The sequence below is a fragment of the Camellia sinensis genome, chromosome 9 (assembly GCF_055761805.1).
Source record: "Camellia sinensis isolate YWXY chromosome 9, ASM5576180v1, whole genome shotgun sequence".
NCBI classification, from domain to species: Eukaryota; Viridiplantae; Streptophyta; class Magnoliopsida; order Ericales; family Theaceae; genus Camellia; species Camellia sinensis.
The window spans coordinates 2728297-2800385 of NC_138969.1; positions in this window are offsets into that span (position 1 = coordinate 2728297).

Consider the following 72089-nt stretch of genomic DNA (forward strand, 5'->3'; position numbering starts at 1 on the left):
GGAGTTCTAACATTCCTCCTCCGGGCAATGCTGAGCAAAGGGTGTTTGTTGAAATTGAGAAAGATAAATAGTTGTTTGGTCAAAGGCATGGGCATGTTCCACCCGAAAGTACTGCTGTTGAAGTTACTTGATTCTATAGGGAAATGATAGTGCACTATAATGACAATCTAAACTTTCGTCAGGTATACCTACTTATATTTACCTCATGTAGTTTGGATATTTTATTTTATTTTGATTTATTCTTTTAATTACAGTCGAGGATTGAGAAGAGTGATATCAGCCAAATTGCAGATGCTGTTTTTCATTGGGCTTGTGCTATTCTACGACGTGCATGTGCTGATGTTTGGTATCCTTCACTTGAAAAAGGTTCGGTTGTAACTTGGTATTTTTTTCCCCTCTCTCCACTGTTGCTCGTGTTGGATTTCAACCCATATCAACCCACCTTGAAGGTGGTTCTTGCACTCCACCTACCCCACTAGCTAGTGGAAGGGGTAAGTGGTGACCAACGAGGGACTGCGTCAATATGAATAAATGTAGATACTCGGTTGAGAGATAATAAGAGCAATCTGAGAGAGCTCTCAGAGAGAGCAAAACCTATGAGTGAGAGAGAATAAGCTATATAGAGAGACAGAGAGTGTGAGGTGAGTTTGTAATCCTCCTCTTGTTGATATATAGTGTCATCGCTCCCGTGGACGTAGGCCGGTTTGCCAAACCACGTTAAAACTCTTGTGTTATTGTCTGTTTGTGTTTCTTAGTGCGCCCCTGATCCCCAACAAGTGGTATCAGAGCCCGTGTGGTGAAAAATTGAGTTTTTTCCGAAAGTGCTTAGATTTTGAAGTGACTGAAATCCACTTTCGAGCATACCAGGACGAAGCTCAGGAGGAGAGGAATCCGGAACTGCAAAGAAGAGTCCCAGAAGCCCAGCCACACGCCCACATGCGCCAACCAAAGGAAGCGCGTGAACACCAATCTCATCACGCGCCCCCACGCGTCGTTTAAGTTGTCGGCGCGCAATCCCACGTGCGGACACGCGCTATACCTGTGTCTGAAGAAGGAAGACGACAAAACAATATATGGTCAGCGCCACGTGTCTGCCGTGTCAGCGCCACCTGTTTGCCACATCAGTGACACGTGTCAGTCACGATCTGAGAAAGAATTTCCAGACCCATCTAGTAAAAGAGCTGAAATTTTATATCTACTGCAAGGTCGTCAAGGTGAATTTCAATATGGGAAAAACGTCATTCTCCAGCGCTCTAATTGAAGATTTTGCAATGTCGTTCAGTAGCTTTAACTTCGAAAATAATCGCAAAGCAATGGATTACCTGGCAGCATTGAGGATTTGCAAAGGGAGTTCCATTGTAGAGGGTTGTTTTGTTGATGACAAAAGAGTTTTACTTGAAAGAATCAAACAAGATATTTTTTCCTATATCGATTCTGAATACAGAAGTTGGTCTGAAAAGTCTTGCCCCATCGAGGATTGGTGGAGTTACATTCACCGAAAGTAATGCCTCTATTTAGTGATATTAACATGGCATTATGCAAATTATATTCTTTGGGCTACTTCTCTACTAGATTGTTAGATGGAATCTCAGTCATGAACCGAAAGGCCAAACTTATTTGGGTCAAAAAGGCGATACATAGTAATGGTATGTTGTAACTCATTCTTTATTTTCATTTTATTTGGTTATGTTTTTTGAAGTGCATCTCTGAAATTTCAATTTTTTTTGCAGAGCTTTATAATGCAAAATTTAAAGACATTGGGGATTTTCACTCTTTGATGGTTGAAGTCATTGTTAAGCCTTATATAAAGGGTAATGATTTCCAATGGGGACGCTACAAAGTTATTTTAGAGACCAGGGGCGCTCGAACGGGTTTTCCCTTTTTATAAAGGACTTGCGGGACAAAAAATATCAATAAGTTAAATATGTTATCTCTTTTTAATATTTTTTTCCTTGTGTAGTTTTGACTAATTAATCTTTTGTTCATTTGTGTTTTGGTGAAAAAGTGGATATCTGTTGGCTGTTGGACGATTTTTCATTTTGGAATGGTACTCAGAAAAAAAAAATTATAATGAAGTTGTGGGATATTGTGCATGGTCGTAAACTGTTTGATGGAATCATTTTGGATGCTTGTGTTATGAAATATAGTCCTAATTGGAGTTCTAACATTCCTCCTCTGGGCAATGCTGAGCAAAGGGTGTTTGCTGAAATTGAGAAAGATAAATATTTGTTTGGCCAAAGGCATGGGCATGTACCACGCGAAAGTACTGCTGTTGAAGTTACTCAATTTTATAGGGAAATGATACTGCACTATAATGACAATCTAAACTTTCGTCAGGTACACTTACTTATATTTACCTCATGTAGTTTGGATATTTTATTTTATTTTGATTTATTCTTTTAATTACAGTCGAGGATTGAGAAGAGTGATATCAGCCAAATTGCTGATGCTGTTTTCATGGTGCTTGTGCTATTCTACGACGTGCATGTGCTGATGTTTGGTATCCTTCACTTGAAAAAGGTTCGATTGTAGCTTGGTATTTTTTTTCCGATCTCTCCACTGTTGCTCGTGTCGGATTTCAACCCAAATCAACACACCTTAAAGGTGGTTCTTTCACTCCACCTACCCCACTAGCTAGTAGAAGGGGTAGGTGGAGACCAATGAGGGAGTGCCTCAATATTTATAAATTGAGATACTCGGTTGAGAGATAATAAGAGCAATCTGAGAGTGCAATCTAAGAGAGCTATCAGAGAGAGAGCAATACCTGTGAGTGAGAGAGAATAAGCTATATAGAGAAACAAAGAGTGTGAGGTGTATGTGTAATCCTCCTCTTATTGATATATAGTGTTATCGCTCCCGTAGACATAGGCCGGTTTGCCGAACCATGTTAAAACTCTTGTGGTATTACTTGTTTGTGTTTCCGAGTGTGCTCCCGATCCCCAACAAATGGTATCAGAGCCTGGGTGGTGAAAAATCGAGTTTTTTTCGAAGGTGCCCAGATTTCGAAATGACCGAAATCCACTTTCGAGCATACCAAGAGGATGTTCTAAAGGAGAGGAGTCCGAAACTGCAATGAAGAGTCCTAGAAGCCTAGCCACGTGCCCACACGCGCCACCCAAAGAAAGCGCGTAAACACTAGTCTCATCACGTGCCTCCACGCACCGTTCAAATAGCCGGCGCGCAATTCCACGCGCTACATGCGCGTCTCAATGAGGAAGACGACAACGCCAGCGCACAGTCAGTGCCACGTGTCTACCACGTCAGCGCCACCTATTTCCTACGTCACTGAAACGTGTCAATCACAGTCTGAGGAAGAATTTCCAAACCCATCTAGTAAAGGAGCTGGAATTTTATATCTACTGCAAGGTCGTCAAGGTGAATTTCAATATGGGAAAAACTTCTTTTTCCAGCCCTCTAATTGAAGATTTTGCAATGTCGTTCAGTAGCTTTGACTTCGAAAATAATCGCAAAGCAATGAATTACCTGGCAGCATTGAGGCATTGCAAAGGGAGTTCTATTATATAGGGTTGTTTTGTTGATGACAAAAGAGTTTGACTTGAAAGAATCAAACAAGATATTTTCTCCTATGTTGATTTTGAATACAAAAGTTGGTTTGAAAAGTCCTACCCCATCAAGGATTGGTGGAGTTACATTCAACCCAAAGTAATGCCTCTATTTACTGATATTAACATGGCATTACGCAAAATATATTCTTTGGGCTACTGCTCTACTAGATTGTTAGATGTAATCTCGGTCGTGAACCGAAAGGCCAAACTTATTTGGGTCAAAAAGGCCATACATAGTAATGGTATATTGTAACTCATTCTTTATTTTCATTTTATTTGGTTATGTTTTTTGAAACGCATCTCTAAAATTTCAATTTTTTTTTGCAGAGATTTATAATGCAAAATTCAAAGACATTGGGGATTTTCACTCTTTGATGGCTGAAGTTATAGTTAAGCCCTATAAAGAGGATAATGATTTCCAATGGGGACGGCAGCAAAGTTGTTTCAGAGACCAGGGACTCTCAAACGAGTTTTCCCTTTTTATGAAGGACTTGCAGGACAAAAAATATCAGTAAGTTAAATATGTTATCTCTTTTTAATATTTTTGTCCTTGTGTATTTTTGACTAATTAATCTTTTGTTCATTTGTGTTTTAGTGAAAAAGTGGATATCTGTTGGCTGCTGGACGATTCTTCATTTCGGAACGGTACTCAGAAAAAAAAAATTTATAATGAAGTTGTGGGATATTGTGCATGGTCGTAAAGTGTTTGATGGAACCATTTTGAATGGTTGTGTAATGAAATATATTTCTAATTGGAGTTCTAACATTCCTCCTCCGGGCAATGCTGAGCAAAGGGTGTTTGCTAAAATTGAGAAAGATAAATATTTGTTTGGTCAAAGGCGTGGGCATGTTCCACGCGAAAGTACTGTTGTTGAAGTTACTCGATTCTATAGGGAAATGATAGTGCACTATAATGACAATCTAAACTTCCGTCAGGTATACTTACTTATATTTACCTCATGTAGTTTGGATATTTTATTTTATTTTGATTTATTCTTTTAATTAAAGTCGAGGATTGAGAAGAGTGATATCAGCTAAATTGCTGATGCTATTTTTCATGGTGCTTATGCTATTCTGCGACGTGCATGTGCTGATGTTTGGTATCCTTCACTTGAAAAAGGTTCGATTATAACTTGGTATTTTTTTTCTCCTCTCTCCACTGTTGCTCGTGTTGGATTTCAACCTATATCAACCCACCTTGAAGGTGGTTCTTCCACTCCACCTACCCCACTAGCTAGTGGAAGGGGTAGGTGGTGACCAATGAGGGAGTGCCTCAATATGTATAAATTAAGGTACTCAGTTGAGAGATAATAAAAGCAATTTGAGAGAGCAATCTGAGAGAGAGCAACACCTGTGAGTGAGAGAGAATAAGCTATATAGAGAGACAGAGAGTGTGAGGTGTGTGTGTAATCCTTCTCTTATTGATATATTGTGTTATCGCTCCCATGGACATAGGCCGGTTTGCCGAGCCATGTTAAAACTCTTGTGGTATTGTTTGTTTGTGTTTCCTGGTGTGCCCCCGATCCCCAACAAGTGGTATCAGAGCCCGAGTGGTGAAAAATCGAGTTTTTTCCGAAAGTGCCCAAATTTCAAAATGACTGAAATCCACTTTCGAGCATACCAGGAGGAAGTTCTGGAGGAGAGGAGTCCGGAACTACAAGGAAGAGTCCCAAAAGCCCAACCATGCGCCCACATGTCCCACCCAAAGAAAGCGTGTGAACACCAATCTCATCACGCGCCTCCACGCATCATACAAATAGCCGGCGTGCAATCCCACGCGCTGCACGCGTGTCTCAAGGAGCACTACTAAAAAAAACATTTTTTGCGACCGCTATAAGCCGTCGCAAATAATAGAAATACAGTCGCAAAAAGCCTTTTGCGACGGCACATGCGACGGCAAATAGGGGTCGTGAATGTGGGGGTGGCAAATACTTTTTGCGACCGCAAAACAGCGGTCGCAAATACTATTTGTGACCGCCTAATCTACTTATGGCGACTGATGTTTTGTCATCGCAAAAAAGTAAAAAAAAATGCCTACAATGTATTAGCAACCGTCTTGTTACTATCGCAAATAATTTTCAATGATATTTTATAAATACTATAATAATAGTTTCTAGCAACCAATATTTTGAAATAAATCTACCAAATAAGATCCTGCTGAAAATAATAGCACCAAACCATTTGTTTGAGACAAATTTGGCAAAATCATATTTAATTTTAGGCTCTAAAAAATGCTATTCCAGCTGCAATTCCTTGTAAAATTACATAAAATCCAACAAGCTAGCTACATAAAGTGTCAATAACCAATTGTCATTGCCAAATAATAATACAATTAGCGATACGAGGTGCTCTTCCAACTCCTTTTTGTAGCCTTTTTTTTCTTGTTCTTCTTGTTCACACGAATCTAGACAATAAGGAATGGGAAAAAAGAAAAAAGAAAAAAAAAGGGATAAGAACAATGAAACACACTAAAATTATAACCTTTTAACATGACTCGGGGTATCTAACAATAGACACTTCAACCCCCAACCTTTCTACTGAATTTCAAGTCACTAGTCATTTTCCCATGATTCATCAGCATTTACAAATCAAGTTGAAAATGAACACAAAGAAAGCATCAAGGGGAAGCATCAAGGTAAGATCAACTACAAAATATATTAAAAACTATACCTTGTAATACCGTGTATGGACCTTGAGACCCATTGATTCTGCAACAGCTTCAATAGTTGAAATTATAAGCTTAGCTGATTGGCAGGAAACAAAACGAGTTTGCCGCTTTACATAATCCTGCCAAAGATTAATAAAATTGATTACCCCCCAGTTGCCAAATAGTTAGAAGGCAAATAGTTAATGAACAAGTCTACTTCACACAAAAAGCACGAGAAATAAACATTTCAGTATTAACATGCTACAAACAGGGAGTGACCCTTGTGATAAGCACATATTTTACTTGCACGAAATATCTCTAGCATTGTACCAAAAAATGTAGTACTTGGAATGTTATAATCACTAGGAGGAGCCGTAAGTTTAAGCTATCAATTCCAGCAAGTATGAAGTTTATGATAGTACTACCCAAATGAATAACAAAAACTAGAACAAATAGAGGATTGATGCGATATTAAGTGATGCTTTGGTTCCAAAATAGAAGGTATGTAACTGTTCCTGACGCCTGTCAAACAAGGCTGAAAGATTCAACCCCTGAGAAAGGGTAATCATTTCAAATGCATTCATTATTAAGGGCCCACTCTCACTAGTTGTGGATTGCTTAGTTACATACTGATCCTGCAAAATACCAGAAACTACCAATATAGCCATACAGACTTTGAAAAAAAAATATTATTGAAGAGCATGGATAGGCAATAGACAAATATTGATGAGCATCATGATATGGTTCCTGCGATAGAAGTGCTGAGATTTTATCATAATATTTGTTGATAACAATAGAAAAAAACTTCAAATTCTGGCACTGTGACACCTCTATGTATGCAAAGCAAAAGAGGAGGAGGAGGAGGAGGAGGGGGAGGGGGGGGGCGGGGAGGCACAACCTCGATGTCATCAAAAACTACATGAACATCATCCAAATTCACATCTTCATTTTCTCCTTGGAAACCATAAACAAAATTTGTTTGGTATATTGTTTTCGTTTTCATAAAAGTGGAGTCAATTCCAAAATTTTCAGAATTTTAGGAAGCGGAAAATTGGTGATTTCATTTGTTTTCAAACAAATGAGAACCCCCCAGAAGGGAAGAATTTTGACTTCAATGATATTTATATTTATTTATAGACCACGTGATTTGAATTGTTTATATAATATTCTAGCAGGAAAAATGGCAAAACTAAAGCTAACACACTCTTGATCCCACCTGCAATGCTTCAGATTTTAGTAGTAAATTGATTAAATATATGTTAAGTTGCTGTCACTTCATCACCATAAAATGCATGCCAATTAACGCGGAGGGGGGGGGGAGGAGAAAGAAGAAAAAAACAAAAAAGTAAACAAGATATTTAAGGCATTCATTGAACCCATAAGCACATATAATTGCAAAACTTATTATCTATAGAGTCTTAAGTTTGTCACTATGAAGGTTAAAGAGACTTGATTGGAAGAATATAGAGAATGTTTAAAGCACATGAAAATCTATAAGACAAGACAGAGACGTTAGTGTAGTTATATAAACAAAGATAAGTTAGGTTTTGAAGAGAGATAAAGAAGTTAGATTGAAATTTAAATACCAAATATATATCAACTTAATGTTAAAATTTGTATATCAACTCAATTCGGATAAACAATCAAAAAAATAGGGAACATAAATTCAAATAAACCATCAAAACTACAACATTTCATACAAATAGACAACACATCAAAGAACAAATATCACTTGAACCTCCCAACCCAAAAGATCAAGCATTTCAATTCAAAGCATCAAATAGAGAGAGAGAGAGAGAGAGAGAGAGAGAGAGAGAGAGAGAGAGAGATCACTGAACAGAGCAAAATCTCTGAACTTCAACCCCCCAAAAAATGCCAAAAACTTCAACCCCTAAAAAATGCCAAAATTACTTTAAAAAAAAAAGAAAAGCACGAAAGAATAAATAAATTTATAAGCCAAAAAAAATGTCTATATAGATAAATATAGGTATATACAACCAAACTTTTCCATTTTTTTCACATAAATTTGGTTGGATCTCTCACCTTTTGTTCAAATTCTCAACTTCTTCATCTATAACTTGACCTTCGAACACCACATTGCTAATCCCATCCGATGGCTAACACTTTTCCCAAAAAAAAAATTCAAAAATACTGAAATCAAAGTCAATCACTGAAATCTAAAGACAAATATATATATATATATATAAACAGTTTATTTCACACTGTTTTTCCCTAAGGTTCTAACAATACATTGCTTTTGGAAAATTCATATAAAAACAGTTTTGAAAACCTCTTATTAGCGATCTAGAAATTCCAGCAATAATTTCAAGCAGCCAAACACTTTCAAAACCAAGCCAATTCAAACAATTGCTCTTCCATATAGCCCTAGATTTTACAAGCTTTCCTTAATCATCACTATTCCTAATTCATGAAACTACCTACCATACCTGTGTATACAGGCAATTGAATCAACAATTCTGGATCAACACAACACAGATGGCTATAATAGCTGAAATCACAGTAGAAACAGTAAGAGTTGAGAGAGATTGTTCCAAGAGGTTCAAACACCTCTATTGTTTTTAAGAACGAATGAAATTCAACAGAATATTGAAATTCAACAAAAAAATGAAGAGGAGATAACTAAAACCTCCCTGAAACCTCCACGTCACAAAATATTAAAATCATTAAACACAACTAATAGATAAAATGAAGAGAGAGAGAGAGAGAGAGAGAGAGAGAGAGAGAGAGTTGGATTCATTCATAAAAATTAGGCTTACCGATTATAAATCGATCAAAATCTTCAAATCTTCATCAATAATCGATCGAAATCTTCAAATCATCATCAACTATTGATCAAAATCTTCAAATGAACAATAAAATTTAGATGAAGAGTCCAAAGACAGAGTCGAGAGAGAGAGAGAGAGAGAGAGAGAGAGAGAGAGAGTTCATACCTTTGGAGATCGGTCTTCAGAGGAAGAGAGCAAAATGGGTTTGGGAAATAAGAGTAAAAGGGGATAGGGCAAGTTTTATAAGATTTGGATTTTTTTTTTTTAAAGTTAGGTAAGAATACGATTGAGCATTAAAATAAAATGACATTTTAATGTAAAAAGTTGTTTTTTTGCGACTGCTAAACAATCCGTCGCAAAAAAATAGACGCAAAAAGTCATATTTCTAGTAGTGGAGGAAGACGACCACGCCAGCGCACAGGCAGCGCCACGTGTCTGCCACGTCAGTGCCACCTATTTGCCACGTCAGTGACACGTGTCAGTCACGGTCTAAGGAAGAATTCCAAGACCCATCTAGTAAAGGAGCTGAAATTTTATATCTGCTGCAAGGTCGTCAAGGTGAATTTCAATATGGGAAAAACTTCTTTTTCGAGCCCGCTAATTGAGGATTTTTCAATGTCGTTCAGTAGTTTTGACTTCAAAAATAATCGCAAAGCAATGGATTACCTGGCAGCATTGAGGCTTTGCAAAGGGAGTTCCATTGTAGAGGGTTATTTTGTTGATGACAAAAGAGTTTTACTTGAAAGAATCAAACAAGATATTTTCTCCTATGTCGATTCTGAATACAGAAGTTGGTTTGAAAAGTCCTGCCCCATCGAGGATTGGTGGAGTCACATTCAACCCAAAAGTAATGCCTCTATTTAGTGATATTAACATTGCATTACGCAAAATGTATTCTTTGGGCTACTACTCTACTAGATTGTTAGATGGAATCTCGGTCATGAACCGAAAGGCCAAACTTATTTGGGTTAAAAAGGCCATACATAATAATGGTATATTGTAACTCATTCTTTATTTTCATTTTATTTGCTTATGTTTTTTGAAATGCATCACTGAAATTTCAATTTTTTTTTCAGAGCTTTATAATGCAAAATTCAAAGTCATTGGAGATTTTCACTCTTTGATGGCTAGAGTTATAGTTAAGTCGTATAGAGAGGGCAATGATTTCCAATGGGGACGGCTGCAAAGTTATTTCAGAGACCAGGGGCTCTCGAACGAGTTTTCTTTTATGAAGGACTTGCGGGACAAAAAATATCAGTAAGTTAAATATGTAATCTCTTTTTAATATTTTTGTCCTTGTGTAGTTTCGAATAATTAATCTTTTGTTCATTTGTGTTTTAGTGAAAAAGTGGATATCTGTTGGTTGTTGGACGATTCTTCATTTTGGAACGGTACTCAGAAAAAAAAAAATATAATGAAGTTGTAGGATATTGTGCAAGGTCGTAAACTGTTTGATGGAATCATTTTGGATGCTTACGTAATGAAATATATTCCTAATTGGAGTTCTAACATTCCTCCTCCAGGCAATGCTGAGCAAAGGGTGGTTGCCAAAATTGAGAAAGATAAATATTTGTTTGGCCAAAGGCATGGGCATGTTCCACGCGAAAGTACTATTGTTGAAGTTACTCGATTCTATAGGGAAATGATAGTGCACTATAATGACAATCTAAACTTCCGTCAGGTATACTTACTTATATTTACCTCATGTAGTTTGGATATTTTATTTTATTTTGATTTATTCTTTTAATTAAAGTCGAGGATTGAGAAGAGTGATATCAGCCAAATTGCTAATGTTGTTTTTCATGGTGCTTGTGCTATTCTGTGACGTGCGTGTGCTGATGTTTGGTATCCTTTACTTGAAAAATGTTTGATTGTAACTTGGTATTTTTTTCCCCTCTCTCCACTGTTGGTCGTGTTGGATTTCAACCTATATCAACCCACCTTGAAGGTGGTTCTTCCACTCCACCTACCCCACTAGCTAGTGGAAGGGGTAGGTGGTGACCAACGAGGGACTGCGTCAATATGAATAAATTTAGGTACTCGGTTGAGAGATAATAAGAGCAATCGGAGAGAGCTATCGGAGAGAGAGCAATACCTGTGAGTGAGAACGAGTAAGCTATATAGAGAGACAGAGAGTGTACGGTGAGTGTGTAATCCTTCTCTTGTTGATATATAGTGTTATCGCTCCCGTGGACGTAGGTCGGTTTGCCGAACCACGTTTAAACTCTTGTGTTATTTGCTTGTTTGTGTTTCCTAGTGTGCCCCCGATCCCCAACAAGTGGTATCAGAGCACGGGTGGTGAAAAATCGAGTTTTTTCCGAAACGGCCTAGAATTCGAAGTGATTGAAATCCACTTTCGAGTGGAGGATTCCGAAACTGCAAAGAAGAGTCAGCGCCACGTGTTAGCCACATCACCGCCACCTGTTTGCCACGTTAGTGACACGTATCAGTCACGATCTGAGGAAGAATTTCCATACCCATCTAGTAAAGGAGTTGAAATTTTATATCTTCTGCAAGGCCGTCTAGGTGAATTTCAATATGGGAAGAACTTTTTTTCCAGCCCTCTAATTGAAGATTTTGCAATGTCGTTCAGTAGCTTTGACTTCGAAAATAATCACAAAGCAATGGATTACCTGGCAGCATTGAGGATTTGCAAAGGGAGTTCCATTGTAAAGGGCTGTTTTGTTGATGACAAAAAAGTTTTATTTGAAAGAATCAAACATGATATTTTCTCCGATGTCGATTCTGAATACCGAAGTTGGTCTGAAAAGTCATGCCCCATCGAGGATTGGTGGAGTTACATTCACCCAAAGTAATGCCTCTATTTAGTGATATTAACATGGCATTAAGCAAAATATATTCTTTGGGCTACTTCTCTACTAGATTGTTAGATGGAATCTCAGTCGTGAACCGAAAGGCCAAACTTATTTGGGTCAAAAAGGCGATACATAGTAATGGTATATTGGAACTCATTCTTTATTTTCATTTTATTTGGTTATGTTTTTTGAAATGCGTCTCTGAAATTTCAATTTTTTTTGCAGAGCTTTATAATGCAAAATTTAAAGACATTGGGGATTTTCAGTTTTTGATGGTTGAAGTCATTGTTAAGCCTTATAGAGAGGGTAATGATTTCCAATGGGGACCGCTGCAAAGTTGTTTCAAAGGCCAGGGGCTCTTGAACGAGTTTTCCCTTTTTGTACAGGACATGCGGGACAAAAAATATCAGTAAGTTAAATATGTTATCACTTTTTAATATTTTTGTCCTTGTGTAGTTTTGACTAATTAATCTTTTGTTCATTTGTGTTTTAGTGAAAAAGTGGATATCTGTTATCTGTTGGACGACTCTTCATTTTGGAACGGTACTCAGAAAAAAAAATTTAAAATGAAGTTGTGGGATATTGTGCATGGTCGTAAACTGTTTGATGTAATCATTTTGGATGCTTATGTAATGAAATATATTCCTAATTGGAGTTCTAACATTCCTCCTCCGGGCAATGATGAGCAAAGTGTGTTTGCTGAAATTGAGAAAGATAAATATTTGTTTGGCCAAAGGTGTGGGCATGTTCCACGCGAAAGTACTGTTGTTGAAGTTACTCGATTCTATAGGGAAATGATAGTGCACTATAGTGACAATCTAAACTTCCGTCAGGTATACTTACTTATATTTACCTCATGTAGTTTGGATATTTTATTTTATTTTGATTTATTCTTTTAATTAAAGTCGAGGATTGAGAAGAGTGATATCAGCCAAATTGCTAATGCTGTTTTTCATGGTGCTTGTGCTATTCTGTGACGTGCGTGTGCTGATGTTTGGTATCCTTTACTTGAAAAATGTTCGATTATAACTTGGTATTTTTTTCCCCTCTCTCCACTGTTGGTCGTGTTGGAGTTCAACCTATATCAACCCACCTTGAAGGTGGTTCTTCCACTCCACCTACCCCACTAGCTAGTGGAAGGGGTAGGTGGTGACCAATGAAGGAGTGTCTCAATATATGTAAATTTAGGTATTCGGGTGAGAGATAATAAGAGCAATCTGAGAGAGCTATCAGACAGAGAGAGCAATACCTGTGAGTGAGAGAGAATAAGCTATATAGAGAGACAGAGAGTGTGAGGTTAGTTTGTAATCCTACTCTTGTTGATATATTGTTTTATCGCTTCCGTGGACGTAGACCGGTTTGCCGAACCACGTTAAAACTCTTATGTTATAGCTTGTTTGTGTTTCCTGGTGTGCCCCCGATCCCCAACAAGTGGTATCAGAGCCCGGGTCGTGCAAAATTGAGTGTTTTTCCGAAAGTGCCCAGATTTCGAAGTGACTGAAATCCACTTTCGAGCATACTAGGAGGAAGCTCTGCAGGAGAGGAGTCCGGAACTGCAAAGAAGTGTCCCGAAAGCCCAGCCACGCGCCCACACATGCCACCTATAAGAAGCGGGTGAACACCAGTCACATCACGCACCTCCAAGCGCTGTTCAAGTAGCCGCGTGCAATTCCACGCACTACACACGCGTCTCAAGGAGGAAGACGATCACGCTAGCGCACAGTTAGCGCCACGTGTCTGCCACGTCGGCGCCACCTGTTTGCCACGTCAGTGACACGTGTTAGTCACGGTCGGAGGAAGAATTTCCAGACCCATCTAGTGAAGGAGCTGATATTTTATATCTGCTGCAAGGTCGTCAAGGTGAATTTCAATATGAGAAAAACTTCTTTTTCCAGCCCTCTAATTGAAGATTTTGCAGTGTCATTCAGTAGCTTTGACTTCGAAAATAATCGCAAAGCAATGGATTACCTGGCAGCATTGAGGTTTTGCAAAGGGAGTTCCATTGTAGAGGGTTATTTTGTTGATGACAAAAGAGTTTTACTTCAAAGAATCAAACAAGATATTTTCTCCTATGTCGATTCTGAATACAGAAATTGGTTTGAAAAGTCCTGCCCCATTGAGGATTGGTGGAGTCACATTCAACCCAAAAGTAATGGCTCTATTTAGTGATATTAACATTGCATTACACAAAATATATTCTTTGGGCTACTGCTCTACTAGATTGTTAGATGGAATCTCGGTCACGAACCGAAAGGCCAAACTTATTTGGGTAAAAAAAGGCCATACATAATAATGGTATATTGTAACTCATTCTTTATTTTCATTTTATTTGGTTATGGTTTTTGAATTGCATCTTTGAAATTTCAATTTTTTTTGCAGAGCTTTATAATGCAAAATTCAAAGACATTGGGGATTTTCACTCTTTGATGGCTAAAGTTATAGTTTATCCTTATAGAGAGGGTAATGATTTCCAATGGGGACGGCTGCAAAGTTATTTCAGAGACCAGGGGCTCTCGAACGAGTTTTCCCTTTTTATGAAGGACTTGCGGGACAAAAAATATCAGTAAGTTAAATATGTTATCTCTTTTTAATATTTTTGTCCTTGTGTAGTTTCGACTAATTAATCTTTTGTTCATTTGTGTTTTAGTGAAAAAGTGGATATCTGTTGGTTGTTGGACGATTTTTCATTTTGGAACGGTACTCAGAAAAAAAAAATTTCTAATGAAGTTTTAGGATATTGTGCATGGTTGTAAACTGTGTGATCAAATCATTTTGGATGCTTACGCAATGAAATATATTCCTAATTGGAGTTCTAACATTCCTCCTCCGGGCAATACTGAGCAAAGTGTGGTTGCTAAAATTGAGAGAGAGAAATATATGTTTGGCCAAAGGCGTGGGCATGTTCAACGCGAAAGTACTGTTGTTGAAGTTACTCGATTCTATAGGGAAATGATAGTGCATTGTAATGACAATCTAAACTTCCGTCAGGTATACTTACTTATATTTACCTCATGTAGTTTGGATATTTTATTTTATTTTTATTTATTCTTTTAATTGAAGTCGAGGATTGAGAAGAGTGATATCAGCCAAATTGCTGATGCTGTTTTTCATGGTGCTTGTGCTATTCTGCGACATGCGTATGCTAATGTTTGGTATCCTTTACTTGAAAAATGTTCGATTGTAACTTGGTATTTTTTTCCCCTCTCTCCACTGTTGGTCGTGTTGGATTTCAACCCATATCAACCCACCTTGAAGGTGGTTCTTCCACCCCACCTACCCCACTAGCTAATGGAAAGGATAGGTGGTGACCAACGAGGGACTGCGTCAATTTGAATAAATTTAGGTACTCGGTTGAGAGATAATAAGAGCAATCTGAGAGAGCAATCGGAGAGAGCTATCGGACGGAGAACAATACCTGTGAGTGAGAGAGAATAAACTATATAGAGAGACAGAGAGTGTGCGGTGAGTGTGTAATCCTTCTCTTATTGATATATTGTGTTATCGCTCCTGTGGACGTAGGTCGGTTTACCGAACCACGTTTAAACTCTTGTGTTATTGCTTGTTTGTGTTTCCTAGTGTGCCCCCGATCCCCAACAAGTGGTATCAGAGCCCGGGTGGTGAAAATTTGAGTTTTTTTTCTAAAAGGGCCCAGATTTTGAAGTGACTAAAATCCACTTTCGAGGGAAAGAGGCCAAAACTGCAAAGAAGAGTTAGCGCCACGTGTCTGCCACGTCACCGCCACCTGTTTGCCACGTTAGTGACACGTGTCAGTCACGGTCTGAGGAAGAATTTCCAGACCCATCTAGTAAAGGAGCTGAAATTTTATATCTACTGCAAGGTCGTCAAGGTGAATTTCAATATGGGAAAAACTTCATTTTCCAGCGCTCTAATTGAAGATTTTGCAATGTCATTCAGTAGCTTTGACTTCGAAAATAATCGCAAAGTAATGGATTACCTGGCAGCATTGAGGATTTGCAAAGGGAGTTACATTGTAGAGGGTTATTTTGTTGATGACAAAAGAGTTTTACTTGAAAGAATCAAACAAGATATTTTTTCCTATTTCGATTCTGAATACAGAAGTTGGTCTGAAAAGTCTTGTCCCATCGAGGATTGGTGGGGTTACATTCACCCAAAGTAATGCCTCTATTTAGTGATATTAACATGGCATTACGCAAAATATATTCTTTGGGCTATTTCTTTTTACTAGATTGTTAGATGTAATCACAGTCGTGAACTGAAAGGCCAAACTTATTTGGGTCAAAAAGGCCATACATAGTAATGGTATATTGTAACTCATTCTTTATTTTCATTTTATTTGGTTATGTTTTTTGAAATGCATCTCTGAAATTTCAATTTTTTTTGCAGAGCTTTATCATACAAAATTTAAAGACATTGGGGATTTTCACTCTTTGATGGTTGAAGTCATTGTTAAGCCTTATAGAGAGGATAATGATTTCCAATGGGGACGGCTGCAAAGTTATTTCAGAGACCAGGGGCTCTCGAATGAGTTTTCCCGTTTTGTGAAGGACTTGCGGGACAAAAAATATAAGTAAGTTAAAAATATCTCTTTTTAATATTTTTTTGCTTGTGTAGTTTTGACTGATTAATCTTTTGTTCATTTGTGTTTTAGTGAAAAAGTGGATATCTGTTGTCTGTTAGACGATTCTTCATTTTGGAACAGTACTCAAAAAAAAAATTATAATGAAGTTATGGGATATTGTGCATGGTCGTAAACTGTTTCATGGAATCATTTTGGATGCTTATGTAGTGAAATATATTCCTAATTGGAGTTCTAGCATTCCTCCTCCGGGCAATGCTGAGCAAAGAGTTTTTGCTAAAATTGAGAATGATAAATATTTGTTTGGCCAAAGGCATGGGCATGTTCCACGCGAAAGTACTACTGTTGAAGTTACTCGATTCTATAGGGAAATGATAGTGCACTATAATGACAATCTAAACTTCCGCCAGGTATACTTACTTATATTTACCTCATGTAGTTTGGATATTTTATTTTATTTTATTTTGATTTATTCTTTTAATTACAGTCGAGGATTGAGAGGAGTGATTTCAGCCAAATTGTTGATGTTGTTTTTCATGGTGCTTGTGCTATTCTGCGGCGTGCATGTGCTAATGTTTGGTATCCTTCATTTGAAAAAGATTCAATTGTAACTTGATACTTTTTTTCCCCTCTCTTCACTGTTGCTCATGTTGGATTTCAACTCATATAAACCCACCTTGAAGGTGGTTCTTCCACTCCACCTACCCCACTAGCTAGTGAAAGGGGTAAGTGGTGACCAATGAGGGAGTACCTCAATATGTGTAAATTTAGGTACTCGTTTGAGAGATAATAAGAGCAATCTGAGGGAGCTATCAGAGAGAGAGCAATACCTGTGAGTGTGAGGTGAGTGTGTAATTCTCCTCTTGTTGTTATATAGTTTTATTGCTTTCGTGGACGTAGACCGGTTTGCCGAACCACGTTAAAACTCTTGTGTTATTGCCTATTTGTGTTTTCTGGTGTGCTCCCGATCTCCAACAAGTGGTATTAGAGCCCGGGTGGTGAAAAATTGAGTGTTTTTTCGAAAGTGCCCTGATTTCGAAGTGACTAAAATCCACTTTCAAGCATACTCGGAGGAAGCTCTACAGGAGAGGAGTCCGGAACTGTAAAGAAGAGTCCCAGAAGCCTAGCCCCGCACCCACATGTGCCCCGAAAAGGAAACGAGTGAACACCAGTCACATCGCATGTCTCCACGTACCGTTCAAGTAGTTGGCGCGCAATCCCACGCATTGCACGCGGGTCTTAAGGAGGAAGACGACCACGTCAGCACCCAGTCAGTGCCACGTGTCTGCCACGTCAGCACCACCTGTTTTCCACGTTAGTGACACGTGTCAGTCACGGTTGGAGGAAGAATTTCCAGACCTATCTAGTAAAGGAGCTGAAATTTTATATCTGCTGCAAGGTCATCAAGGTGAATTTCAATATGGGAAAACCTTTTTTTCCAGCCCTCTAATTGAAGATTTTGCAATGTCGTTCAGTAGCTTTGACTTCGAAAATAATTGCAAAGCAATGGATTACCTGGCAGCATTGAGGCTTTGCAAAGGGAGTTCCATTGTAAAGGGTTATTTTGTTGATGACAAAAGAGTTTTACTTGAAAGAATCAAACAAGATATTTTCTCCTATGTCGATTCTGAATACAAAAGTTGGCTTGAAAAGTCCTGTCCCATCGAGGATTGGTGGAGTCACATTCAACCCAAAAGTAATGCCTCTATTTAGTGATATTAACATTGCATTACGCAAAATATATTCTTTGGGCTACTACTCTATTGGATTGTTAGATGGAATCTCGGTCATGAACCGAAAGGCCAAACCTATTTGGGTCAAAAAGGCCATACATAGTAATGGTATATTGTAACTCATTCTTTATTTTCATTTTATTTGGTTATGTTTTTTGAAATGCATCTCTGAAATTTCAATTTTTTTTTTTTGCAGAGCTTTATAATGCAAAATTCAAAGACATTGGGGATTTTCGCTCTTTGATGGCTGAAGTTATAGTCAAGCCTTAGAGAGAGGGTAATGATTTCCAATGGGGATGACTGCAAATTTATTTCAGAGACCAGGGGCTCTCGAACGAGTTTTCCCTTTTTATGAAGGACTTGCGAGACAAAAAATATCAGTAAGTTAAATATGTTATCTCTTTTTAGTATTTTTGTCCTTGTGTAGTTTCGACTAATTAATCTTTTGTTCATTTGTGTTTTAGTGAAAAAGTGGATATCTGTTGGTTGTTGGACGATTCTTCATTTTGGAACGATACTCAGAAAAAAAAAAATTTATAACGAAGTTGTAGGATATTGTGCAGGGTCGTAAACTATTTGATGGAATCATTTTAGATGCTGACGCAATGAAATATATTCCTAATTGGAGTTCTAACATTTCTCATCCGGGCAATGCTGAGCAAAGGGTGGTAACTTAAAAGTGAGAAAGATAAATATTTGTTTGGACAAATGCATGGGCATGTTCCATGCGAAAGTACTGTTATTGAAGTTACTCGATTCTATAGGGAAATGATAGTGCACTATAATGACAATCTAAACTTTCATCAGGTATACTTACTTATATTTACCTCACATAGTTTGGATATTTTATTTTATTTTGATTTATTCATTTAAATAAAGTCGAGGAATGAGAAGAGTGATATCAGCCAAATTGCTGATGCTATTTTTCATGGTGCTTGTGCTATTCTGGGACGTGCGTGTGCTAATGTTTGGTATCCTTTACTTGAAAAATGTTGGATTGTAACTTGGTATTTTTTTCCCCCACTCTCCACTGTTGCTCGTGTTGGCTTTCAACCCATATCAACCCACCTTGAAGGTGGTTCTTCCAATCTACCTACCTCACTAGCTAGTGGAAGGGGTAGGTGGTGACCAACGAGGGACTGCGTCAATATAAATAAATTTAGGTACTCGGTTGAGAGATAATAAGAGCAATCTGAGAGAGCAATCGGAGAGAGAGCAATACCTGTGACTGAGAGAGAATAAGCTATATAGAGAGACAGAGAGTGTGCGGTGAGTGTGTAATCCTTCTCTTGTTGATATATAGTGTTATCGCTCCCATGGACGAAGGTTGGTTTGCCGAACCACGTTTAAACTCTTGTGTTATTTCTTGTTTGTGTTTCCTAGTGTGCCCCCGATCCCCAACAAGTGGTATCAGAGCCTGGGTGGTGAAAAATCGAGTTTTTTCCGAAAGTGCCCAGATTTCGAAGTGACTGAAATCCACTTTCGAAGGGAGAAGTCCGAAACTACAAAGAAGAGTCAGCGCCACGTGTCTGCCACGTCACCGCCACCTGTTTGCCACGTTAGTGACACGTATCAGTCACAGTCTAAGGATGAATTTCCAGACCCATCTAGTAAAGGAGCTGAAATTTTATATCTACTGCAAGGCCGTCTAGGTGAATTTCAATATGGGAAAAACTTTTTTTCCAGCCCTCTAGTGGAAGATTTTGCAATGTCGTTCAATAGTGTTGACTTTGAAAATAATCGCAAAGCAATGGATTACCTGGCAGCATTGAGGATTTGCAAAGGGAGTTCCATTGTAGAGGGTTGTTTTGTTGATGACAAAAGAGTTTTATTTGAAAGAATCAAACAAGATATTTTCTCCTATGTCGATTCTGAATGCAGAAGTTGGTCTGAAAATTCCTGCCCCATCAAGGATTGGTGGAGTTACATTCACACAAAGTAATGCCTCTATTTAGTGATATTAACATGACATTAGGCAAAATATATTTTTTGGGCAACTACTCTATTAGATTGTTAAATGGAATCTCAGTCGTGAACCGAAAGGCCAAACTTATTTGGGTCAAAAAGGCGATACATAGTAATGGTATATTGTAACTCATTCTTTATTTTCATTTTTTTTGGTTATGTTTTTTGAAATGCATCTCTGAAATTTCAATTTTTTTTGCAGAGCTTTATAATGCAAAATTTAAAGACATTAGGGATTTTCACTCTTTGATGGTTGAAGTCATTGTTAAGCCTTATAGAGAGGGTAATGATTTTCAATGGGGACGGTTGCAAAGTTATTTCAGAGACCAGGGGCTCTCGAACGAGTTTTCCCTTTTTATAAAGGACTTGGGGGACAAAAAATATCAATAAGTTAAAACTATGTTATCTCTTTTTAATATTTTTTTCCTTGTGTAGTTTTGACTAATTAATCTTTTGTTCATTTGTGTTTTAGCGAAAAAGTGGATATCTTTTGTCTGTTGGATGATTCTTCATTTTGGAACGGTACTCAGAAAAAAAAAAATTATAATGAAGTTGTGGGATATTGTGCATGGTCGTAAACTGTTTGATGGAATCATTTTGGATGCTTATGTAATGAAATATATTCCTAATTGGAGTTCTAACATTCCTCCTTCGGGCAATGCTGAGCAAAGGGTGTTTGCTGAAATTGAGAAAGATAAATAGTTGTTTGGCCAAAGGCGTGGGCATGTTCTACGCGAAAGTACTGCTATTGAAGTTACTCGATTCTATGGGGAAATGATAGTGCACTATAATGACAATCTAAACTTTCATCAAGTATACTTTGTTAAATTTACCTCATGTAGTTTGGATATTTTATTTTATTTTATTTTGATTTATTCTTTTAATCACAGTCAAGGATTGAGAAGAGTGATATCAGCCAAATTGTTGGTGCTGTTTTTCATGGTGCTTGTGCTATTCTGCGACGTGCATGTGCTAATGTTTGGTATCCTTCACTTGAAAAATGTTCGATTGTAACTTGGTACTTTTTTTCCCCTCTCTTCACTGTTGCTCGTATTGTATTTCAACTCGTATAAACCCACATTGAAGGTGGTTCTTCCACTCCACCTACCCCACTAGCTAGTGGAAGGGGTAGGTGGTGATCAATGAAGGAGTGCCTCAATATGTGTAAATTTAGGAACTCGGTTGAGAGATAATAAGTGTAATCTGAGAGAGCAATATGAGAGAGAGCAATACCTGTGAGTGAGAAAGAATAAGCTATATAGAGGGATAGGGAGTGTGAGGTGAGTGTGTAATCCCCCTCTTGTTGATATATCGTGTTATTGCTCCTGTGGACGTAGACCGATTTTTCGAACCACGTTAAAACACTTGTGTTATTGCTTGTTTGTGTTTCCTGGTGTGCCTTCGATCCCCAACAAGTGGTATCAGCGCCTGGGTGGTGAAAAATCAAGTTTTTTCCGAAAGTGCCAAAATTTCGAAGTGACTGAAATCCACTTTCGAGCATACCAGGAGGAAGCTCTGGAGGAGAGGAATCCGAAACTGCAAAGAAGAGTCCCAAAAGCCCAGCCATGCGCCCACACACGCCACCCAAAGGAAGCGTGTGAACATCAGTCTCATCACGCGCCTCCACGCGCCGTCCAAGTAGCCGGCGCGTAATCCCACGCACAGACAAGCTCTGCACACTCGTCTCATGGAGGAAGACGACCACGCCAGCGCACAGTCAGCGCCATCTATTTGCCACGTCAGTGACACGTGTTAGTCACGGTCTGAAGAAGAATTTCTGGACCCATCTAGTAAGGGAGCTGAAATTTTATATCTACTGCAAGGTCGTCAAAGTGAATTTCAATATGGGAAAAACTTCTTTTTCTAGCCCTCTAATTGAAGATTTTGTAATGTCGTTCAATAGCTTTGACGTCGAAAATAATCGCAAAGCAATGGATTACCTGGCAGCATTGAGGATTTGCAAAGGGAGTTCCATTGTAATGGTTGTTTTGTTGATGGCAAAAGAGTTTTACTTGAAAGAATCAAACAAGATATTTTCTTCTGTGTCGATTCTGAATACAGAAGTTAACCTGAAAAGTCCCGCCCCATCGAGGATTGGTGGAGTTACATTCAATCCAAAGTAATGCCTCTATTTACTGATATTAACATGGCACTACGCAAAATATATTCTTTGGGCCACTCGTCTACCAGATTGTTAGATGGAATCTCGGTCATGAACCGAAAGGCCGAACTTATTTGGGTCAAAAATACCATACATTGTAATGGTATATTGTAACTCATTCTTTATTTTCATTTTATTTGGTTATATTTTTTGAAATGCATCTCTGAAATTTCAATTTCTTTTTTAGAGCTTTATAATGTAAAATTCAAAGACATTGGGGATTTTCACTCTTTGATGGCTGAAGTTATAGTTAAGCCTTATAGAGAGGGTAATGATTTCCAATGGGGACAGCTGCAAAGTTATTTCAGAGACCAGGGGCTTTCGAACGAGTTTTCCCTTTTTATGAAGGACTTGCGGGACAAAAACTATCAGTAAGTTAAATATGTTATCTCTTTTTAATAGTTTTGTCCTTGTGTAGTTTTGGCTAATTAATCTTTTGTTCATTTGTGTTTTAGTGAAAAAGTGGATAGCTGTTGGCCGTTGGACGATTCTTCATTTTGGAACGGTACTCAGAAAAAACAAATTATAATGAAGATGTGGGATATTGTGCATGGTCGTAAACTATTTGACGGAATCATTTTGGACGCTTGTGTAATGGAATATATTCCTAGTTTGAGTTCTAACATTGCTCCACCGGGCAATGCTAAGCAAAGGGTGTTTGCTAAAATTGAGAAAGACAAATATTTGTTTGGCCAAAGGCGTGGGCATGTTCCACGCGAAAGTACTGCTGTTGTAGTTACTCGATTCTATGGGGAAATGATAGTGCACTATAATGATAATCTAAACTTCCGTCAGGTATACTTACTTATATTTACCTGATGTAGTTAGGATACTTTATTTAATTTTGTTATGATTTATTCTTTTAATTACAATCGAGGATTGAGAAGAGTGATATCAACCAAATTGCTGATGCTGTTTTTCATGGTGCTTGTGCTATTCTGCGACGTGCATGTGCTAATGTTTGGTATCCTTCCCTTGAAAAACGTTCGATTTTAACTTGGTATTTTTTCCCCTCTCTCTACTATTGCTCGTGTTGGATTTCAACCCATATCAACCCACCTTGAAGGTGGTTCTTCCACTCCACCTACCCCACTAGCTAGTGGAAGGAGTAGGTGGTGACCAATGAGGGAGTGCCTCAATATGAATAAATTGAGGCACTCGGTTGAGAGATAATAAGAGCAATCTGAGAGAGCTATCAAAGAGATATCAATACCTGTGAGTGAGAGACAATAAGCTATATAGAGAGATAGAGAGTGTGAGGTGAGTGTGTAATCCTCCTCTTGTTGATTTATTGTGTTATCGCTTCCGTGGACGTAGACTGGTTTGCCAAACCACGTTAAAACTCTTGTGTTATTGCTTCTTTGTGTTTCCTGGTGTGCCCCCGATCCCCAACAAATGGTATCAGAGCTCGGGTGGTAAAAAATTGATTTTTTTTCAAAAAGTGCCCAGATTTCGAAGTAACTGAGATCCATTTTCGAGCATACTACAAGGAAGCTCTGGAGAAGAGGAGTCCGGAACTGCAAAGAAGAGTCCTAGAAGCCCAGCCACGCGCCCACACGCGCCACCCAAAGGAAGTGCGTGAACACCAGTCACGTCACGCGCCTCCACGCGCCGTTTAAGTAGCTGGCACACAATCCCACGCGCTGCACGCGTGTCTCAAGGAGGAAGACGACCACGCCAGTGCACAGTCAGTGCCACATGTCTACCACGTCAGCGCCACCTGTTTGCCACGTTAGTGACACGTGTCAGTCACGGTCTGAGGAAGAATTTCCTGACCCATCTAGTAAAGGAGCAGAAATTTTATATCTGCTGCAAGGTCGTCAAGGTGAATTTCAACATGGGAAAAACTTCTTTTTCCAGCCCTCTAATTGAAGATTTTGCAATATCGTTCAGTAGCTTTCACTTCGAAAATAATCGCAAAGCAATGGATTACCTGGCAGCATTGAGGCTTTGCAAAGGGAGTTCCACTATAGAGGGTTGTTTTGTGGATGACAAAAGAGGTTTACTTGAAAGAATCAAACAAAATATTTTCTTCTATGTCGATTCGAAATACAGAAGTTGGTCAGAAAAGTCCTGCCCCATCAAGGATTGGTGGAGTTACATTCAATCCAAAATAATGCCTCTATTTAGTGATAATAACATGGCATTACGCAAAATATATTCTTTGGGCTACTGATCTACTAGATTGTTAGATGGAATCTCGGTCATGAACCGAAAGGCCAAACTTATTTAGGTCAAAAAAGCCATACATGGTAATGGTATATTGTAACTCATTCTTTATTTTCATTTTATTTGGTTATGTTTTTTGAAATGCATCTCTGAAATTTCAAATTTTTTTTTTTGCAGAGATTTATAATGCAAAATTCAAAGATATTGGGGATTTTCGCTCTTTGATGGTTGAAGTTATAGTTAAGCCTTATAGAGAGGGTAATGATTTCCAATGGGGACGGCTGCAAAGTTATTTCAGAGACCAGGGGCTCTCAAACGAGTTTTCCCTTTTTATGAAGGACTTGCGGGACAAAGAATATCAGTAAGTTAAATATGTTATTTCTTTTTAATATTTTTGTCCTTGTGTAGTTTTGACTAATTAATCTTTTGTTCATTTGTGTTTTAGTGAAAAATTGGATATCTGCTGGCTGTTGGACGATTCTTCATTTTGGAACGGTACTCAGAAAAAAAAATTTATAATGAAGTTGGGGGATATTGTGCATGGTCGTAAACTGTTTGATGTAATCATTTTGGATGCTTATGCAATAAAATACAATCCTAATTGGAGTTCCAACATTCCTCTTCCGGGCAATGCTGAGCAAAGGGTGTTTGCTAAAATTGAGAAAGATAAATATTTGTTTGGCCAAAGGCATGGGCATGTTCCATGCGAAAGTACTGCTGTTGTAGTTACTCGATTCTATAGGGAAATGATAGTGCACTATAATAACAATCTAAACTTCCGTCAGGTATACTTACTTATATTTACCTATTGTAGTTCGGATATTTTATTTTATTTAATTTTGATTTATTCTTTTAATTACAGTCGAGGATTGAGAAGAGTGATATCAGCCAAATTGTTGATGCTGTTTTTCATGGTGCTTGTGCAATTCTGCGACGTGCATGTGCTGATGTTTGGTATCCTTCACTTGAAAAAGGATCGATTGTAGTTTGGTATTTTTTTTCCCCTCTCTGCATTGTTACTCGTGTTGGATTTCAAGCCATATCTACCCACCTTGAAGGTGGTTCTTCCACTCCACCTACCCCACTAGCTAGTGGAAGGGGTAGGTGGTGACCAATGAGGGAGTGCCTCAATATGTATAAATTGAGGTACTCTGTTGAGAGATAATAAGAGCAATCTAAGAGAGCTATCAGAGAGAGAGCAATACCTATGAGTGAGAGAGAATAAGCTATATAGAGAGACGGAGAGTGTAAGGTGAGTGTGTAATCCTCCTCTTGTTGATATATAGTGTTATCGCTTCCGTGGACGTAGACCGGTTTGCTGAACCACGTTAAAACTCTTGTGTTATTGCTAGTTTGTGTTTCCCGGAGTGCCCCCGATCCCCAAAAAGTGGTATCAGAGCCCGGGTGGTGAAAAATCGAGTTTTTTTCGACAGTACCTAGATTTCGAAGTGACTGAAATCCACTTTCGAGCATACCAGGAGGAAGCTCTGAAGGAGAGGAGTCCGGAACTGCAAAGAAGAGTCCCAGAAGCCCAGCCACGCGCCCACACGCGCCACCCAAAGGAAGCGCGTGAACACCAGTCTCATCCCGCACCTCCACGCGCCGTTCAACTAGCAGGCGCGTATTCCTACGCGCGGACACGCGTCTCACGGAGGAAGACGACTACGCCAGCGCACAGTCAACGCCACGTGTCCGTCACGTCAGCGCCACCTGTTCTCCACGTCCGTGACACGTGTTAGTCACGGTCTGAGGAAGAATTTCTAGACCCATCTAGTAAAGGAGTAGATATTTTATATCTACTGCAAGGTTGTCAAGGTGAATTTCAATATAGGAAAAAATTATTTTGCCAGCCCTCTAATTGAAGATTTTGCAATGTCGTTCAATAGCTTTGACTTCGAAAATAATCGCAATGCAATGGATTACCTGGCAACATTGAGGACAATCCAAACTACAAAAGTTTAGATTGTCACGGTTTAATGACAATCTAAACCTCCGTCAGGTATACTTACTTATATTTACCTCATGTAGTTTGGATATTTTATTTTATTTTGATTTATTCTTTAAATTATAGTCAAGGATTGAGAAGAGTGATATCAGCCAAATTGCTGATGCTGTTTTTCATGGTGCTTGTGCTATTCTGCGACGTGCATTTACTGATGCTTGTATCCTTCACTTGAAAAAGGTTTGATTGTAGCTTGGTATTTTTTTTCCGTCCCTTCACTGTTGCTTGTGTTGGATTTCAACCCATATCAACCCACCTTGAAAGTGGTTCTTCCACTCCACCTACCCCACTAGCTAGTGGAAGGGGTAGGTGGTGACCAATGAGGGAGTGCCTCAATATGTATAAATTGAGGTACTCGGTTGAGAGATAATAAGAGCAATCTGAGAGAGCTATCAGAGAGAGAGCAATACGTGTGAGTGAGAGAGAATAAACTATATAGAGAGACAGAGAGTTCGAGGTGAGTGTGTAATCCTCCTCTTGTTGATATATGATGTTATCGCTCCCATGGACGTAGGCCGGTTTGCCGAACCACGTTAAAACTCTTGTGTCATTGCCTATTTGTGTTTCCTGGTGTGCCCCCGATCCCCAACAAGTGGTACCAGAGCCCGGGTGGTAAAAAATTGAGTTTTTTCTGAAAGTGCCCAGATTTCGAAGTGACTGAAATCCACTTCCAAGCATACCAGGAGGAAGCTCTGAAGGAGAGGAGTCCGAAACTGCAAAGAAGAGTTCCAAAAGCCCAGCCACGTGCCCACACGCACCACCCAAAGGAAGCGCGTGAACACCAGTCTCATCACGCACCTCCACGCGCCGTTCAACTAGCCGGCACGCATTCCCATGCGCGAACACGCGTCTCACAGAGGAAGACGACTACGCCAGCGCACAGTCAACGCCACGTGTCCGCCACGTCAGTGCCACCTGTTCTCCATGTCAGTGACACGTGTTAGTCACGGTCTGAGGAAGAATTTCCAGACCCATCTAGTAAAGGGCAGATATTTTATATCTACTGCAAGGTCGTCAAGGTGAATTTCAATATGATAAAAATTTCTTTTGCCAGCCCTCTAATTGAAGATTTTGCAATGTCGTTCAATACCTTTGACTTCGAAAATAATCGCAATGCAATGGATTACCAGGCAGCATTGAGGACAATCCAAACTACAGAAGTTTAGATTGTCACGGTTTAATGACAATCTAAACTTCTGTCAGGTATACTTACTTATATTTACCTCATGTAGTTTGGATATTTTATTTTATTTTCATTTATTTTTTAAATTACAGTCGAGGATTGAGAAGAGTGATATCAGCCAAATTGCTGATGCTGTTTTTCATGGTGCTTGTGCTATTCTACGACGTGCATTTACTGATGTCTGGTATCCTTCACTTGAAAAAGGTTCGATTGTAGCTTTGTATTTTTTTTTTCCCTCCCTCCACTGTTGCTCGTGTTGGATTTTAACCCATATCTACCCACCTTGAAGGCGGTTCTTCCACTCCACCTACCCCACTAGCTAGTGGAAGGGGTAGGTGGTGACCAATGAGGGAGTGCCTCAATATGTATAAATTGAGGTACTCGGTTGAGAGATAATAAGAGCAATCTGAGAAAGCAATCTGAGAGAGCTATCAGAGAGAGAGAGCAATACGTGTGAGTGAGAGAGAATAAACTATTTAGAGAGACAGAGAGTTCGAGGTGAGTGTGTAATCCTCCTCTTGTTGACATATGGTGTTATCGCTCCCATGGACGTAGGTCGGTTTGCCGAACCACGTTAAAACTCTTGTGTTATTGCCTATTTGTGTTTCTTGGTGTGCCCCTGATCCCCAACAAGTGATATCAGAGCCCGGGTGGTGAAAAATTGAGTTTTTTCCGAGAGTGCCCAGATTTCGAAGTGACCGAAATCCACTTTTGAGCATACCAGGAGGAAGCTCTGAAGGAGAGGAGTCCGGAACTGCAAAGAAGAGTCCTAGAAGCCCAGCCACGCGCCCACACGCACCACCTAAAGAAACGTGTGAACACCAGTCTCATCACGCGCCTCCACGCGCCGTTCAACTTGCCAGCGCGCATTCCCACGCGCAGACTCGCGTCTCAAGGAGGAAGACTACCACGCCAGCGCACAGCCAATGCCACGTGTCCGCCACGTCAGTGCCACTTGTTCTTCATGTCAGTGACACGTGTTAGTCACGGTCTGAGGAAGAATTTCCAGATCCATCTAGTAAAGGAGCAGATATTTTATATCAACTGCAAGGTCGTCAAAGTGAATTTCAATATGGGAAAAACTTCTTTTGCCAGCCCTCTAATTGAAAATTTTGCAATGTCGTTTAGTAGCCTTGACTTCGAAAATAATCGCAATGCAATGGATTACCTGGCAGCATTGAGGACAATCTAAACTTCCGTCAGGTATACTTACTTATATTTACCTCATGTAGTTTGGATATTTAATTTTATTTTGATTTATTCTTTAAATTACAGTCGAGGATTGAGAAGAGTGATATCAGCCAAATTACTGATGCTGTTTTTCATGGTGCTTGTGTTATTCTGCGATGTGCATTTGCTGATGTTTGGTATCCTTCACTTGAAAAAGGTTTGATTGTAGCTTGGTATTTTTTTTCCCCTCCCTCCACTGTTGCTCGTGTTGGATTTCAACACATATCAACCCACCTTGAAGGTGGTTTTTCCACTCCACCTACCCCACTAGCTAGTGGAAGGGGTAGGTGGTGACCAATGAAGGAGTGCCTCAATATGTATAAATTGAGGTACTCGGTTGAGAGACAATAAGAGCAATCTGAGAGAGCAATCTGAGAGAGCTATCAGAGAGAGAGAGCAATACGTGTCAGTGAGAGAGAATAAACTATATAGAGAGACAGAGAATTCGAGGTGAGTGTGTAATCCTCCTCTTGTTGATATATGGTGTTATCGCTCCCATGGACGTAGGCCGGTTTGCCGAACCACATTAAAACTCTTGTGTTATTGCCTATTTGTGTTTCCTGGTGTGCTCCCGATTCCCAACAAGTGATATCAGAGCCCGGGTGGTGAAAAATCGAGTTTTTTCCAAAAGTGCCCAGATTTCAAAATGACTGAAATCCACTTTCGAGCATACCAAGAGAAAGCTCTGAAGGAGAGGAGTCCGGAACTGCAAAGAAGAGTCCCAAAAGCCCAGCCACGTGCCCACACGCACCACCCAAAGGAAGCGCGTGAACACCAGTCTCATCATGCGCCTTCACGCGCCGTTCAACTAGCCAGTGCGCATTCCCACGCGCAGACGCACGTCTCGAGGAAGACTACCACGCCAGCGCACAGTCAACGCCACGTGTCCGCCACGTGTCCGCCACGTCAGCGCCACCTGTTCTCCACGTCAGTGACACGTGTTAGTCACGGTCTGAGGAAGAATTTCCAGACCCATCTAGTAAAGGAGCAGATATTTTATATCTACTGCAAGGTCGTCAAGGTGAATTTCAATATGAAAAAAACTTCTTTTGGCAGCCCTCCAATTAAAGATTTTGCAATGTCGTTCAGTAGCTTTGACTTCGAAAAAAATCGCAATGCAATGGATTACCTGGCAGCATTGAGGACAATCCAAACTACAGAAGTTTAGATTGTCACGGTTTAATGACAATCTAAACTTCCATCAGGTATACTTACTTATATTTACCTCATGTAGTTTGGATATTTTATTTTATTTTGATTTATTCTTTAAATTACAGTCGAGGATTGAGAAGAGTGATATCAGCCAAATTACTGATGCTGTTTTTCATGGTGCTTGTGTTATTCTGCGACGTGCATTTACTGACGTTTGGTATCCTTCATTTGAAAAAGGTTCGATTGTAGCTTGGTATTTTTTTCCCCTTCCTCCACTGTTGCTCGTGTTGGATTTCAACCCATATCAACCCACCTTGAAGGTGGTTCTTCCACTCCACCTACCCCACTAGCTAGTGGAAGGGGTAGGTGGTGACCAATGACGGAGTGCCTCAATATTAATAAATTGAGGTACTCGATTGAGAGATAATAAGAGCAATCTGAGAGAACTATTAGAGAGAGCAATACGTGTGAGTGAGAGAGAATAAACTATATAGAGAGACAGAGAGTTCAAGGTGAGTGTGTAATCCTCTTTTTGTTGATATATGGTGTTATCGCTCCCATGGACGTAGGTCGGTTTGCCGAACCACATTAAAACTCTTGTGTCATTGCCTATTTGTGTTTCCTGGTGTGCCCCCGATCCCCAACAAGTGGTATCAGAGCCCGGGTGGTGAAAAATCGAGTTTTTTCCGAAAGTGCCCAGATTTCGAAGTGACTGAAATCCACTTTCGAGCATACCAGGAGGAAGCTCTGAAGGAGAGGAGTCCGGAACTGCAAAGAAGAGTCCCAGAAGCCCAGCCACGCGCCAACACACGCCACCCAAAGGAAGTGCGTGAACACCAGTCTCACCACGCACCTCCACGTGCCGTACAACTAGTCAGCGCGCATTCCCACGCGCGGACGCGTGTCTCAAGGAGGAAGACTACCACGCCAGCGCACAGTCAACGCCACGTGTCCGCCACGTCCGCGCCACCTGTTCTCCACGTCAGTGACACGTGTTAGTCACGCTATGAGGAAGAATTTCCTGACCCATCTAGTAAAGGAGCTGATATTTTATATCTGCTGCAAGGTCGTCAAGGTGAATTTCAATATGGGAAAAACTTCTTTTGCCAGCCCTCTAATTGAAGATTTTGCAATGTCATTTAGTAGCTTTGATTTCGAAAATAATCTCAAATCAATGGATTACCTGGCAGCATTGAGGATTTGCAAATGGAGTTCCATTGTAAAGGGTTATTTTGTTGGTAACAAAAGAGTTTTACTTGAAAGAATCAAACAAGATATTTTCTCCTACGTCGATTCTGAATACAGAAGTTGGTCTGAAAAGTCCTGCCCCATCGAGGATTGGTGGAGTTACATTCAACACAAATTAATGGCTCTATTTAGTGATATTAACCTGGCATTACGCAAAATATATTCTTTGGGCTACTGCTCTACTAGATTGTTAGATGGAATCTCGGTCGTGAACCGAAAGGCCAAACTTATTTGGGTCAAAAAGGCCATACATAGTTCTGGTATATTGTAACTCATTCTTTATTTTCATTTTATTTTGTTATGTTTTTTGAAATGCATCTCTGATATTCCAAATTTTCTTGCAGAGCTTTATAATGCAAAATTCAAAGACATTTGGGATTTTCACTCTTTGATGGCTGAAGTTATAGTTAAGCCTTATAGAGAGGGTAATGATTTCCAACGGGGACGTCTGCAAAGTTATTTCAGAGACTAGGGACTCTCGAACGAGTTTTCCCTTTTTATGAAGGACTTGGGAGACAAAAAATATCAGTAAGTTAAATATGTTATTTATTTTTAATATTTTTGTCCTTGTGTAGTTTTGACTAATTAATCATTTGTTCATTTGTGTTTTAGTGAAAAAGTGGATATCTGTTGGCTGTTGGACGATTCTTCATTTTGGAATGGTACTCAGAAAAAAAAATTATAATGAAGTTGTGGGATGTTGTGCATGGTCGTAAACTGTTTGATGGAATCATTTTGGATGCTTATGTAATAAAATATATTCCTAATTGGAGTTCTAACATTCCTCCTCCGGGCAATGCTGAGCAAAGGGTGTTTGCTAAAATTGAAAAAGATAAATATTTGTTTGGCTAAAGGCATGGGCATGTTCCATGCGAAAGTGCTCTGTTGAAGTTACTCGATTCTATAGGGAAATGATAGTGCAGTATAATGAAAATCTAAACTTCCGTCAGGTATACTTACTTATATTTACCTCATATAGTTTGGATATTTTATTTTATTTTGATTTATTCTTTTAATTACAGTCAATGATTGAGAAGAGTGATATCAGTCAAATGTTGATGTTGTTTTTCATGGTGCTTGTGCTATTCTGCGACGTGCATGTGCTGATGTTTGATATCCTTCACTTGAAAAAGGTTCGATTGTAGCTTGGTATTTTTTTTCCTCTCTCTCTCCACTGTTGCTCGTGTTGGATTTTAACCCATATCTACCCACCTTGAAGGTGGCTCTTCCACTCCACCTACCCTACTAGCTAGTGGAATAGGTAGGTGGTGACTAATGAGGGATTGCCTCTATATGTATAAATTGAGGTACTCGGTTGAGAGAAAATAAGAGCAATCTAAGAGAGCTATCAGAGAGAGAGCAATACCTGTGAGTGAGACAGAATAAGCTATATACAGAGACAGAGAGTGTGAGGTGAGTGTGTAATCCTCCTCTTATTGATATATAGCGTTATCGCTCCCGTGGACGTAGGCCGGTTTGCCGAACCACATTAAAACTCTTGTGGTATTGTTTGTTTGTGTTTCCTAGTGTGCCCCCGATCCCGAACAAGTGGTACCAGACCCCGAGTTGTGAAAAATCGAGTTTTTTTCAAAAGTGCCCAGATTTCGAAGTGACTGAAATCCACTTTCGAGCATACCAGGAGGAAGCTTTGGAGGAGAGGAGTCTGGAACTGCAAAGAAGAGTCCCAGAAGCCCAGCCAGGAGCCCACACGAGCCACCCAAAGGAAGCTCGTGAACACCAGTCTCATCACGCGCCTCCACGCACCGTTCAAATAGCCGGCACACAATCCCACGCGCTGCACGCGCGTCTCAATGAGTAAGACAACCACGCCAGCGCACAGTCAGCGGCACGTGTCTGCCATGTCAACGCCACCTGTTTGCCACGTCAATGACACGTGTCCGTCACGGTCTGAGGAAGAATTTCTAGACCCATCTAGTAAAGGAGTTGGAATTTTATATCTACTGCAAGGTCGTCAAGGTGAATTTCAATATGGGCAAAACTTCTTTTTCTAGCCCTCTAATTGAAGATTTTGCAATGTCGTCCAGTAGCTTAGACTTCGAAAATAATCGCAAAGCAATGGATTACCTGGCAGCATTGAGGATTTGCAAAGGGAGTTCCATTGTAGAGGGTTGTTTTGTTGACGACAAAAGAGTTTTACTTGAAAGAATCAAACAAAATATTTTCTCCTATGTCGATTCTGAGTACAGAAGTTGGTCTGAAAAGTCCTGCCCCATCGAGGATTGGTGGAGTTACATTCAACCCAAAGTAATGCCTCTTAGTGATATTAACATGGCATTACGCAAAATATATTCTTTGGGCCACTGATCTACTAGATTGTTAGATGGAATCTCGGTCGTGAACCGAAAGGCCAAACTTATTTGGGTCAAAAAGGCCATACATAGTTATGGTATATTGTAACTCATTCTTTATTTTCATTTTATTTGGTTATGTTTTTGAAATGCATCTCTAAAATTTCAAGTTTTTTTTGCAGAGCTTTATAATGCAAAATTCAAAGACATTGGGGATTTTCACTCTTTGATGGCTGAAGTTATAGTTAAGCCTTATAGAGAGGGTAATGATTTCCAATGGGGACGGCTACAAAGTTATTTCAGAGACCAGGGGTTCTCGAACGAGTTTTCCCTTTTTATGAAGGACTTGCGAGACAAAAAATATTAGTAAGTTAAATATGTTATTTCTTTTTAATATTTTTGTCATTGTGTAGTTTTGACAAATTAATCATTTGTTCATTTGTGTTTTAGTGAAAAAGTGGATATCTGCTGGCTGTTGGACGATTCTTCATTTTGGAACGTTACTCAGAAAAAAAAAATTTATAATGAAGTTGTGGAATATTGTGCATGTTCCCTCACGTCCAACTTCAGCACCAGTGTCGCCTAGCCTTGCAAAACCAAAATCATCCCATCCTCCACTGAAATGCCCAATGGCAGGAACATTTTATTGTTGTCCTGCACCAAGAGGTCCTCCTTTTGTGAAGGTAAATGTATATTGCTTTCAGTTGTGATTGCATGCAAGTGCATGCATGCTTGTACTTAGGTGGGTGTATATGTGTGTATTTGTGAGATGAAGAAGTTATTGTCAAAATGACTCAAAATCTTGAAGAAAGCTTTCATTTTTTATTTGTAACAAATTATCTAGTAAAATTTTTATACTGTTATCTTGAATACTGGTGATGGGTTTCCCTTTGAATGACCCTGAAATTCAAATTAATTTGAATAATCCTATATAATTAGTTTGTATATGAATTTTCATGGATAATGCATAATTCTTAAATCATTTTGAATAATTTTGAAATTCTCCCTTTCCCGTATTGTCCCCCAGTCCATTGCTTTTTTTTCTATTATGTGCTAGATTTTGTCTATTTATTTTTTTTCCTTTTCAAAATAAAGTACAACTTACGAGTCATCTTTTACCTTATCTCTGATTTCTAATTGTGGTTCTCCAGGTAGGAGACAAGGTCCAGAAAGGCCAGGTAGTTTGGATCATTGTGGCCATGAAACTGATGAATGAGATTGAAGTAAGTCTCTTGCTTTAATTATATATTTTTTTTGGTTCTGATTAATATGCTTACTGAGATGGAAAAAAATAGAAGCTTGGGAGTTCTAGTTGTCTGGTTTAAGATTCTTCGCACCCTAATGGTTAACTACGTAGATTTCAAAAGGAAAGGAAAACTAGAAAGTTCCAATAGGGCCCTGAAGGTCAGACCGTCAAAACATTTTGACTGTAATTATTCAGATAGAATATCGATTTTGAATTTTGAAACGCTACAGAACTTAGATAGAAAGAAAGGTAAAATTATCACTTTTGAGAGATATTTTACTCGACCGTTCAAATTCTGCTGCTATGATGCGCTATGTGAATTCAAAGGATAACTTGAGGATTTTAATGAATCTTTTGAGGGTATGTTAGTCTTATATATATATATATATATATCGTATATTACTGTTCTATGATTCTTGGTCCAAGATTTTGTTTAGTGGCTGATAATATGTAGCTTAAAATGATATTTAGATACCAACTTGCGTAACCAAAACAAACGACCATTTTGCTTTGTCTCTCAATCAAGTGAGGCGGCTATATGATAGTGGAATCCTTTTTGGCCATTTTGCTATGCCAAAAGCTGCATGTTCAGTTAAGTTAAAACAAGTTTATATATTTTTCTATTAGAGCATTCTATGGGCATGGCCATTCTATTAGAGCATTCTATTAGAGCTTTGTAGATCTACGGATATAGAATGGCGTTATGGGCATCCATTTTTGCTTCAAATGCCTTAGTTAAGTTCTTCAAGGTTGATATCCATTTTTGGATTTCATTTACATCTCTTTTACATTTTTGAACTTTGTTTACACTTCTGATAATGATCATGTGTGCAGGATTTTCATCATTTCTCTATGACTATAGATGGTGATAAGCTTTTGTGGTCGTTGAACAACTAATTGTTTAGGGCATGTTGCTTTTGTGACTGAACTTGTGAAGAGGTGGTGTGAGAGAAAGACAAGTTGATAATTTAATACGGTAAAAAAAAATTCAAAAAATAAAACATAACCAGAGAGAACAAAACAATCAATTACATGCAGGACTTACATTGAAAGGCAGTCAACCAACATGTCGGGCTTGAGACAGTAATGCAAGTGCGATAAAGGATGAGCCACCAGCTCATCAATCTCTCCTGCGGAATTTTCTGCTTTAAAATTTTGAATTTGGAGCAGAACGCATGAAGTACCGCGGTCTCAATAGCCCATAAATCTAAGTCGGTCCAAAGGACAACTAAAACTTAGAGAAATCTAGACAAATTTAGAAGGTTTTGGAATATCTTATTATGGAAAAATATAGAAAACTCTACTATATTCTAGAATAATTTAATGAATTCTATAATATAGTGGAATGATAAAAGAATCCTAAAATATTCTTGAAGGCTAATAATGGCCCTTTGATCAAGTTGATCCTAACCATCCATTAAGGAGGTGTAAGACTACATAAATGGACGACCCCTCATTTTCGATAATATAGAAATGAAATAAGACTGTTGTCGTAGAGAATGAGAGTAAACTATTGTTAGTATTTTTGTATTCATGTATGTCTGTCTGCAAGGTTCATTTCTGTATTCATATTCGTATGGAATTGATGCTATAGATCTGAGCTCTAAGAAGGTGGCCGAGACCTCAAAACCAACAGGAACAAAAAGAAAGAAGGAGAAAAAAAAAGAAAAAAGAAAGGCGTTCAAAAACATTTTAAGTTAATTTCTTTCTAGATAATAGGTACCAAGGTTCCTCTTTACACCTGATCAAAAATATATATATATATATATTCATTATACAAATGAGGAGCTAGCAACACGATTAAAATTCAACCAGTATAGGCACACACATAGGTGACGAAAGTAATCACAGAACAATCTTTCCGAAAACTCTTATCTCTTTCTTCCACTAAATCTTCAGCTTCTTCGATTTTGCTGGTTGTAGTTGTGTTATCGTCCTCACTAGATGGACAACTTTCAATAGAAATTGATAAGAAAATATGAGTTTAGGTTAAAAAATAATCAAACAAGATAATGGATTACCTGGCAGTATTGAGGAAATGCAAAGGGAGTTCCATTGTAGAGGGTTATTTTGTTGATGACAAAAGAGTTTTACTTGAAAGAATCAAACAAGATATTTTCTCCTATGTTGATTCTGAATACAGAAGTTGGTCTGAAAAGTCCTGCCCCATCGAGGATTGGTGGAGTTACATTCAACACAAAGTAATACCTATATTTAGTGATGTTAACACGACATTACGCAAAATATATTCTTTGGGCTACTGCTCTACTAGATTGTTAGATGGAATCTCGGTCGTGAATCGAAAGGTCAAACTTATTTGGGTCAAAAAGGCCATACATAGTAATGGTATATTGTAACTCATTCTTTATTTTCATTTTATTTGGTTATGTTTTTTGAAATGCATCTCTGAAATTTCAATTTTTTTGCAGAGCTTTATAATGCAAAATTCAAAGACATTGGGGACAACACTCTTTGATGGCTGAAGTTATAGTTAAACCCTACAGAGAGGGTAATGATTTCTAATGGCGACGGCTGCAAAGTTGTTCCAGAGACCAGGGGCTCTCGAACGAGTTTTCCCTTTTTATGGAGGGCTTGCGGGAAAAAAAATATCAGTAAGTTAAATATGTTATCTCTTTTTAATATTTTTGTCCTTGTGTAGTTTTGACTAATTAATCTTTTGTTCATTTGTGTTTTTGTGAAAAAGTGGATATCTGTTGGTTGTTGGACGATTCTTCATTTTGGAACGGTACTCAGAAAAAAAAATTATAATGAAGTTGTGGGATATTGTGCATGGTCGTAAACTGTTTGATGGAATCATTTTGGATGCTTGGGTAATGAAATATAGTCCCAATTGGAGTTCTAACATTCCTCCTCCGTGCAATGCTGAGCAAAGGGTGTTTGTTGAAATTGAGAAAGATAAATAGTTGTTTGGTCAAAGGCATGGGCATGTTCCACCCGAAAGTACTGCTATTAAAGTTACTTGATTCTATAGGGAAATGATAGTGCACTATAATGACAATCTAAACTTTCGTCAGGTATACCTACTTATATTTACCTCATGTAGTTTGGATATTTTATTTTATTTTGATTTATTCTTTTAATTACAGTCGAGGATTGAGAAGAGTGATATCAGCCAAATTGCAGATGCTGTTTTTCATTGGGCTTGTGCTATTCTGCGACGTGCATGTGCTGATGTTTGGTATCCTTCACTTGAAAAAGGTTCGGTTGTAACTTGGTATTTTTTTCCCCTCTCTCCACTGTTGCTCGTGTTGGATTTCAACCCATATCAACCCACCTTGAAGGTGGTTCTTCCACGCCACCTACCCCACTAGCTAGTGGAAGGGGTAAGTGGTGACCAACGAGGGACTGCGTCAATATGAATAAATGTAGATACTCGGTTGAGAGATAATAAGAGCAATCTGAGAGAGCTCTCGGAGAGAGAGCAAAACCTATGAGTGAAAGAGAATAAGCTATATAGAGAGACAGAGAGTGCGAGGTGAGTTTGTATTCCTCCTCTTGTTGATATATAGTGTCATCGCTCCCGTGGACGTAGGCCGGTTTGCCAAACCACGTTAAAACTCTTGTGCTATTGTCTGTTTGTGTTTTTTAGTGCGCCCCTGATCCCCAACAAGTGGTATCAGAGCCCGTGTGGTGAAAATTTGAGTTTTTTCCGAAAGTGCTTAGATTTCGAAGTGACTGAAATCTACTTTCGAGCATACCAGGACGAAGCTCAGGAGGAGAGGAATCCGGAACTGCAAAGAAGAGTCCCAGAAGCCCAGCCACACGCCCACATGCGCCAACCAAAGGAAGCGTGTGAACACCAATCTCATCACGCGCCCCCACGCGTCGTTTAAGTTATCGGCGCGCAATCCCACGTGAGGACACACGCTATACCTGTGTCTGAAGAAGGAAGACGACAAAACAGCGTATGGTCAGCGCCACGTGTCTGCCGTGTTAGCGCCACCTGTTTGCCACGTCAGTGACACGTGTCAGTCACGATCTGAGGAAGAATTTCCAGACCCATCTAGTAAAGGAGCTAAAATTTTATATCTACTGCAAGGTCGTGAAGGTGAATTTCAATGGGGGAAAAACATCATTCTCCAGCGCTCTAATTGAAGATTTTGCAATGTCGTTTAGTAGCTTTAACTTCGAAAATAATCGCAAAGCAATGGATTACCTGGCAGCATTGAGGATTTGCAAAGGGAGTTCCATTGTAGAGGGTTGTTTTGTTGATGACAAAAGAGTTTTACTTGAAAGAATCAAACAAGATATTTTTTCCTATATCGATTCTGAATACAGAAGTTGGTCTGAAAAGTCTTGCCCCATCGAGGATTGGTGGAGTTACATTCACCCAAAGTAATGCCTCTATTTAGTGATATTAACATGGCATTATGCAAATTATATTCTTTGGGCTACTTCTCTACTAGATTGTTAGATGGAATCTCAGTCGTGAACCGAAAGGCCAAACTTATTTGGGTCAAAAAGGCGATACATAGTAATGGTATGTTGTAACTCATTCTTTATTTTCATTTTATTTGGTTATGTTTTTTGAAGTGCATCTCTGAAATTTCAATTTTTTTTGCAGAGCTTTATAATGCAAAATTTAAAGGCATTGGGGATTTTCACTCTTTGATGGTTGAAGTCATTGTTAAGCCTTATATAAAGGGTAATGATTTCCAATGGGGACACTACAAAGTTATTTTAGAGACCAGGGGCGCTCGAACGGGTTTTCCCTTTTTATAAAGGACTTGCGGGACAAAAAATATCTGTAAGTTAAATATGTTATCTCTTTTTAATATTTTTTTCCTTGTGTAGTTTTGACTAATTAATCTTTTGTTCATTTGTGTTTTAGTGAAAAAGTGGATATCTGTTGGCTGTTGGACGATTTTTCATTTTGGAATGGTACTCAGAAAAAAAAAATTATAATGAAGTTGTGGGATATTGTGCATGGTCGTAAACTGTTTGATGGAATCATTTTGGATGCTTGTGTTATGAAATATAGTCCTAATTGAAGTTCTAACATTCCTCCTCCGGGCAATGCTGAGCAAAGAATGTTTGCTGAAATTGAGAAAGATAAATATTTGTTTGGCCAAAGGCATGGGCATGTACCACGCGAAAGTACTGCTGTTGAAGTTACTCAATTTTGTAGGGAAATGATACTGCACTATAATGACAATCTAAACTTTCGTCAGGTATACTTACTTATATTTACCTCATGTAGTTTGGATATTTTATTTTATTTTGATTTATTCTTTTAATTACAGTCGAGGATTGAGAAGAGTGATATCAGCCAAATTGCTGACGCTGTTTTCATGGTGCTTGTGCTATTCTACGACGTGCATGTGCTGATGTTTGGTATCCTTCACTTGAAAAAGGTTCGATTGTAGCTTGGTATTTTTTTTCCGATCTCTCCACTGTTGCTCGTGTCGGATTTCAACCCAAATCAACCCACCTTAAAGGTGGTTCTTTCACTTCACCTACCCCACTAGCTAGTAGAAGGGGTAGGTGGAGACCAATGAGGGAGTGCCTCAATATTTATAAATTGAGATACTCGGTTGAGAGATAATAAGAGCAATCTGAGAGTGCAATCTAAGAGAGCTATCAGAGAGAGAGCAATACCTGTGAGTGAGAGAGAATAAGCTATATAGAGAAACAAAGAGTGTGAGGTGTATGTGTAATCCTCCTCTTATTGATATATAGTGTTATCGCTCCCGTAGACATAGGCCGGTTTGCCGAACCATGTTAACACTCTTGTGGTATTACTTGTTTGTGTTTCCGAGTGTGCTCCCGATCCCCAACAAATGGTATCAGAGCCTGGGTGGTGAAAAATCGAGTTTTTTTCGAAGGTGCCCTGATTTCGAAATGACCGAAATCCACTTTCGAGCATACCAAGAGCATGCTCTAAAGGAGAGGAGTCCGAAACTGCAATGAAGAGTCCTAGAAGCCCAGCCACGTGCCCACACGCGCCACCCAAAGGAAGCGCGTAAACACTAGTCTCATCACGTGCCTCCACGCACCGTTCAAATAGCCGGCGCGCAATTCCACGCGCTACATGCGCGTCTCAATGAGGAAGACGACAACGCCAGCGCACAGTCAGTGCCACGTGTCTACCACGTCAGCGCCACCTATTTCCCACGTCACTGACACGTGTCAGTCACGGTCTGAGGAAGAATTTCCAGACCCATCTAGTAAAGGAGCTGGAATTTTATATCTACTGCAAGGTCGTCAAGGTGAATTTCAATATGGGAAAAACTTCTTTTTCCAGCCCTCTAATTGAAGATTTTGCAATGTCGTTCAGTAGCTTTGACTTCGAAAATAATCGCAAAGCAATGGATTACCTGGCAGCATTGAGGCATTGCAAAGGGAGTTCCATTATATAGGGTTGTTTTGTTGATGACAAAAGAGTTTGACTTGAAAGAATCAAACAAGATATTTTCTCCTATGTTGATTTTGAATACAAAAGTTGGTTTGAAAAGTCCTACCCCATCAAGGATTGGTGGAGTTACATTCAACCCAAAGTAATGCCTCTATTTACTGATATTAACATGGCATTACGCAAAATATATTCTTTGGGCTACTGCTCTACTAGATTTTTAGATGTAATCTCGGTCGTGAACCGAAAGGCCAAACTTATTTGGGTCAAAAATGCCATACATAGTAATGGTATATTGTAACTCATTCTTTATTTTCATTTTATTTGGTTATGTTTTTTGAAACGCATCTCTAAAATTTCAACTTTTTTTGCAGAGATTTATAATGCAAAATTCAAAGACATTGGGGATTTTCACTCTTTGATGGCTGAAGTTATAGTTTAGCCCTATAAACAGGATAATGATTTCCAATGGGGACGGCAGCAAAGTTGTTTCAGAGACCAGGGGCTCTCGAACGAGTTTTCCCTTTTTATGAAGGACTTGCAGGACAAAAAATATCAGTAAGTTAAATATGTTATCTCTTTTTAATATTTTTGTCCTTGTGTATTTTTGACTAATTAATCTTTTGTTCATTTGTGTTTTAGTGAAAAAGTGGATATCTATTGGCTGCTGGACGATTCTTCATTTCGGAACGGTACTCAGAAAAAAAAAATTTATAATGAAGTTGTGGGATATTGTGCATGGTCGTAAAGTGTTTGATGGAACCATTTTGAATGGTTGTGTAATGAAATATATTCCTAATTGGAGTTCTAACATTTCTCCTCCGGGCAATGCTGAGCAAAGGGTGTTTGCTAAAATTGAGAAAGATAAATATTTGTTTGGTCAAAGGCGTGGGCATGTTCTACGCGAAAGTACTGCTGTTGAAGTTACTCGATTCTATGGGGAAATGATAGTGCACTATAATGACAACCTAAACTTTCGTCAAGTATACTTAGTTATATTTACCTCATGTAGTTTGGATATTTTATTTTGATTTATTCTTTTAATTACAGTCGAGGATTGAGAAGAGTGATATCAGCCAAATTGCTGATGCTATTTTTCATGGTGCTTATGCTATTCTGCGACGTGCATGTGCTGATGTTTGGTATCCTTCACTTGAAAAAGGTTCGATTATAACTTGGTATTTTTTTTCTCCTCTCTCCACTGTTGCTCGTGTTGGATTTCAACCTATATCAACCCACCTTGAAGGTGGTTCTTCCACTCCACCTACCCCACTAGCTAGTGGAAGGGGTAGGTGGTGACCAATGAGGGAGTGCCTCAATATGTATAAATTAAGGTACTCAGTTGAGAGATAATAAAAGCAATTTGAAAGAGCAATCTGAGAGAGAGCAACACCTGTGAGTGGGAGAGAACAAGCTATATAGAGAGACAGAGAGTGTGAGGTGTGTGTGTAATCCTTCTCTTATTGATATATAGTGTTATCGCTCCAATGGACATAGGCCGGTTTGCCGAGCCATGTTAAAACTCTTGTGGTATTGTTTGTTTGTGTTTCCTGGTGTGCGCCCGATCCCCAACAACTGGTATCAGAGCTCGAGTGGTGAAAAATCGAGTTTTTTCCGAAAGTGCCCAAATTTCAAAATGACTGAAATCCACTTTCGAGCATACCAGGAGGAAGTTCTGGAGGAGAGGAGTCCGGAACTACAAGGAAGAGTCCCAAAAGCCCAACCATGCGCCCACATGTCCCACCCAAAGAAAGCGTGTGAACACCAATCTCATCACGCGCCTCCACGCATCATACAAATAGCCGGCGCGCAATCCCACGCGCTGCACGCGTGTCTCAAGCAGCACTATGTAACAGGCCCGCGGGGGGACCTCGCTACAGCTCGGACTCGACTTTTCGTCGTCACGGTTCTAAATCTGAACCAAAGAGTCCAAATCCGGCAAATCGTTTTAGGAAAACTGATTTTTTTGGAAGTAGTGCCAAACATGGACTGCTTTGCCAGATACAGAGTCGCCACCTAAATATTTTATTTTGGGAAATTTAGGAAACCCTGACTCGGTGCCGAAAGGCCACGTGTCCGTCATCACCAAAGTTGCCTCGGCTCGGGAACTTGGGTACGATTGGGGAAGGTCACTTCGTGAGCACCCCCGCTCGCCCGGTCATAGACCGGCCTCTACTAACCATGATATCAATTTTTGAAAACATTGTGTGCTCTTATTCCGGTTATTAGCCTAGGTTACTATGTGATGCGCACAGCATACAAGTATAGACCGGGTCGTCCGAATTGGAACAAAACATTTCATGCTTGTTTTTGAAAATGGTTTGCTACCCGCAGGTAGGCTTGAAACATTTGATGATTTATCCCAATTCAGATAACCCAACCTTCACCCACAGGCATTCAGGCAGTTATATCATATAAGCACATAGCCTCATGGTAAGCATGCTATTCATGGCAACACTCACACGCATGCAAGGATGCTAAAGCATAAAACTTACCGGGTACTCCAAGCCAAAACAAAAACTGTATTAGAAATCATGCATGATCCTAAGTATATAGTAATGCCTAATGCAACACATGCAAAATGCAACTATAGCAGGCTCGGCTATTCTAAGATGGTATATGAAATGCTACAACTACCATGTATTCAATTTGGAATTGAAAGTACGATGCAGTTAGTATGGTGCGCCGAGCCCGGTGCATGCAAAACAGATGAATGATGCAAACATGCTGTCATACCGTATGCTAATTCAAATATGCCCTAATCTAACCATCATAAGCGGATAAATAAAAGGGAGAAAGACATGGGGTTGGAAGACATACAACACACACACGCACACTTATTACAGTTGTGCCCTCACTCGGAGGGTCCGAATAAATATACAGTCCAAATATTACAGTCCCGAATAAAAGAATATTACAGTCCGAAATATTACAAAGTTCTAATTAATTAACAAATTAACTATGAAAGCAAATAAAACTGGCGTGCAAGCCAGGGACCGCCTTGCTTCTGATGGATGATGCATGTCCAGGTTGTCTTGCGCGGAAATCCACCGGCATGCCCCAATTAGCCTCTGTTTACACCTGTTCTTGAAATGCGTGCCAAGTCCCAAAAAGTCGCTGATTCTGCGTTTTGCTGCAACAGAGAGCAGGAAAGGGGCATAGCAATGTATTTGCACAAATATATGCATGTCTCGATCCTCGTGCCACCAATCACGCATACCGAGGCATGATGGCCGAGGAGTCGAAATGCACAACTCAATATATAATGAATGCACATGAAACTACAGCTAAAACCTAAACTCCATCATGGATAATCCGGAGTGTCGGTGACTGGGGAATTGAGACACATTCCGTCACTCGGAGTACGAAATGTACCTCGTTTCCCGTGCCCGGGCTAACTCCTATTCCGGACACGATGCAATATGCATGATATGCATGAAATGCGACTAAGATGTAATCCTAACATACACAATGTTATGAAAATGAGATGCCTCGAAGTGCGTCCACACGGGCATGCAAACCGAGAAAATGATATGTGTCTCGAAATGCGTGTACGCGGGCACCCAAACCGAGGCGATGATATGTATCTCGAAATGCGTGTACGCGGGGCACGCAAACCGAGGCGATGATATGTGTCTCGAAATGCGTGCACGCGGGCACGCAAACCGAGGCGATGATATGTGTCTCGAAATGCGTGCACGCGGGCACGCAAATCGAGGCGATGATAAAATGTAATGAAATGACATGGAAACATGATATAGACTTATACCAACGTGAGTGAGCCTCAGCCACACTCACATAAGAAGCTGGTTGATGAAAATGAAGTGCCTCGAAATGTGTGCACACGGGCACGCAAACCGAGGCAACGACATACGTAATGCAAATGACATGGAAATGACAAATGGGCTTATACCAACATGAGTGAGCCTCAGCCACACTCACATAGGATGCCGGTGGATAAAAATGAAGTGCCTCGAAATGCGTGCACACGGGCATGCAAACCGAGGCGATGACAGAATATGATGAAATGACATGGAAATGACAAATGGGCTTATGCCAACATGAGTGAGCCTCAGCCACACTCACATAGGATGCCGGCGGATAAAAATGAGGTGCCTCGAAATGCGCGCACACGGGCACGCAAACCGAGACAATGATAAAATGTGATGGAATGACATGGAAATGACAAATGGGCTTATACCAACATGAGTGAGCCTCAGCCACACTCACATGGGATGCCGGCGGATAAAAATGAGGTGCCTCGAAATGCGCGCACACGGGCACGCAAACCGAGGCAATGATAAAATGTGATGGAATGACATGGAAATGACAAATGGGCTTATGCCAACATGAGTGAGCCTCAGCCACACTCACATAGGATGCCGGCGGATAAAAATGAGGTGCCTCGAAATGCGTGCACACGGGCACGCAAACCGAGGCAATGATAAAATGTGATGGAATGACATGGAATGGATGGCAATCATTCTAACAGAATTTCAGCAACAAAATATGGGGGAAAACAGTCCCGAAATGAAGCGAAATGATACCAAATGCAAGGAATTGTCCCGAAATGCAACATTAGGCATCCGAAATGGCCTATAGCCATGCCAAACATGCACAATATGGACATGCAATGCAAAGACAGAAGCTAGGCAGTCCCGAGAGATGCACTTTCACAGTTATAAACATGGCCAAACAGCAAGCATAGGTAGGGGAAAAATAGCATACAAGAATAGGGGCCAAAAGAGGGGTAATGAAGCAAGTGGTATAAGCTAAACCCAAAATGAAAAATTTCCTTCTACAACACTGAATATGGACCAAAAATATGAACATTTACAGTATATGGCAGCCTCAAAATCAGTATATAAACATGCTAAAAATGTGATGCAAAATGAGGCTCAAAAGGTGCTAAAACATGAAGTATACAAAATAATCACCAAACAGAAAAAACGTGTTAATGAAACATGAAGTATAGGCCAAAACAAGGCCACTTTCAGTTCGGACCAAGGTCCAAAAACAGAAGCAAAGAGGGCTATCAATTTATGCAAAAATGGGGCCAAATAAGGGATATAACTACAAGTGACACATGGAGACACCAAACAATGTTGAGTCCTTCTCCAATGTTGAAGAGGGGCTCAAAATAAGCCTTATATCAGTTTACAACATGCTTGAAAATAAATTGCTCATGGGTCAAAAATAGCATGCAAAATCATGACATACAAGATGATCAATGAAACAAGTGTGTTATGGAGGGCTCAAACAGGGTTGAGCCCTTAATGAAAAGTGAAGATGAGCTCAAAATATGGCCCTTTTCAGTTAGGGCCGGAGCTTGAAACAAAAAGCAAGTGGGGCTTAGAAATAGATCAAGAAAAAGGGTCAAAAGGGTAAAAGTGTTACTTACCCTTGAAGATTCAAACTTTTGTTGCTTCTTGGATGGATTTGCAGCTTCTTTAGCCTTCAAGAATCCTTCCTTGTTGCTGGAAATGAGATGGTGGTGGTAGAGCTTGGTGGTGTAGAAGGAATGATGGTTAGGGACTTAGGGTTTTTTCAAGAATTGAGAAGGAAGAAGATGGAGTTGGCTATGGAAGCTTGAAGGAGAGTTTTTCTAACTCTAACAAAGGAGGCCACCAGCTGGTTATAAGGATCCAAAAGGGGGTGTAAAGGTGGGGGAAAAGGAGAGTAAAACTCCCCCACAAAATATCCCCCGGATACAGATAATATCTGGGGGATATTGCCCCACAGCTGTAAAGTGCACAGTGCAAGGAAGCAGGCCGACCCATTACTTTTGCTGGAGGTGGCCGGCCGGCCACACCCCCTAGCCGGCCGGCTAGGGGTCAAAAGGGTCAATGTGATTTTCTGGCCGGCCAGCTACTGGAGAGGTACCCCTATGTGTGTACAACACAACCATGTGGTTAAAAGTCCAAGAAAGTGGGTCCGAGGGGTTCAACATTGGCTCGGAAAGAGGGGTTCAAATGGGTCAATTTGAATTACTGGCCGGCCATGAACTTTTAGGGGCCTCTCAGGTGTGTACATCACAGATATGTGGTTGAAAGTTCAAGAAAAAAGGTCCAAGGGGTTCAACATTAGCCCGGAAGAAAGGGGTCAAAAGGGTTAGGTGACCTTAATGGCCAGCCACCAACTTTTAGTGGCCTCTCAGATGTGTAGATCACAGATATGTGGTTGAAAGTTGGCAACACTACCCCTAGGGTGTTCAACATTAGCCCGGAAGTGAGAAAAACAGGCGCCGGGAGGCTCCGGAGGAGAGATAACTGGCTGCTGCAACAATTGCTGGCCTCCCATCCTTCAGTGACCTTCCTCGTGATAAAACAGAGGTACCTGCCAAAAATGAACGAAAACCGTTGCAAAACGAACGTTCCGGGGCCAAAACACGCAGTTCGGGGTCCCGAAAATGGGCTGTTAAGCACCGAAAGTGGCATTCGGCCCCGAAGTGGGTTTCTCAAACCCCAGTGTCCCTCAAAAGGGATGAAATAAGATGTATGCCAAAAATCAGAGCAACAGGAGATGGTTAAGCGGTCCCGAACCGAGGCACACGGCCTGACGGCTCCGAAAACCGGGAACCGGACTCCGAAATGGGAAAAATGGCCTACGGCCACCAAATGTAGCCTGCGAACATTGAGAGATGGTCTACGGGACCTCTCCCTCCCCTCAGGAAAAGAAACAGAGAAAACCGAGTCTGGCTCGCAAACCGAGACAAGGCACAGAAAAGGGTTCGGAAGTCCGGAGGTAGGGCTCACGACCGCGACTCTGAAACTTCTGAATGAGCACATTATGCAACATCACCGAGCACTCCATCGGTGACGTCTTAGTCTTGAGGTCGGTCAAAAATGGGGTGTCTACAGTTGCCCCTCTTTGACAGAACTCGGAAGTCACAAGTGACGGGAGTGAATGTCAAAGCCCAGAGACGACCCATTTTTGACAAGGCCGAAGACTTAGGCAAACATACGGGATAGACAAAGATGTGCCCGCAGGCATGCCCGCAGGCAGGGGGCAAAATGCAAATGATATGCAAGAAGCCGAAGGTAACCCAATGATCATGCAAATGCAGCAAGCTGTAATGAAGCAAGTATTCGCAAATAGATGCAACAGTTTTAAGCAAGAATGCAAAGCACCAACTACATTTCATGCAGTTAAGAATGCGGAGGATTATTCAATCCCCGCCACGTCTCACACGGAGAAGATACGATACCTGCGCGATTCGTCTGGTCGCACCAGCCTCAATTGAACCGTACATACAATATCGTGCCTGCAAAAGAGAGAAATTGCAACAAGCACAATATGCTAACAACATGTATTTAATGTGATTTCGAAAGTTCGACACACGCAGTGCCGGTGAGTGTATGCATCGCAATGCAAAAATGGAACATGCGTGACAACGCATGCTCAAACACAGAGGTATACAAATATCAAGAAATGTACATGGCAATGTGAGTATGCTCATGAGAATGCAAGATAATGTGCATGATAGTACAAAACGAGCATGAATCAGGGTGTCCATTTGTCATGAAACAACGAGTACGGAAACGCGTGTTTCGGCGAAGGTAACTCAATCGCGGCCTTCGATCTGCTTCTCTGAAAGGTTATAACTCTTTCAAAAGGGATACACTTTGATTTCGATGAATGATGATGAGACACATGTCAGAACTTGAAGCCGAAGTTCCGGCGGATCATTTTCGCGACCGGAAGTGTACTTTTCTTGAACTTTTTCGGGTCCCGGGAACTCCGATCTTCCTCAAAATTTGCAGAGAGCTAGGTGAGCATGTGGGGAGCATGGCCGGCCGTTTATCTTCCCAAGGGGAGGTGGCCAACCGTTTTCCATTAAAGCAGATGGCTGGCCGGCCATTTCTGCAAAAAGCAGATGGCTGGCCAGCTAGAAAAAGGGGTCGGCCGGCCATGGCCTTTTTCCGGGGGTATTTTGGTCTTTTTCCCTCCTTTTTGATGCTCTTGCAATCCAAGGCCTTGAGGCTTATAAAAGGCAGCCGAGCCCCTCTCCTTTTCTTGCCTCTTTCAACACTTTTCTCTCCAGATCTGAGTTTCACGCGCATTTTCCAACGCCCCGCGCAAATTGTTTTCGCAAAAACATTCAGTTTTAAGCACTTTGGAGCGATTAAATTCCGGCTTCGGAGCTTCTTTTTGCATTTTCACCACTTGAGGTAAGTTTGTCTTTATATTTGGAAGATTTTCTCGGGAGTTGACTTTTGTTGACTTTTTTATTTCCCGAGAGTTGACTTTTGTTGACTTTTTCCGATTTTGGCTCATTTTGCTCATTTTTGCTCCCTTTTGTAGATTCTTGAAAAATGACGGGCAATTCTCCCCACGGTGGAGGTTTTCCAGGTGCCGGAGATGATTTCGATCCCATGACTCTACCTCCGAGGACCCGACCTTTCATTCCCGGGAGGTACCGTCCGGCGGCACACGTCCTCCCTCGTGCCGTCTTCCGTCATTTTACCAGCTTTGACGAGCGAGCACCCATGGATCTGCTTCTCAGAGAGCCGGAGCAGCATCTCTCTCACGAGGCCCGAGAGGTATTTACCTCATCTTCTGTATTTTACATTTCGCACCCTCGCCATGCTCGAACATGCAGTTTAGCTTATGACATAGTACTTTGCTCACATCTTGAACATGTAGTTTCAACACTCGAATTTCTGAACACTCGGCTCATTAATTAATTGCGAACACACAGCCCACATTAGAACACACGGTTCAAACACTGATTTGTCGAACACACAGCCCGAATTCGAAAGTGAACACACAGCCCACACTTTACATTTTATGAATACGCAGCCCAGGTTAGATAGTGAACACGCAGCCCACGCTAGTTGAAATTTGAACACGCAGCCCAAACTTTAAATTTTCTGAACACGCAGCCCAGATTAGATAGTGAACACGCAGCCCACACTAGTTGAAATTTGAACACGCAGCCCAATCTTCAAATTTTCTGAACACGCAGCCCAGATTAGATAGTGAACACGCAGCCCACAATTTTAACTGAAAGTTGAACACGCAGCCCAAACTTCAAATTTTCTGAACACGCAGCCCAGGTAGATAGTGAACACGCAGCCCACAATTTCAAATTTTCTGAACACGCAGCCCAGGTAGATAGTGAACACGCAGCCCACAATTTAACTGAAAGTTGAACACGCAGCCCAAATTTCAAATTTTCTGAACACGCAGCCCAGATAGATAGTGAACACGCAGCCCACAATTTTAACTGAAAGTTGAACACGCAGCCCAAATTTCAAATTTTCTGAACACGCAGCCCAGGTAGATAGTGAACACGCAGCCCACAATTTTAACTGAAAGTTGAACACGCAGCCCAAATTTCAAATTTTCTGAACACGCAGCCCAGATAGATAGTGAACACGCAGCCCACAATTTAACTGAAAGTTGAACACGCAGCCCAAATTTCAAATTTTCTGAACACGCAGCCCAGGTAGATAGTGAACACGCAGCCCACAATTTTAACTGAAAGTTGAACACGCAGCCCAAATTTCAAATTTTCTGAACACGCAGCCCAGGTAGATAGTGAACACGCAGCCCACAATTTTAACTGAAAGTTGAACATGCAGCCCAAATTTCAAATTTTCTGAACACGCAGCCCAAATTTAGAATTTGCATGTAGCTTATTTTACTTCATCGGTATACAGTCCATTTCATCTTATTGGCACACAGCCCATTTCACCTCATTGGCACACAGCCCATTTCATCTCATTGGCACACAGCCCATTTCATCTCATTGGCACACAGCCCATTTCACCTCATTGGCACACAGCCCATTTATTTCATTATTGACACATGTATTCATTCTGAATGCAGGCTTGCTCCCGTAGTGTGCGGGGGTATGGCTCCACCATGGCGCGGGATTGGTATGCTGAGCTCCCGGAGGCCGTCCGAGACTTGGTAGATTTGGCAGGATTCGGACCCTTCTGCGTCGGGTTGTCACGTTGTCCTGCCAGGAGGACATTGATGGCAGCCTTGGTAGAGAGATGGTGGGACACCACCAATTCCTTTCATTTCTCTGCTACCGGGGACATAACCATGACCCCTTTTGACTTCGCGGTATTGACCGGCCTTGACGTCGGAGGTTGGCCCATCCCTTTCGACGAGGACATGGGCGAGTGGGAGGCCGCCTGGATGTATTTATTGGGGGCTCGCCCACCAGTTGACAGGGTTTCAGGGAGAGTCCGATACACTTGGTTCTCCTCCCACTTCCGGCGGGCGGAGATGGTGCCTGAGAGTCCCGAGGAGACGGAGCAGTACGCCCGTGGTTTCCTGATGTTCCTCTTCGGGACTACCCTGTTCGCCGACAGAGGGAACACCGTTGGGCTATATTTGCTGAGCGCTCTAGTCGACCTATCACAGGTCCATAGATATGATTGGGGTGGCGCCGGCCTGGCTACCCTTTATTTTTTTATGAGCGCGACCTCCCGCGGGCGGGGTGATTTGCTTGGCGGCTACTGGAGAGCTTGGGAGGTACTTTCTGTCCCATTGATTTACATTTCTGCTCTTCATTACTTGTACATTGCACACACAGCGCACTTTTACAGTCTGTATTTTGTTTTCAGCATTTCGTACTTACATTCTGCACTGCTTTTCTCAGCTATGGGCCTATGTATACTTCCCATCATTAGCCCCAGAGCTGGAGGTGGTAGGGATTCCCGTGACCCCATATTCATTGATATTCGAGGGCCCGCACCGACCGAGACCTCGAGAGACCCTCCTTCGCCTGCGACAGTACTTCGACACTGTGCGACACTTAGAGGTACTTCAGAACTTTCAGTTCTTTTCATTTTCATCTTTGACTTGCTCTGTATATTCTCGATTTCTGATTGGTTTATGCATTTGTCATCCGCAGATTACATGGCAGCCTTGGGTGTCCCTGGGTGATGGTCTCCGACTTCAGTATACCGGAGCATCGGGCATCTCCCAATATAGGGTCCTGCTCGAAGGGCCGGTTGGCAGGGCCTGGTTCCTGGGGGAGCGCTTTCTGCGCCAGGTATGGGGGTATCTTTCTCAGGATGTTCCCGCAGTACCTCCAGCCAGTATGCGGACCGCTGACAGGCTCTCTTACTCAGAGGTAGTCGGCGCCATGCTGGGCAGTGATGCTTTGCTATATATTGAGGAGGGGGACTACGCCACTTACCGTCACATATATTTGATGCCTCCATTGACGAAAGCTCGTATCCCGATGATGAGGCCTGCCGGTATGTCATCCTCGGACCAGGCTCGGGCTCGAGCTACAGACGTCCCTTCTTCTAGCAGGGCTGGCACATCTAGAGGTGGGAGTAGACCGGTTCCTCCGACTCCGTCGATTCATCCTCACCTGGGATGGCCAGATATGCCGACTGAGTTGATGGCGTGGCAGTATGGGGCTAGCTCTCCGACCCCGATTCCACTAGAGCCTCCGATGCCCAGTGATCGATACGCCATTGATCCGGACTCACCGCCGGTATGCTCCACTTTTTCATTCATCATTCAGATGTTTAGACACTCTTTTGTTCACTGATGATTATGAGCTCATTTTTGCAGCCATCGCGAGGGTACATAGAGGAGGTGGTTGGGCTGGTGGCCACACTCGAAGGCATGGTCCTGCGTAGGGAGGCACAGTTGTCCGTCGCGGGCATCCAGGTACCTTTCAGTTTTATGGCATTTATCATACTTCTGATGACATGCTGATTTCTACTGCATCGATAGACTACTTGTGTAGAGCACATCTGCCACACACCCCACTTATACACTGTATTTACATGCACCTACTTCATATAGCTTTTGCTTGTATCTGCATCTGATGTACATATTTGGACTGATGTACTTGAATTGAACTCTTTGTTTTCAGATGCCTTCATGGTCCGGTCAGCCGCAGGCCAGGCCACCTGGGCCTCATTGGGGAGCTGGGCCATCTGGGCCTTTTCAGGGGGCGGGGTCATCTCGACCTTCCCGAGGAGCCGGGCCATCTAGGCCTTTTCGAGGAGCTCGAGGAGGGCCTGTCCGCAGACGCAGGGCTCACGTTGTGGAGGTGGAGCCTGATGAGGAGGAGGAGGAGGCTACCGACCGTCAGTCAGAGACATCTGCTGAGGAGGGAGGTTCTGGTTTGGGCTCGGGGAACAGAGGCGAGGCTGAGGGGGATCCTGAGGATGACAGCTCTGACTCAGATGACGGTGTGGAGGTTGTCCCGCAAAAGAGGACGAGGCGTGCTTCTCGTTCCCGCTCCCGAGGACTTTGATATTGTTATTTCCTGCTTTATTTTTCTTTTTTACTAGTAGTTTGTAGCACTTTGCACATTGTTAGGCAGTTTTATTTTTTGTAAAACTTGTACCTTTGTTTGTTGTAAAGCATGATGAAATGAAATAGCTTTTGAAAAGGTGTTTGTATTTTAAACTTTTAGCATCGTATCGCATCATCATTTTGCACAAAAATGAAATCGAGTGGTAATGCGCATTGTGTAATCACCAAGTCAGGTAGTGAACCGACGCAACAAACTAAGCAACTCAACTTACTAAGATATAACAGGACCTTAGAAAGTTTACAACTCGATAAGCAAAATGCAACAACACAAATAAGCAAGACTTTAACAAAAATTGCTTAAACAGAGCGCAATGACTCAAAAACACAAAACACATCCGCTCGACAAACAACTCGATAAGCAAAACAACAACTCGATAAGAAAAAACTCAACAACAAAACAACAAAAAAGTGTACTTCTGACGATCTGGGCATCGGAACACATCCGAAACGGAGAGAGATGAAGGCCTTTGACTCCCCCGTTGCATGGAAATGCTTGGAACTTTCCCTTGAAGAGTAAAACAGGGCCAATGAGATACACTGCAGCATTGCCAGCCATCCTTGGGAGCTGGCCGGCCATTTTCGGTGGAGAGAGACAGCTGGCCGGCCATTTCTGAAAAAGTAAATGGCTGGCCAGCCAGAAAAAGTAGCTGGCCGGCCATTCGGTCCTGCAGCCACCAGATTTTTGACACGTGTCCCCGTGAATAGTGTTTTTCCTTCTATAAAAGCCTCAACTTCGGGAACATTCATTTCATCTTAGTCTTAGGCAAAGATGGAGGCGTTTCTCGCAGAAAATATCACATCTTGGATCTCTTCTCTAGATGGCTCGGAAAAGCTGAATTTCCGGGGTTTCGGCTTGAATGCACTATTCACGCTGAGCCGTACTCCGCTACATCTTCCTTTTCTCCATGCCGCGGCAAGGTTCTGGAATCCAGTGACGCATGTTTTTAGCTTTGGCGGCCAAGAGATGTGCCCCACTTTCGAAGATTTTCAGCTTTTGATGGAGTCTGCATGTTCTGAAGTGATCTTGCCCCAGCTCCGTTTTGGTCACGCCCAAGCTTTAGGGCGGATGTGTGGGCTCACAGCGCATGACGCTCGATCTCTGATCTGCAGTGGAGAGCTGGACATCCTCGGCTTGATCCATCGTTTTTCCGACACTGATGACCGCAGCAACCATTATTGGTAGGGTTTTCGGCAACACGCCCTCTGCTTATGTTTGTTGTCTCACTTTCTGCTTTCCTCGGGCTTCGGCGGGGCTAGCATCCGCCTGATTGAAGTTGCCCAAGGTTTGAGAGAAGGAAAGAGCTGTATTGCTATGACCTTGGCCGAGACGTTGATGGGTTTAGATTCTGTCTATCGCCGAGAGGCGACTAGGTTTGCTGGGAGTCCACTGCTACTGCAGGTAATGTTTCCCACCCGTCCTCACATATATATTTGCTCACATCACTCGACCCTCAGGTTCGATTTTTCTCTCAAAACCCTTGTCTTACTTTTCTCTCATCATACATCTCTCTATTCTTTATTCTCTCATTTTCCATCCCTCCCCTAGGTATGGTTAATGGATAAATTGCAGGTTGTGGACTCTTGCCCGGCCTATTCAGCTCGAGGCTACTTCTTTCGGCAGCGCCTAGTCAATGCTCTTGACGAAAGGTGGTGGTTCGATTGGATGTGCAATTTGTCCGCAGACGGCATTGCTTGGCGTTGTCCTTGGCTCAACCTCCCGGCAATGAGCTATTGTATGTCCCGGCTGACAGGGATTCAATTGGTTGGTCTAACCCACTGCGTATTCTATTTTTCGTTCCGGTTCCTGCGTCAGTTTGGCCATGATCAGACCTGCCCACCGGAGGGGATTGAGTATCCAGCCGCTTTCCCGATCCGGGGGGCACAGCTTGCCCGATATGCCACAGCATGGAGGACTAGAGATCTCCTGGCCCCTGCTTCAACTTTCAGTTGCACTTTATCCGATGAGTGCTTGGATTGGCTTAATGAAGAGGCACAGGTTGGGCCTAGCTTGGCATCAGATGCTCCGTCCAGCTCTGGGAGGGGACGCAGAGATACTTGATTCAACTATGCCCCAAATTTATTGCTTATTTAGCATTTTCAAGTTTTCTTTATGAATGTACTAAAAAAAGCAACCTCGATTGTAATGCAAGAGCAGGAGAACTCTATTTTGAAATCAATGAAATTGAAAGTTATGGTACTGAAAATTTTCCACTTTTGGTCCAAAAATGGTCTTAGTCGTAAAAAGATTAATTTGAACAAAGTCAACTTTTATTAAAACTTTTCAAAACTATTTTCGATGTGGATCAAAATTGGACACGCCGAAAATCTGTCACTGAGGTGCACAACCCCAGATCCCCGCAACTGGAAAGTTGCCCCTAGTCTGAAGAACAATGCGGCACTCCACAGCAACGGAAAGTTGCCCATAGTCTGAGTAACTTTGCACCGTCGCGGCAACGGAAAGTTGCCCCTAGTTTGAACAGCACTGTACCGGAGATCACGATAAATGCTGATGGATAAAGATGACTGAGATGATCAAAATGGACAGAGTTGATCGGGGAAAAGTTTATGGCTGAACTTCAAGGTGAAGCTGCCTACGTATCCCAAAGATGGGAATCAAGCCTTACGTAGTTCAGGCTAAGGTTCACTCGAGTATTTTCACTCTCCTTTTGCGCTCTAACTTTTGCCAAGGCCGCCCTTTGCGGGTTTTCAACCTTGCGAGCTCAGTTTTTATATTTTCTAATTTTTTATACTCTGAATTTTGCCTAGGTCGCCCTTTCGGGTTTTCGGCCTAGCGAGCCTCTCAAGGATAGTATTTCTTCAACTTGTCCATATTGATCGGTTGTGAGAACTCCAAGCCATCTAGATCCATCAGAACCACAGCTCCACCTGACCAGATAGCTTTGATGATGTAAGGACCAGTCCAATTAGGTTTGAACTTGCCCCTTGGGTCATGGATGGGAGCTCGGTTGTCTTTGAGCACCAAATCTCCCTCTTTCAGATTCCTGGACTTAACCTTCTTGTTGAAAGCCCGGGCAATTCTGCGTTGATAGCCTTGGATGTGGTACAGTGCTTTCAGTCTTCTTTCATCAAAGAGCATGAGTTCTTCGAATCTGCTTTGCTGCCAATCTGCTTCGGCTATCTGGCATTCAGCCAATACTCGTAACGACGGAACCTCAATCTCAATGGGTAGAACAGCCTCCATTCCATAGACCAATGAATATGGAGTTGCTCCAGTAGAAGTTCTGATTGAAGTCCTGTAGCCCCACAGAGCAAATGGCAGCTTGTCTGGCCAATCCCGATAGGTTCCCACCATCTTCTGTAGTATATGCTTGATATTCTTGTTGGCGGCCTCAACTGCTCCGTTGGTCTGCGGCCTGTATGTAGATGACTTATGAAAAGCCACATTGTATTTCTCCAACAAGTCTATCACTTCTTTCTTGAAGTGGGAACCATTGTCTGAAATTATCTCGTTTGGCACCCCGTAGCGACAGATGATGTTGTTCCTGATGAACTTTGCGACATGCGACGCCTTCAACACTGCGTATGATTGGGCCTCGACCCACTTTGTGAAATAATCTATCGCTACTAGGATAAACTCATGCCCGTTTGACCCCTTCGGGGTAACAGCTCCGATCACATCAATTCCCCAGACTGAAAAAGGCCACGGCGAAGTCATGTTGTACAGTTTTGACGGCGGGATGTTCATGCGATTTGCATGAATTTGACACTTGTGGCATCGCCGAACAAAGTTAATACAATCCTCCTCCATGGTTGACCAGTAGTAGCCCTGTCTGAGGATCTTTCTGGCCAGCATCACTCCATTCATGTGTGCACCGCACTCTCCCCCATGGATGGCTTCCATCAGGCGTTTTGACTCTTCAGCTTCAACACAGAGCTTATGCATTCCCAGATGGCCCCTTTTGTACAAATTTCCCCCGCAGATAACGAACTGAGCAGCCATTCTTCTGACAGCCCTCTTATCTTTGGCATTTGCCCCTAGTGGATATGTCTCCTTTTCCAAGAAGTTCCAGATGTCGTAGTACCAAGGGTTGCCGTCTTGAACCTCATCTATGGCGGAAATTGACTCGTATGCTGGCACGAACTTCTGATCAATAATGACTGGACGCATCCGGACTCCGGACGGGATGTCTATCATAGAAGATAGAGTTGCTAATGAATCTGCGAACCTGTTGTTCTCTCTTGCGAGGTGGGTGAAATTTAGCTTCTCAAACCGAGGAATTAGCAGATCCAAGGTTTGGTGGTAGATTATCATCCTTTCCTCTTTGACTTTCCAATCTCCTTTTGCTTGAGACACAACAAGGTTCGAGTCCCCAATGACGTCCAACCGTTTTGCCCCTAGTTCTAGGGCTGCTTCCAGGCCAGCAATACATGCCTCATACTCTGCTTCATTGTTGGAAACTTTGAACCGGAGCTTGAATGCTAAAGGAATACGGGAATCATCAGGCGCTATCAGCAACACCCCTATCCCATACCCATACTGGTTTGACGCTCCGTCAAAGTACATCGTCCAGGTTTCATCTTCGACGTACAGAATGGCTTCATCTGGGAATAGATACTCAACCGCTTCATCCCCCTCAACCGGGTGGTCGGCAAGGAACTCCGCTACCGCTCTGCCTTTTACTGACTTGCGCATTACATACTTCAAATCAAATTCGGAGAGCAACAGCAGCCATCGAGCCAGCCTACCCGTAAGTGCTGGTTTCTCGAAGAGATATTTGATGGGATCCAAACGCGAAACCAACATTACAGAGTGGGCTAACAGGTAGTGCCGCAGCTTCCTGGTTGCCCATACCAAGGCCAAACAAGCCTTCTCCAGCGGTGTATAGCGGGTCTCGTAATCCAGCATCTTTTTGCTCAGATAGTATATGGCCCTTTCCACTTTGTCTTCTGATTCCTGCGCGAGCATGCAGCCCATGGTAGTCTCGGTTACCGAAAGGTACAGTATCAACGGTCTCCCCGGCTCTGGCGGTGACAACACGGGTGGGTTCTGTAGATACTCTTTGATCTGCTCAAAAGCTGCTTGACATCGGCCGTCCCACTGGAATTTCTTTCCTTTCTTCAGGAGACCAAAAAGTGGTTCACAAGTCAAGGTTAATTTAGAAATAAACCGTCTTATGAATTGCACTTTACCTAGAAAGCCTCGCACCTCCTTTTCAGTCCTTGGTGGTGGCATTTCTAAGATGGCCTTGATTTTGGAAGGGTCGACCTCGATGCCCCTTTGTGTAATCAGAAACCCTAGCATCTTCCCTGCTGTAACACCGAACGTGCATTTCTGGGGATTCAGTCTCAGCCAAAACTCCTTGATCCTTTGGAAGAATTTTTGTAAGGCGGTGTAGTGGCCCTCTCTATCTTTGGACTTGACAATCATGTCGTCCACGTACACCTCGACCTCTTTATGGATCATATCATGCAATATTGTAGTTGCTGCCCGTTGATACGTAGCTCCAGCATTTTTCAACCCGAATGGCATCACTCTATAACAATATGTACCCCACGGGGTAGTGAACGCAGTCTTCTCCCGGTCTTCGGGTGCCATCACTATCTGATTATAGCCTGAGAAACCATCCATAAACGAAAGCAAGGCATGTCCTGCCGTGAAATCCACCAATTCGTCGATGTGTGGCAAGGGGAAGTCGTCCTTCGGACTGGCCCTGTTCAAATCTCTGAAGTCTACACAGACCCGAATTTTGCCATCCTTCTTTGGCACCGGAACTATGTTGGCCAACCAAGTTGGATATTCAGATACCAGCAGGAACCCTGCGTCAATTTGCTTGGTGACCTCTTCCTTAATTTTGAGGGCCCAGTCCGGGCGAATCCTTCTGAGTTTCTGTTTGACAGGGCGGGCCTCTGGATCAAGAGGGATCCGGTGCGGTACAATCTCAGGATCGATTCCAGGCATGTCTTCATAGGACCACGCGAAAACATCTTTGAAATCTTTTAATAAAGCGACTAAGCGCTCGCGCTCCTCCGAAGACAACGTGGACCCGATCTGGACCAGCCGCGGGTCCTTCTCAGTACCAACATTCACAGTAGTGATTTCATCCATTAAAGGTTTAACAAATCTTTCCTGCTCTTGATCAATTAATCGTTGCAAAACTGGAGGAATTTCTTCCTCGCTGTTTTCATCAAAATTTTGAAAATCCTGATTTAAGCAATAAATCAAAGGCACAGAAAAATACTCGGAAACCACATCCACATCATTCTCATTAAATACTTCCAAGCCGTCAGATTCCTCTGTTACAACAGACTCAAAAGAAAATGAAAAAGACGACCTAGACAGGACTGTGGTATCCGGGTTATCACCCCCAGGAATACCGGACTCAGACTCAGTCGAGCTGGAATCTGATTCTGATGCACAAGATTCGGTAGAATCAGATTCCGGCTCACTACCTGACCCGGAACTGCTAGATAAAAAGCCTTCTTCATATTGCCAGATGAGAGAAGGTGCGATAGATGCATCCAAGATCGGCGCTGGAAAGCCCGCAGCTATTTCATCTCCAATCACAGAAACCGAAGAGTTATCCCCCAAGCACTCTTGGCCGATCGGAGGATCTGATAGTAGACTCGCCAGTGCTACCCCCATTTCCAGCTCTGTACTCTCTGGATCCACTGCTTCACATTGCTCAACCTCAGTTGGTGGGTCTGTCTGCGCTTCGGCAACGTCATCCCCAGATAATTGTATGTCGAAGAAGATTTCAAAACCAGGCACGCGCTTCCCCTCCGCGTTTAGCCATGGCTCTGGGAAGCCGCAGAATGGAAAGTCTTCCCCCTCCCGGACGAAACGTCCGTTTAGGGTACCCCAGATGGGCCTGTGCATTAAATCAAATGGCTTCCCGGCCTTCTTTGCCCTGGCCCTTCCGGCCATTTCTTTTCCTTTCCTCACCCAATCCTCCTTGGTGGGCAGATAACCCAGTCCAAAGGCGTGGGGGTTGTGTGGCACTTCGGCCAATACTGAGACGCCCTTCTGGCCGCTTCTCCCTAATCCCATCCCAGGGGTATGTTTTAGCTTGTTCATGAGGTATATAGATTGTGCACTAACATACATGCCCTCATTCACAGCCATGACATTCTGAACCACTTGAGCCTCGGCCAAAGTGAACCCCGACAAAAACACATCCTCCGTGCCGTGCTCAATCTCTAGGACAGGTGTGGACACTTCCAGCGGCGGATGGATTGATGAATTCCCGAAAACTATTGCTACCCCTTTCCCATGGGGGTATTTTAGCATTTGATGTAGAGTGGAAGAGACTGCTTTGACCTGGTGTAACCACGGTCGCCCCAAAAGTAGGTTAAAGGTTGCGGGAACGTCCAAGATATGAAATTCGACACTGTGTTGTCCTGGACCAACCTTGGTTTGAATTTTAACAGTCCCCATCACTTCTCTGCTGGTATTGTCGTATGCTCTGATCACTTGGGTGGTTGGGACGAAGTCCGCGGGTTTTAACCCGATTGCATATGCCGTTCTGGTCGGGCAGACATTAATCGCAGACCCGGTATCAACAAGTACCACCGGTATCCACTTATCTCTACATTCGACAGAAATATAGAGAGGTTTGTTATGACCTGTGCCCTCAGGCGGTAGCTCCTTGTCCGAAAAGGTTAATGCCGGGGAACCTCCTCCCGGAAAAACCAGCCCAACCAGCTGTTCAGGCGTGGTGTCTATGGAGAGTTTGGACTTGTCCATAGCAGATAGGACAGCTTCTCTGTGCACTCGTGATGCCATTAGCAGTCCCCAGATGGAGATGTCTGCTTGTATCTTCTTTAACTATTTCAGCACAGCTTCATCTTCAATTTGCTTCTCCTTCTGTCTTTCTGCTTCTCTGTCATTCCCGGATGCCTCGGGTTGGTCCAGGTGTGGGAGTTTGAAGTACCGCCCACTTCTTGTCATATGGTCAACCTCATCGAGGTACCAAGTATCATCCGGCTGGTTATTCCCCCAGTCTTCATCGGTGTGGGCAAGACACAAATCGTCATTTTCCCACCACATTCCGCTGGCAGCCAACAGACAGCTGTCTGGCTCCAGTCCGCTCGCACTCTCAGTGCTTTCTGTCCATATGCTCGCAGCATTGTTTGTCTTCGTGCACACGGCACTTACAGTCCCCTCAGGGCCCTTTGCCTTTCTGGCTCTCTCAGTAGCCTCAAATTTTTCTTGTTCCAACTGCGTCAGTACAGTTGTTTGCTCAACAGTTCCCATATCCATAATGCCCATGTCCCGAGCGGAATTCTCAACACCGGCGCTCTCCGGGGATACAACTTGATTTTCGGCCGTTCCGGCCACAACTGATATTTCTGCCCCTGCCGGGCTCTGTTCTGGTTGGGCTTCCCCCACTGCATCTGGTTGATCTTCGAGCCATCCCGTGGCCTCCTCTGATTCCTCATAATCATACCAATTAATCGACGCATCCCCCAGTTCCTGGTCCTCGAGAAATTGCAAGTTAGCAAAGTCCTCCTCTACGGCTGTCGGCTCATCTGCCCATACCCCAGATCCATCCCCCCGGATCATGCATAGTTCTCCTGTCTCTGGCAATTCTACACTTAGCCCAATTCGGCTCGTTGATAGGATGTACTTGCCTGGATCATAGGCTCCCCCAGCAAAATTCTGCCCAGTCTCAGATTCAACAGACTCAGTCTCTCCCAAAATCTGCTCTGCCCTGTCTTCGATGGTCACCACCATCGGTTCTGGTTGGGTTTTGGAGATGTCCACCACGCACAAGAAATCAGTGCAATCGGGGAGGAGCACCTCCGGCTTGGGTAGGTGAGTGGGCGTAATATAGATGCTGGGATCGTAAGACGCGACCCCAGTCTGGATGAAATTAATTCTGTTGGGAGGGGGAGGCTGGTTATGTGGTGGGAGAGGGTTGGTTGTGACATTGGGTTTATCAGGAGGCGCGATCACCTGTTTGTCAATAAGATCTTGGATCTCATGACGCAATCTGTAACAACGGTCGGTGTCATGACCGTGTTGTTGGTGATATGCGCAGTACTTTGACGGGTCATAAGAGGGGGGAGTGGATTCGGTAATGGCTTTGGCTCCAGGGGTTTTAAATGATTTTTTCTGATCAATATTCCCAGAACCTTGGTCAGTGGCATATATAGTGGGGTAAAGGTTCTTTGGCCTCGTGGTTGGAATCGGTTGTTTTGTGTATTGCTTCCGGACGCGCCGAAGAATGGTGTGGCAGTCATGGGCCTTGGAGGGGGAGGGAGAGTGGTGGTGACCATACTAACTTCCGAGGCTCTCGTATTTGCAGCGCCGCTCGGGCCTGCATTGTTATTGCGATTGAAGGTCCTCCTCGGTTGTTCTCTGTCCTGGTCAAACAGACCTTGTTTCATTGCATCTTCGATTTGCACCCCCATATCATGTAAATCTGCGAAAGTAGGGAAGGGGACTACAATCATTCTTTGCATTAGCTTCGGGTGGAGATTGCGCACAATCATCCGAATTTGATCTTTGTCAGTGGGCCTTAGAGTCATCGTTGATGCCTTTGCCCTCCATCGGATCACAAAGTCCGAGAAAGATTCCTTGGGCTCTTGTCTCGTCGTTTCAAGATCACGGGTTGTGATCTCGATCTGAGTGTTGTATGAATATTATGTGACAAAGGCCTCAGCCATGTCATCCCAATTCTTTTTCACTTCATCTGGTAATCTTGCGTACCAATGGGAGGCCACACCCGACAGGGTTCGGCCGAATAGTGAGAGCTTCTGTGGTCGCGTAAGGCCCATTTGCCGCAAGACATCCGCAAACAGTCGGATATGGACCATGGGGTCGCCGGTCCCGTCAAAACGGTCGATTTGTGGCATTTTGAACCTATCGGGGAGTGTTACGGCCTCCTCGGTATACCCATCTCCGATATCCGGCATAGCCTTGGCCCCTTGGGATTTTTTGAAGAGCTTCTCCAGTTTGCTCAATTTCAGAGCCGTATGATCAACCTCGACCTCGGATGGAGAGTCCGGGTGATTGGATGTATAAACCTTGGACAGTTGTGGTGGAAGCGGGGGCGGAGCTGGCCCCGTTGGAAGACTCGTGTCCTCTTGTAAGTTTTGGACATTTGGTAGGGTATTCTGGGCATTTGGTGGGGGGTTCTGAACAGTAGGGGCCTGCTCAGGTAACGGAGCCCTTGCCGGAGGAGGGATTTGTTGTGAAGCAGATGCTATATTCTGCTGTTGCAATCTGGTAATCAGCTCAGCCTGTTGGGCCATGACTGCGGCCTGCTGTTTGGAGAATTCTGTTTGATGGGCGGCATCATCGTGCATCTGTTTCATGCTCTCCTGCATCTGACGCATTAGGGCCTCCATCCCTGATGTATTCTGTTGCTCCATTCGACTGACTGGTATGTCTACTCTTATAGCACTAATCAGGACTTCACCTCTGTTGTCCTCTGACGGGGTAACCCACTGCTCTGACAACCTCTGTTCTGACACACTACGCCTTTTCGGCTTCCTTCTAGTAACAGGGGGTAGAGAATGGAACACTGGCTGTCCGTCGATTAGATCCTCAGATCGATGGAGTCGACGACCTCGTGTCCAAAGTGCTTGGGGAATGCCTGCTGGGTTGGAAGCAACCGTGCTAAAACTGACCTAGCAAAAGATAAATAAAGCGAAAAGGAAATAAATAAACAGATAAACGGACAGCATAACAGCTTAAAAAAAATGCAAGACACACAGTCGGGCATAATCAACACACAGTCAATAAGCTTGAAATATACACTGTCCTCAAACACTGATTATCATCCCTGTATCACTGTTCCCTAAAACAGAATCTGATATCCGCAGATAACTAATCCTCAAATACTGGCTGATGCCCGCAGGCCTGATACCCAAACTGATGTACTGAGCTGATGCCCGCAGGCCTGATGCTGTCAACACTGAATCGTAGCCCGCAGGCTTGATACTCAAACTCATATACTGATCTGATGCCCGCAGGCCTGATACTGACAATTCTGAACTGATGCCCGCAGGCTCGATACTGACAATACTGAACTGAAGCCCGCAGGCTTAATGCCCAAACTCATATACTGATACATGCATTCCTGTAGAGACGCACTCTAAAGCACATAACAGATAAGTGAGAGCCAAAACACCCCTATGTTGGGGTAGGGTTTCCCTGTCCTATTTTGTCAGGAGATAGGGTTTCACTACGCACGCAGCGGTTTCAAACAACCTATAAACGGGTAAGCAACCTGTCCTAATTTGGAATGGTCACTATGGATCCGAATATGCACTAGGTCGAATGGTCAAAGAGGGTGCCCCGGTAAAATCGGGGTTTGTGTTCCCATACTGGCAGAGCCCACAACCGGTCAGCCTTATGGTCATGCCTTGACAAGACAAGCCTCCGACAAACCGTTCAGGAATAGCAGATGGCAAACACGGTGTCCTAGGCGCACCAATGCAAATGCAATGCAAAGAAACACACAAGTGTAGTCTAAAACAGATATCATGAGTTCGAGTCAAGCTCTCTAAATCCCCAGCAGAGTCGCCAGAAACTGTAACAGGCCCGCGGGGGGACCTCGCTACAGCTCGGACTCGACTTTTCGTCGTCACGGTTCTAAATCTGAACCAAAGAGTCCAAATCCGGCAAATCGTTTTAGGAAAACTGATTTTTTTGGAAGTAGTGCCAAACATGGACTGCTTTGCCAGATACAGAGTCGCCACCTAAATATTTTATTTTGGGAAATTTAGGAAACCCTGACTCGGTGCCGAAAGGCCACGTGTCCGTCATCACCAAAGTTGCCTCGGCTCGGGAACTTGGGTACGATTGGGGAAGGTCACTTCGTGAGCACCCCCGCTCGCCCGGTCATAGACCGGCCTCTACTAACCATGATATCAATTTTTGAAAACATTGTGTGCTCTTATTCCGGTTATTAGCCTAGGTTACTATGTGATGCGCACAGCATACAAGTATAGACCGGGTCGTCCGAATTGGAACAAAACATTTCATGCTTGTTTTTGAAAATGGTTTGCTACCCGCAGGTAGGCTTGAAACATTTGATGATTTATCCCAATTCAGATAACCCAACCTTCACCCACAGGCATTCAGGCAGTTATATCATATAAGCACATAGCCTCATGGTAAGCATGCTATTCATGGCAACACTCACACGCATGCAAGGATGCTAAAGCATAAAACTTACCGGGTACTCCAAGCCAAAACAAAAACTGTATTAGAAATCATGCATGATCCTAAGTATATAGTAATGCCTAATGCAACACATGCAAAATGCAACTATAGCAGGCTCGGCTATTCTAAGATGGTATATGAAATGCTACAACTACCATGTATTCAATTTGGAATTGAAAGTACGATGCAGTTAGTATGGTGCGCCGAGCCCGGTGCATGCAAAACAGATGAATGATGCAAACATGCTGTCATACCGTATGCTAATTCAAATATGCCCTAATCTAACCATCATAAGCGGATAAATAAAAGGGAGAAAGACGTGGGGTTGGAAGACATACAACACACACACGCACACTTATTACAGTTGTGCCCTCACTCGGAGGGTCCGAATAAATATACAGTCCAAATATTACAGTCCCGAATAAAAGAATATTACAGTCCGAAATATTACAAAGTTCTAATTAATTAACAAATTAACTATGAAAGCAAATAAAACTGGCGTGCAAGCCAGGGACCGCCTTGCTTCTGATGGATGATGCATGTCCAGGTTGTCTTGCGCGGAAATCCACCGGCATGCCCCAATTAGCCTCTGTTTACATCTGTTCTTGAAATGCGTGCCAAGTCCCAAAAAGTCGCTGATTCTGCGTTTTGCTGCAACAGAGAGCAGGAAAGGGGCATAGCAATGTATTTGCACAAATATATGCATGTCTCGATCCTCGTGCCACCAATCACGCATACCGAGGCATGATGGCCGAGGAGTCGAAATGCACAACTCAATATATAATGAATGCACATGAAACTACAGCTAAAACCTAAACTCCATCATGGATAATCCGGAGTGTCGGTGACTGGGGAATTGAGACACATTCCGTCACTCGGAGTACGAAATGTACCTCGTTTCCCGTGCCCGGGCTAACTCCTATTCCGGACACGATGCAATATGCATGATATGCATGAAATGCGACTAAGATGTAATCCTAACATACACAATGTTATGAAAATGAGATGCCTCGAAGTGCGTGCACACGGGCACCCAAACCGAGGCGATGATATGTATCTCGAAATACGTGCACGCGGGGCACGCAAACCGAGGCGATGATATGTGTCTCGAAATGCGTGCACGTGGGCACGCAAACCGAGGCGATGATATGTGTCTCGAAATGCGTGCACGCGGGCACGCAAACTGAGGCGATGATAAAATGTAGTGAAATGACATGGAAACATGATATAGACTTATACCAACGTGAGTGAGCCTCAGCCACACTCACATAAGAAGCTGGTTGATGAAAATGAAGTGCCTCGAAATGTGTGCACACGGACACGCAAACCGAGGCAACGGCATACGTAATGCAAATGACAAATGGGCTTATACCAACATGAGTGAGCCTCAGCCACACTCACATAGGATGCCGGTGGATAAAAATGAAGTGCCTCGAAATGCGTGCACACGGGCATGCAAACCGAGGCGATGACAAAATATGATGAAATGACATGGAAATGACAAATGGGCTTATGCCAACATGAGTGAGCCTCAGCCACACTCACATAGGATGCCGGCGGATAAAAATGAGGTGCCTCGAAATGCGCGCACACGGGCACGCAAACCGAGACAATGATAAAATGTGATGGAATGACATGAAAATGACAAATGGGCTTATACCAACATGAGTGAGCCTCAGCCACACTCACATGGGATGCCGCCGGATAAAAATGAGGTGCCTCGAAATGCGCGCACACGGGCACGCAAACCGAGGCAATGATAAAATGTGATGGAATGACATGGAAATGACAAATGGGCTTATGCCAACATGAGTGAGCCTCAGCCACACTCACATAGGATGCCGGCGGATAAAAATGAGGTGCCTCGAAATGCGTGCACACGGGCACGCAAACCGAGGCAATGATAAAATGTGATGGAATGACATGGAATGGATGGCAATCATTCTAACAGAATTTCAGCAACAAAATATGGGGGAAAACAGTCCCGAAATGAAGCGAAATGATACCAAATGCAAGGAATTGTCCCGAAATGCAACATTAGGCATCCGAAATGGCCTATAGCCATGCCAAACATGCACAATATGGATATGCAATGCAAAGACAGAAGCTAGGCAGTCCCGAGAGATGCACTTTCACAGTTATAAACATGGCCAAACAGCAAGCATAGGTAGGGGAAAAATAGCATACAAGAATAGGGGCCAAAAGAGGGGTAATGAAGCAAGTGGTATAAGCTAAACCCAAAATGAAAACTTTCCTTCTACAACACTGAATATGGACCAAAAATATGAACATTTACAGTATATGGCAGCCTCAAAATCAGTATACAAACATGCTAAAAATGTGATGCAAAATGAGGCTCAAAAGGTGCTAAAACATGAAGTATACAAAATAATCACCAAACAGAAAAAACGTGTTAATGAAACATGAAGTATAGGCCAAAACAAGGCCATTTTCAGTTCGGACCAAGGTCCAAAAATAGAAGCAAAGAGGGCTATCAATTTATGCAAAAATGGGGCCAAATAAGGGATATAACTACAAGTGACACATGGAGACACCAAACAATGTTGAGTCCTTCTCCAATGTTGAAGAGGGGCTCAAAATAAGCCTTATATCAGTTTACAACATGCTTGAAAATAAATTGCTCATGGGTCAAAAATAGCATGCAAAATCATGACATACAAGATGATCAATGAAACAAGTGTGTTATGGAGGGCTCAAACAGGGTTGAGCCCTTAATGAAAAGTGAAGATGAGCTCAAAATATGGCCCTTTTCAGTTAGGGCCGGAGCTTGAAACAAAAAGTAAGTGGGGCTTAGAAATAGATCAAGAAAAAGGGTCAAAAGGGTAAAAGTGTTACTTACCCTTGAAGATTCAAACTTTTGTTGCTTCTTGGATGGATTTGCAGCTTCTTTAGCCTTCAAGAATCCTTCCTTGTTGCTGGAAATGAGATGGTGGTGGTAGAGCTTGGTGGTGTAGAAGGAATGATGGTTAGGGACTTAGGGTTTTTTCAAGAATTGAGAAGGAAGAAGATGGAGTTGGCTATGGAAGCTTGAAGGAGAGTTTTTCTAACTCTAACAAAGGAGGCCACCAGCTGGTTATAAGGATCCAAAAGGGGGTGTAAAGGTGGGGGAAAAGGAGAGTAAAACTCCCCCACAAAATATCCCCCGGATACAGATAATATCGGGGGGATATTGCCCCACAGCTGTAAAGTGCACAGTGCAAGGAAGCAGGCCGACCCATTACTTTTGCTGGAGGTGGCCGGCCGGCCACACCCCCTAGCCGGCCGGCTAGGGGTCAAAAGGGTCAATGTGATTTTCTGGCCGGCCAGCTACTGGAGAGGTACCCCTATGTGTGTACAACACAACCATGTGGTTAAAAGTCCAAGAAAGTGGGTCCGAGGGGTTCAACATTGGCTCGGAAAGAGGGGTTCAAAAGGGTCAATTTGAATTACTGGCCGGCCATGAACTTTTAGGGGCCTCTCAGGTGTGTACATCACAGATATGTGGTTGAAAGTTCAAGAAAAAAGGTCCAAGGGGTTCAACATTAGCCCGGAAGAAAGGGGTCAAAAGGGTCAGGTGACCTTAATGGCCAGACACCAACTTTTAGTGGCCTCTCAGATGTGTAGATCACAGATATGTGGTTGAAAGTTGGCAACACTACCCCTAGGGTGTTCAACATTAGCCCGGAAGTGCGAAAAACAGGCGCCAGGAGGCTCCGGAGGAGAGATAACTGGCTGCTGCAACAATTGCTGGCCTCCCATCCTTCAGTGACCTTCCTCGTGATAAAACAGAGGTACCTGCCAAAAATGAACGAAAACCGTTGCAAAACGAACGTTCCGGGGCCAAAACACGTAGTTCGGGGTCCCGAAAATGGGCTGTTAAGCACCGAAAGTGGCATTCGGCCCCGAAGTGGGTTTCTCAAACCCCAGTGTCCCTCAAAAGGGATGAAATAAGATGTATGCCAAAAATCAGAGCAACAGGAGATGGTTAAGCGGTCCCGAACCGAGGCACACGGCCTGACGGCTCCGAAAACCAGGAACCGGACTCCGAAATGGGAAAAATGGCCTACGGCCACCAAATGTAGCCTGCGAACATTGAGAGATGGTCTACGGGACCTCTCCCTCCCCTCAGGAAAAGAAACAGAGAAAACCGAGTCTGGCTCGCAAACCGAGACAAGGCACAGAAAAGGGTTCGGAAGTCCGGAGGTAGGGCTCACGGCCGCGACTCTGAAACTTCTGAATGAGCACATTATGCAACATCACCGAGCGCTCCATCGGTGACGTCTGAGTCTTGAGGTCGGTCAAAAATGGGGTGTCTACACACTACTAAAAAAAACATTTTTTGCGACCGCTATAAGCTGTCGCAAATAATAGAAATACAGTCGCAAAAAGCCTTTTGCGACGGCACATGCGACGGCAAATAGGGGTCGTGAATGTGAGGGTGGCAAATACTTTTTGCGACTGCAAAACAGCGGTCGCAAATACTATTTGTGACCGCCTAATCTACTTATGGCGACTGATGTTTTGTCATCGCAAAAAAGTAAAAAAAAAATGCCTACAATGTATTAGCGACCGTCTTGTTACTATCGCAAATAATTTTCAATGATATTTTATAAATACTGTAATAATAGTTTCTAGCAACCAATATTTTGAAATAAATCTACCAAATAAGATCCTGCTGAAAATAATAGCACCAAACCATTTGTTTGAGACAAATTTGGCAAAATCATATTTAATTTTAGGCTCTAAAAAATGCTATTCCAGCTGCAATTCCTTGTAAAATTACATAAAATCCAACAAGCTAGCTACATAAAGTGTCAATAACCAATTGTCATTGCCAAATAATAATACAATTAGCGATACGAGGTGCTCTTCCAACTCCTTTTTGTAGCCTTTTTTTTCTTGTTCTTCTTGTTCACACGAATCTAGACAATAAGGAATGGGAAAAAAGAAAAAAGAAAAAAAAAAGGATAAGAACAATGAAACACACTAAAATTATAACCTTTTAACATGACTCGGGGTATCTAACAATAGACACTTCAACCCCCAACCTTTCTACTGAATTTCAAGTCACTAGTCATTTTCCCATGATTCATCAGCATTTACAAATCAAGTTGAAAATGAACACAAAGAAAGCATCAAGGGGAAGCATCAAGGTAAGATCAACAACAAAATATATTAAAAACTATACCTTGTAATACCGTGTATGGACCTTGAGACCCATTGATTCTGCAACAGCTTCAATAGTTGAAATTATAAGCTTAGCTGATTGGCAGGAAACAAAACGAGTTTGCCGCTTTACATAATCCTGCCAAAGATTAATAAAATTGATTACCCCCCAGTTGCCAAATAGTTAGAAGGCAAATAGTTAATGAACAAGTCTACTTCACACAAAAAGCACAAGAAATAAAACTTCCAATATTAACATGCTACAAACAAGGAGTGACCCTTGTGATAAGCACATATTTTACTTGCACGAAATATCTCTAGCATTGTACCAAAAAATGTAGTACTTGGAATGTTATAATCACTAGGAGGAGCCATAAGTTTAAGCTATCAATTCCAGCAAGTATGAAGTTTATGATAGTACTACCCAAATGAATAACAAAAACTAGAACAAATAGAGGATTGATGCGATATTAAGTGATGCTTTGGTTCCAAAATAGAAGGTATGTAACTGTTCCTGACGCCTGTCAAACAAGGCTGAAAGATTCAACCCCTGAGAAAGGGTAATCATTTCAAATGCATTCATTATTAAGGGCCCACTCTCACTAGTTGTGGATTGCTCAGTTACATACTGATCCTGCAAAATACCAGAAACTACCAATATAGCCATACAGACTTTGAAAAAAAAATATTATTGAAGAGCATGGATAGGCAATAGACAAATATTGATGAGCATCATGATATGGTTCCTGCGATAGAAGTGCTGAGATTTTATCATAATATTTGTTGATAACAATAGAAAAAAACTTCAAATTCTGGCACTGTGACACCTCTATGTATGCAAAGCAAAAGAGGAGGAGGAGGGGGAGGGGGGGGGCGGGGAGGCACAACCTCGATGTCATCAAAAACTACATGAACATCATCCAAATTCACATCTTCATTCTCTCCTTGGAAACCATAAACAAAATTTGTTTGGTATATTGTTTTCGTTTTCATAAAAGTGGAGTCAATTCCAAAATTTTCAGAATTTTAGGAAGCGGAAAATTGGTGATTTCATTTGTTTTCAAACAAATGAGAACCCCCCAGAAGGGAAGAACTTTGACTTTAATGATATTTATATTTATTTATAGACCACGTGATTTGAATTGTTTATATAATATTCTAGCAGGAAAAATGGCAAAACTAAAGCTAACACACTCTTGATCCCACCTGCAACGCTTCAGATTTTAGTAGTAAATTGATTAAATATATGTTAAGTTGCTGTCACTTCATCACCATAAAATGCATGCCAATTAACGCGCAGGGGGGGGAGGAGAAAGAAGAAAAAAACAAAAAAGTAAACA